The 71,388-nt window shown below is 42.3% G+C and overlaps 1 protein-coding gene across 3 annotated transcripts; it reads right to left on the reverse strand.

The window, feature by feature from the left end:
- Positions 1-7,293: 7,293 nt before the first annotated feature.
- Positions 7,294-42,093, reverse strand: ATP6V1H (ATPase H+ transporting V1 subunit H). 3 transcript variants are annotated; one of them, XM_035125427.3, is made up of 14 exons: positions 41,984-42,093; positions 33,967-34,090; positions 31,293-31,395; positions 29,904-29,993; positions 26,766-26,879; positions 25,279-25,383; positions 24,308-24,349; positions 19,159-19,256; positions 17,284-17,476; positions 16,600-16,778; positions 15,545-15,670; positions 13,885-13,986; positions 12,533-12,646; positions 7,294-7,673 (listed from the first exon to the last, which is right to left on the reverse strand). In XM_035125427.3, exons 2-14 carry the CDS (start codon positions 34,068-34,070, stop codon positions 7,613-7,615), a joined length of 1,431 nt encoding a protein of 476 aa, XP_034981318.2. In that variant the 5' UTR covers positions 34,071-34,090; positions 41,984-42,093; the 3' UTR covers positions 7,294-7,612. The 3 variants fall into 3 exon arrangements, with proteins under 3 accessions (XP_034981318.2, XP_034981319.2, XP_088531617.1); XM_035125428.3 differs by having other exon boundaries at positions 41,949-42,093; XM_088675491.1 differs by having other exon boundaries at positions 41,927-42,093.
- Between the last annotated feature and the right edge of the window lie 29,295 nt (positions 42,094-71,388).

The following is a 71,388-nucleotide window of genomic DNA, read 5'->3' on the forward strand; positions in this document are numbered from 1 at the left end:
CCTTCCAGGGAGCACTCAGGGCTGATTTCCTTAAGAATGGATAGGTTTGATCTTCTTGCAGTCCATGGGACTCTCAAGAGTCTCCTCCAGCACCATAATTCAAAAGCATCAATTCTTCGGCGATCAGCCTTCTTTATGGTCCAACTCTCACTTCCATACATCACAACTGGGAAAACCATTGCTTTAACTATACGGACCTTTGTCGGCAAGGTGATGTCTCTGCTTTTTAAGATGCTGTCTAGGTTTGTCATTGCTTTTCTCCCAAGAAGCAGGCGTCTTTTAATTTCGTGACTGCTGTCACCATCTGCAGTGATCAAGGAGCCCAAGAAGGTAAAATCTCTCACTGCCTCCATTTCTTCCCCTTCTATTTGCCAGGAGGTGATGGGACCAGTGGCCATGATCTTGGTTTTTTTGATGTTGAGCTTCAGACCATATTTTGCGCTCTCCTCTTTCACCCTCATTAAAAGGTTCTTTAATTCCTCCTCGCTTTCTGCCATCAAGGTTGTGTCATCTGCATATCTGAGGTTGTTGATATTTCTTCCAGCAATCTTAATTCCGGCTTGGGATTCATCTAGTCCAGCCTTTCGCATGATGAATTCTGCATATAAGTTAAATAAGCAGGGAGACAATATACAACCTTGTCGTACTCCTTTCCCAATTTTGAACCACTCAGTTGTTCCATATCCAGTTCTAACTGTAGCTTCTTGTCCCACATAGAGATTTCTCAGGAGACAGATGAGGTGATCAGGCACTCCCATTTCTTTAAGAACTTGCCATAGTTTGCTGTGGTCGACACAGTCAAAGGCTTTTGCATAGTCAATGAAGCAGAAGTAGATGTTTTTCTGGAACTCTCTAGCTTTCTCCATAATCCAGCGCATGTTTGCTATTTGGTCTCTGGTTCCTCTGCCCTTTCGAAATCCAGCTTGCACTTCTGGGAGTTCTCGGTCCACATACTGCCTAAGCCTGCCTTGTAGAATTTTAAGCATAACCTTGCTAGCGTGTGAAATGAGCGCAATTGTGCGGTAGTTGCAGCATTCTTTGGCACTGCCCTTCTTTGGAATTGGGATGTAGACTGATCTTCTCCAATCCTCTGGCCATTGCTGAGTTTTCCAAACTTGCTGGCATATTGGGTGTAGCACCTTAACAGCATCATCTTTTAAAATTTTAAACAGTTCAGCTGGAATATCATCACTTCCACTGGCCTTGTTATTAGCAATGCTTTCTAAGGCCCATTTGACTTCACTCTCCAAGATGTCTGGCTCAAGGTCAGCAACCACACTACCTGAGGTATACGAGACCTCCATATCTTTCTGGTATAATTCCTCTGTGTATTCTTGCCACCTCTTCTTGATGTCTTCTGCTTCTGTTAGGTCCTTACCACTTTTGTCCTTGATTATGGTAATCTTTGTACGAAATGTTCCTTTCATATCTCCAATTTTCTTGAACAGATCTCTGGTTTTCCCCATTCTATTGTTTTCCTCTATTTCTTTGCATTGCTCATTTAAGAAGACCCTCTTGTCTCTCCTTGCTGTTTTTTGGAAATCTGCATTCAGTTTCCTGTATCTTTCCCTATCTCCCTTGCATTTTGCTTGCCTCCTCTCCTCCGCTATTTGTAAGGCCTCGTTGGACAGCCATTTTGCTTTCTTGCATTTCCTTTTCCTTGGGATGGTTTTCATTGCTGCCTCCTGTATAATGTTACGAGCCTCCATCCATAGTTCTTCAGGCACTCTGTCCACCAAATCTAAATCCTTAAACCTGTTCCTCACTTCCACTGTGTATTCATAAGGGATTTGATTCAGATTGTATCTTACTGGCCCAGTGGTTTTTCCTACTTTCTTCAGTTTAAGCTGGAATTTTGCTATAAGAAGCTGATGATCTGAGTTACAGTCAGCTCCAGGTCTTGTTTTTGCTGACTGTATAGAGCTTCTCCATCTTTGGCTGCAGAGAATATAATCAATCTGATTTCGATGCTGTCCATTTGGTGATATCCATGTGTAGAGTCGTCTCTTGTGTTGTTGGAATAGAGTGTTTGTGATGACCAGCTTGTTCTCTTGACAGAACTCTATTAGCCTTTGCCCTGCTTCATTTTGAACTCCAAGGCCAAACTTGCCAGTTGTTCCTTTTATCTCTTGATTCCCTACTTTAGCATTCCAGTCCCCTGTAATGAGAAGAACATCCTTCTTTGGTGTCATTTCTAGAAGGTGTTGTAGGTCTTCATAGAATTGGTCAATTTCACTTTCTTCAGCACCGGTAGTTGGTGCATAAACTTGGATCACTGTGATGTTAAAAGGTCTGCCTTGGATTCGTATCGAGATCATTCTGTCATTTTTGAGATTGCATCCCATTACAGCTTTTGCCACTCTTTTGTTGACTATGAGGGCCACTCCATTTCTGCTACAGGATTCTTGCCCACAGTAGTAGATATGATAGTCATCCGAACTGAATTCGCCCATTCCCTTCCATTTTAGTTCACTGATGCCCAGGATGTCGATATTTATTCTTGTCATCTCATTTTTGACCACATCCAGCTTACCTCTACTCATGGTTCTTACATTCCAGGTTCCTATGCAATATTTTTCTTTACAGCATCGGACTTTCCTTTCGCTTCCAGGCATATCCGCAACTGAGCGTCCTTTCGGCTTTGGCCCAGCCGCTTCATCAGCTCTGAATCTACTTGTACTTGTCCTCCGCTCTTCCTCAGTAGAATGTTGGACGCCTTCCGACCTGAGGGGCTCATCTTCCAGCGTCATAACTTTTATATGCCTGTTGTCTTTGTCCATGGAGTTTTCTTGGCAGGGATACTGGAGTGGCTTGCCAGTTCCTTCTCCAGGTGGATCACGTTTAGTCAAAACTCTCCACTATGACCTGTCCATCTTGGGTGGCCCTGCATGGCATAGCTCATAGCTTCTCTGAGTTATTCAAGCCCCTTCGCCACGACAAGGCATTGATCCATGAAGGGGATATATGGTCAGTTTACATTTATATATATTTGCATTTATACTCTGTCGGGGTATATATATATATATATATATATATATATACCCCGACAGAGTATAAATGCAAATATATATAAATGTAAACTGACCATGTTTGCGTGTCTCCACTTTTCACTGAAACTGCTTGACCAATTGCATTGAAATTTTGACACATCACATGCGAATATGCGAAGGATTTCATAGTTTCCTTAGACAGATGTCACAGCTGAGGCAGGTAAAAGCCAATTTTAAGGAACTCAACACTGCGCCATCTACTGGCCAATGACTATAATACATGACTCAGACAGCTCCTTTTCCAAGGGTGGGGGCGAAGGTATGGAGGTACAGAGGGGAGGGGCCAACATTCCCTGGGGACAACAGAGGGAGGGGTATCCTACCATCCTCCACTGGGGTACAGGGGCCCTGACTGGGCCACAGCAATGTGTGGCTGGGTCCCACTAGTACATAAATAAATGTACTGATATATAAGCTCAGCTCATGGCTATTGTGTCTGCTTAAAAATAGAAGGGGCCATTTGCTTGCAACTAACTAATCTTTCCCCAAAGGAAACCACGTAGATCCTTTAATACATATTTCTTTGGCCTGGTTTACAAGAATTGGCTGGTTACACTGATAGAGAAATGGACTAGTTTTCCACACAGGCAGGGAGGTGTCATGGGAGAGCATTTACCAGGAAAAACATACAAAAGGAATATGAACTTAACATATGTAATCTCAACATCCTCCGAGTTACAGCAATGCAGTAGAGTGAACTACAGAGTATTTAATTGCTTCAGTAATATGTCCGTAACTATGACTGTATCACCATACAAACTCAATTGTCTCAAACAAACATTTTGAGCTACATGCAAGCATTTAATATATAACTCCATAGCTATATTCAGAAGAGGTACAATATGAGAGTCGTGCCACAAGTATACCACTAGGCAAAATACAATATATAGTAGACCTTCGGTGATTTTCTAACCAACTTCTAGGATGGATTACAAAGAATTATAGAAGTATTTTAAGTACCCCAAGGCTATTGGGAAATGAAAAGATGAAGGGCCTTTGAAAAGGGGGTTGAAATTCATTTTAAATAGTGAAAGTTCTGCCACCCTTGTGGCTACTCTGGTCGCTTATTTATAACTGCCAAGTTGAACAAGTGCAATACATCTGCTTGACATGGCAACCCCAGAAGCTCTTTACAGCAGCATAAAATTCCTAGGCTGTGCACCAGCCACTGCAATACCAGTATCTATCCAAAAGTAAAGTCTCAAAGTTCTAGGTCTTCTTTCATTTCTTCTGCTGTGTAACCTGATTTTCAAGATCTATTTAGTAGTAGTATTTATCTCATTTATGAATCATTTGCCATGAGGCATCTCAAAGTGATTTACAATATATTAGAAAATGTAGAAAATACATAAAAGGTTAACACAATTGCACATGGAAGAAATTTAAAAACAATAACAGCACATGCATAAAATCAATTCAAATACACTACTGATGCCAACTGGAATAAACGTATACTGCTTCAAACTTCTCATGCACACTAACTTAAGTAAAGGTAAAGGTACCCGACAGTTAAGTCCAGTCACAAACAACTCTGGGGTTGCGGCGCTCATTTCGCTTTACAGGCCAAGGCAGCCGGCGTTTGTCTGCTTCCGCAGAGTTTTTCCAGGTCATGTGACCAGCATGACTAAGCCGCTTCTGGAGAAGCCAGAGCAACCCACGGAAACACCATTAACCTTCCTGCCAGAGCGGTACCTATTTATCTATTTGCACTGTGTCCTTTCGAACTGGTAGGTTGGCAGGAGCTGGGACCGAACAATGGGAGCTCACTCCGACGCGGGGCCTCAAATCGCCAACCTTCTGATCGGCAAGTCCAAGCAGTGCAGTGGTTTAAACCACAGCACCACCCGTGTCTCGTATATTCAAATATAGTTAGGTATATTTAAATCTTAATACGTGTACTTAATCTTAATAAATTGTACTTAATACAAAGCACAATGATTAATATCCCCTAACACCAGCCAGCTACAAACTCCAAAATAAATTATAAAGGTCTGTATCAATTCATTAATTCACTAAACAACCAACAAGCTATACAATTAGATAGCAATTTATTGATTGTTCACTTGTCAGTTTGACTTCAGCTATGTCTTTGCAGGGGTGCTCTCTTGCACAATGGGTAGCTCAGATCTGGTGTGTGTGTGTGTGTGGTTGGTGCAAGTGCCCACTTTGCTTTCCTGATCCCAAAACAATGTCTACTGCCTACACCAGTGTTCCTTTATTCCAAAGTGGGTGATCCTTGATAGGATGGTATCTGCATGGTGTGTGCATGTTCTCTCCCCTCTGTTACTACATATCCACTCTCAGTTACCAGGTTTTTTCCTCATGCACACAGATATTTGTTTAGCAATTTGCACACTTTTCACATATCCATATATCCCCAGGAAGTATACAAGAGCAACTGTTATGAACATATTTCACATAATGCAAAATGAGGCATTAATTTGGGAGGGGGCGAGAGATACACGAAAAATAAATTTATAGTACGCCAATTTTTGTGAAGATGGCAATTCTTGGATCTAATAATATTATTATTATTTCACAATTCTAAATATATTATACCACCCAGTGTTACCAGTTCAGCTAGTTACGTGCACCCGTACACTCATTCAGATGAGCTCTTAATACTTGCATTCACTAAAATGCTGATTTTGGGAAATACTGTAGAAATTGGAGTTCTTGGTGAAATCCAGAAATAAACAGTAAATTGCAAGAACTCCGGCCAGGAGGAAGATGAATTTCAAAAGACTCTTGCTTTGATTTGGGGGAAAAGTTGCACTGACCTATATTGGCATGCTTGATCCAGAGAGCCAGCAATGACCACACCATTCTTGCAATTATAGCAATTTATTTATAACTCAATAAAGATACTATGTCAATATACAGTGATATAGAGGCAATGACAATGGCTTTGTGACTTGGAATGCCACTATAGAAACACAGAAGAGAAAATTCATTACACAGGCTATTTCAGCCATGAATTGCCATACACTTAGTTACCATTACAGTGATAGAGGGAGGAGACCAGAGGTGGAAAGTCACCTAATGCAGAACTACGAGGCAATGTCTTAAACACCCAGTTTTGCTATGGGAAAAATGAAAGAATCCATTAAGTGGGTAATGTTAACATGCAAAATAGAGGCTTCCCCATCTCACTGGAGTCAAAGAAACACAGAAATTGCAGAAAAGTAAGGAAAGTGAGATGCAATAGCTGCATGTCCTCGTGAGGACGGCGAGTGGCATTGCTGAGACCCAAAGCTCTGAATTTCTGACAAGCACAAATACATGATCATAGCTGGGATTACATGCTTTGGCAAAGGAGGAGTAATTCATTAAAACAATCCTTATGTCTACCAGAAAGGTGATATTAAGTGGGGTGGGCTGATAGTTCAACCTCATTGTAAATCCCTTTCCACAACCATCTATTTCCAGCCCTGAAACAAATAACAAGCAGAGGCAAGGGAACCCAAGGAGGGAAGGGGCAAGGAAAGAATCTAGATAAACCTTAAGCAGACGGAATAAAGAAGTCATCTCCCATGGTCTATCACAGGAGTACAGCATCTGAAAAGAAGTGGTGTGGGGGCATTCCAAAAAGGAGAATGAATGGAAGATGTACCATGGATCCAGTGATAGGGAAAACTTAAAAGGCCTCTCCCTGAATTCGATTCCCCTCCCCCAAAGGCTTGGACCTGAGAGTCCAAGGTAGAAGAGAGATTCCAGGGACATCCTAGGTCAAGTTAATGGTCATACCACATGAGAAAGTGCTCAGTTTATTGTTATCTTTAGCATGATGCTCTTTGCCTTCATTGAAACTAGGTAAGTTTCAATGCAATGAAAATTTCAATGCAATGAAAATTTCAATGCAATGAAAATGCAACAGGATAATGCAAGATATGCTTATCAGGTGGAAGCTACTGACTCACAAAATGAGACGAATGACCAAATTAAGGGTGTTTGTTGCACTTGAATTCTGGAGTTAATTGGGTGGCTGCAGTGTGCCTACAGCTCTCGAGTGCTGGTTCACATTGGTGGCCACGACAATGTTTTCATTGCTCAGAATATGTACGTACAGAGTTCCAGCTGAACTGAGCTTCTTGGTAACACCAGTGGGCATGAAGAATTGGTCTTTTACTGTTTTCATGTGTAGCTTTAACAATCATTCTGTCAACTAAATTAATTGAAATGTTGCTTTCTGAACAATACTATTCACAGCCAAGTGAAGAACAGGCAACACAGAGACAATTCATGATATGGAATGATTATTCTTTAATGCTTTTTTCTCTTTTTTTCTTACTTGGAGACAATAAATACATAAAATAAAGGCAACATATATCAGCTATATTTCTTGTATATTTTTTGCAATATTGAAGGGCTTCAGCTAGCAAACTGCCAGAAACTGTTTACTAGATTACTTTTTACCGCTGGCAACAATACTGGAAGAATAACAAGGAAGAAATCTACACAATAGCAGGGTAGGCAGTGAAGAAACTGCAATCACATCATTTTCTTACTCGCACTTCAAGATAGCAATTGTTACTCCAGTTATTTCCCGCCAAGGGACAGACTCAGGTTCGTGCTGTGGCAGTTGGAGGCTGCTCTGACTGTAGCTGTTTTCCAAGATACTCCCTGAAAGAAAACAAGGGGTAGGCGAGACATTTTTAAATGATGAATACTTAATGAGAGTTTTCTGAAGGAAGGAAGTTGCGGTTACTGTTTTCAAAAGGCAATGCCCAAGAAGTAGGCAATTTCTTGCCCCAACTAGCCCACAGCAGTTCCACTGAGATGCCAGTTTTGCTAAATGCCTCAGGTCGGAATTTTACATTAAAAAACAACAAATATATACTCAAATTTCTTAACATTAGCCACACTAGTTTATACCAGCAATGTGTTCCATTGTGATAGTTTCAGATTTTACTGCTTATGTTAAATCTCAGAACATGTGCAACCATTTCCCAGAATTAGAAAAACAGGGACACACTTAGGCTGGAGAATTCAGGCATACTGTACAACTTCTTCTAGCAAAATGGCCTGCCACAAACTGCCGAGATGGTACTGTTCTGCTTGTGCTGCTCATGTAATCTGCCTACTCAGAGCTAGCTTTTTATTTGTGCTTTTTATTCCAGCTGCCACCTTTCAAAAGATCTTGAAACACACCGTTCTGCTGCTCATCACTTAGTAGCTTTCCTTCCATCCAGTTTATGTAAAAGCATGGGAACACCAGAAGATGCCTTCTACAGAGTTAAAACCTTTGCATACAATCCTGAGCTAGATGGACTGGGAACATCTCTCCAGGTTATCAAAAAGTCCCAGTCCTTCCTGGATATGCCAGTGATTGAACCTAGGACCTTCTGCATGCTAAGCAGATGCTGTTCTACTGAGATACAGCCCAGTGACCTTGGGAGAATGAAATATGCACAATGAAATTTCAGTTGCTCACATCTCTCTGTACCAAGATTCTTCTACAACTAATTTTATACTCAAGTTTTCGGTTTTTGAAAGCATTATCGGTACACATTTTCCCAGTCCAATCAAGAGAGGGGCAAAACTTTCAAAGGTATAAGTGGGGGAGAAAGTTAGGAATGTCCAATTGATTTAAAGTGTAAAAACACATTCTGAACACTCGCCTCCATTTATATCAGCATACAACAAAATTTGGCTAGTGTTGGACTTTGGCTCAATCATGTCTAGGTTTTTATTTGTAAAGTGCTGTTAAGGTGCTCACTTATACTGCAATGCTAGATTAAAGATGTCTTCTAAATTCTAATTTAAATTTGACTTGATGCTTTATTTGCTTCAGTAATCCAATATGAATCTACATGAATCAAGACACATTTACCAAGCTGAACAGAAAACAAATTTGTGCATTTTTACACATAGCAACATAATTTTAAGAAGCTGAAATAAATTGAGACTGACTGAACCTTAATTAAACTTTGCTTGAGACATAGTCTAAAGTACCATTTCCTTCAATATAGAAATTGGAAAATAAATTACTGTCATTGGCAAACAAATGCTGTTTCAGTTCCCCTGTATGAAATTCTGGGATATTGAGATTGAAAAACAAACATTAATTAAAGAAGAAGTGTAGAGCAGTATCCCAAAATGAAACCCCAGAAACAGGGAAGTACAAGATGTCTTTTTTCAGCAGGGGAAATACGGGGATGTATTGAGAAACTCACAGGGGAAGATACAGAATATTAATTTCAAACATAAAAATATTTTATGTAGCTTCACATGGCCGCAAAGCTAATTATGACCCACATAGCAGACATTCACATGCTTGTTAATTTAGAAACAGCTTCATCATCAATGTCATATTGCTTCAGAATCCTATTTAAAATCAATAGTACCTAAATTACTTGACTTTTCAAAACCAGTGAAATATATAGTCAATTGTGCATTTTATCGGTTTAGTTATTAAGAGTATCACAGATCAATTACATAACTGTATCAGGTTTGGATGTATTTGCTGTACTTTCCTCACTCTCCGAGGGTTATGTTTTTTAATAGAATCACCAATTGCTACAAAAGTACATTATTAACAGTGCAGACCTACACATGTCTACTCAGACGTAAATCCTGTTGAACCTCATAGGGCCTTAAAAGGTAAGTAGAGTGTAGAATTGAAACCTAAGTGAAACACAGCTTGATGATCCAGCTGACCACAACCAAACAGATGCAACTCTTGGTGGGATATATATTGGCCAAGAGCTAATCACAAAGTTCACCTCATTTTATGTTCCAATTTTCCATGATAGAATGGATTGAATTACGTAGCCATCTCCCACGTGGATGAGAGATTCGAGACAAAAAACACGACACAGTCATAGGCCTTCTTAGTAACAATCCACAAAGTTATATTTCCAAACAGTGGGTATTTTCAGTTTAAAAACTGGAGTGGGTGGAAAGGAATATGAGGCTACAAGAGAAACAACTATTATGGGAGAAATGTTGGGTGCTGAAGTTTAGTGGGGGGGTGGGACTATTACCTGGAAGGGAAAGATCCAAGGCCACAGACAGTGATTCTTTCTATATTGAGCCTTGTTCTTTGCCTGTGGTCTAAAAAGTCCATCCTCATAATGGGACTGGGCCATAAGTTGTACCATAGTACGAATGTGGGGGTGCTGATCAATGAATTTTGTTTTTACGTGATGCTAAGGATAAAAACCAGTCTGCACCCATATCATCTCAATCGACTCAGTGTAATGGTTAAGAGGGTGTGAGCTCTGCTCTTTGTCATTACAGTGGTACCTCCAGTTGTGGACAGGATCCATTCCGGAGGTCCGGTCGGATCCTGAGGTTTCCACAACCTGAGGACTGCTTCTGCGTATGTACGTGCGTCGAAACCCGGTAAAATACTTCCGGGTTTGCCACGTGCATCCCAAAGTTTACGTAACCAGAGGGTTACATCAGGTGTCCCCAAACTAAGGCCCGGGGGCTGGATGCAGCTCAATCGCCTTCTAAATCCGGCCCGCAGACGGTCTGGGAATCAGCATGTTTTTACATGAGTAGAATGTGTCCTTTTATTTAAAATGCATCTCTGGGTTATTTGTGGGGCATAGGAATTTGTTCATATTTTTTTCCAAAATATAGTCCGCCCCGTCCGCCCCCAAGATCTGAGGGACAGTGGACCGGCCCCCTGCTGAAAAGGTTTGCTGGTCCCTGGGTTACATAAACGGAGGTACAACTGTATTCCTTGCACTTTCAATTGCACAGAAAGAGTACAGAGGTAAAAGCCTTGCAGGCCTTCTGAAACGTCATGACAGGTAATGGGAACTGAGGAAAAGGAGGGATGCAACACTACAAAGTTAGTTACAGGTAGGTAGCCGTGTTGGTCTGATTTCAGAAACAGATTGGAAAGAGAAGTTGCTGAATTGCAACTCATTACTAAGCTTAAAACCATGGAGAGACCTGGTCTGAATAAGGACACTGGATTCTTATCTCATTATACATGATAAAGCTTTCTTTAGCACCTCACCCCTTGCTTTTTCCTGCAAGACCAATAGCAGACGTTAACAGTCGCCAACAGGTTTACCACTCCTATCAGCCAATCACCCATTCCCACCACCCTTCTGAGTAATACCCCTCCCCACCCTCTGACTATACATAGGGTCTAGTGACTTCTGTTTCAGCGTATCTGAAGGAGTGTGCATGCACACGAAAGCTCATACCTATGACAAACTTAGTTGGTCTCTAAGGTGCTACTGGAAGGATTTTTTAAATTTTGTTTTGACTACAAAGTTAGATTTACCATGCTTAACTTCTCTTCTGTATGTTTCTAGAGTATACACAGGACAGAGGTAGTTGATTATAGTGGTTAGGTAACAGGAGTAGTGGATTACACATCTTGAAGAACGACATTAGGAAATTTCTTTATTCCATTCCCAAGGAATAGGATGATGGTAATTGCCTGTAATGATCCGATACATACTAGGCAGGCAGGCAGTCTGCCTTTTCTCTAGTATATAAATTTTACAAAGTATAATGGGGTAGCACATGGAGGGGGTGTGCTACTGATGTGTCTGTATTACTTGCAATAAGTTTCAACTAAGTTGCTACAGCTGAAAAAGTTTTCCCAAAAACCCATTAAGAAACAAGGCTAAATAATCTGTTTCCTAATGCCCTGCATATGTGCACAAAAGTTTATAAAACTATCCTAAGAAATAAATTGTTTCGTTTGACAACACGTACAACTCTCTGCCTTTTGATATCCGGCAGGCTATACTCTCTTCGGCAGCTGCTTAAAACATTTTTGCTCAGGTAACCCTATCCAGACATTTAGAAGGTACATGTAGTTTATCTCTTTTTAGCTACTGTTCATTTCAATCACCTTCAAACGCTTACCGATACCTGTATCTAACAATTTTTTATCAATATATTTCATGTTTTATAAACCATTAAAAAGTTTTATTTATTTTTTTAACAAGCAAGTTGTACATACATTTTGTTAAACAAAATAAATCAGTTCAGAAACCTTTTAACAACTTTGTAACAAAAATCTATTTCTTTCAGTTCAGCTGTTAGAAAAATACAAATGCATCTTGCATTTCTGTTCACCAAAGATCTGCTAGACATATAAATGGATCCTGCTGCAAGAAATTCTAACAAAAATAAAGGCTGGGGGGAAAAACAGGCATTCTAAATGTCAGGAAACAAAAAGGAATCATATATTCTGTTTTACACTGTCTACTTCAATTTTCATTACATAACAAAATGGGGGGGGGGCTAATAGTGGAAAAAGACAGCAGAAGAGTCGCTAAATTTAACTTAACAATGACACTACTGCCAGTAGCTGAGTTAATTCTAAAATTGTTATCATTTCAGTGGGAGAGGGTACCAAAGTTTTATTGTAACCCCCAAGAGGGATGTCATTCATTTTGGTTTCACACATTCCCAAAAAGAACTCCTGCCCTGAGATCTTATGATGAAGATCTAATAAATAAAATAAAATAAAAACCCCAAAGTGAAAGGGAGTTGTCACATACCAGTTGTGGACCATCACCTTCTGCACAGCAAGCAAGGCATTATAGCGAACGTGTTGGTCTTCATGGTGCATGTGGTTCATTACAAGCTGTTTTCCACCAAGTTGCTCAATCACACTAAAAAAAGAGAAGAGAGCATGGGTAAAACAGAGGTAGTGGTCAGGTGTGGGTGTTGTGTGTTTTCAGGTTTCCTTCCGCTTCTGATTGCTAGTGGCCGCCAACCTCACACCATTTTAAGTTACTTTACAGTACCAACACCACAAATTTCCAGCGGACCCATGTGCAAGGTGGGGGAGGTTAGGATCCTGCCTGCCTGTCAGTAAAGATTCCCCACCGCTGTCTACTACTTCAACTGAATTCCCCTCAACTAGCTTCAATATGCTGTTTTAAAACTTCCTATTTGACAGCTTAATAAGGCCCATGGATTAGTTTGGAAAAACAAAACATCGAGTCAGCTGTAAATAAAATTTGCTCCCCCAAGTTCTATGGTTTAACTACAAAAGGTAACAGGGTCACTTATATCTCAAAATAAATAATTCCAGCCCAACGCAGGGCCTTTATGTTAACCCGATTGAACATTTTCCCCTCAGCTTTTGTCAAGGGCAGTTATTTAAACATCCCCAAAAATGATAAACATTGCAATGTTGTTTGAATGTGCAGACACTGTAGAACATATCCTTTTCTACTGTCCATTGCACAACCAGCTAAGCAAACGCTTGTTATTCCCTTTTTTGGGAAATCTAACATCATGACACAACGAAAATATCAGATTCTATCTGTCTGACATTAACCTGGAAGTAACTGCAAAGGTGGCTGAGTTTTTAGCAATAGTATTCCTTAGAGTGGTGAATGGCCCTATTTAGCGGGAAGAAATCCCAATGAAAATCCTTGTCATCATATATTTTACATGGCTGTTTATTTGTATATTTTAAAATTTTATATCTGGATGTTTTATGATGGCCTATACTTGTAATGCCTAATAAAGGTTTGGTGAAGTAAGATTAGTTTGGAAAGCAAATATGGGTGCTTCTTCAGCACAAGCATCTCAGTCCATTTTAGCTCAACTCATTTGCATGCCACTTTTCCATTGTGAACTATGATCAAAGTGGCTCATATCAAGAAGTTTACAAGAGATCATTCACTAAAAATCACAATACTTAATAAAATTCAAATAGTCATATAAAAATGTTACTAAAAGCATCTCACATGCATAAATTTAAAATCAAATTAAACCATCCACTGATACTTTATAGTAAGGTCTAACAAAAGGTTACACTAACTGTTCCTTGTGTCATAAGCAATGGCTCTTGCATTAACTCAGGTGCTAAGCAAAGAGAAGAAAAAGCCTTCCACACCGTTTTCCTCGAGGATAGTGTCGGACATATTCTCCCACATCATGAGCAGCTACAGCCAAGACCTGAGGATCATCTGATACCTCCAGAAGCTTTGTCAAGATTCTACAATAGGATTGCAAATATACAAGATCCTTATTCACTAAGGAGTGTACAAAATATAGCATACAAAAATTAATAAAACTCAACAAACCCCTGCCATGTTACTTCAGTACTGCACAACTTTTCTAGATTCACACAGTAGCACAGAAATATTTTGAGAGATATTTCAAAATCACACTCAGGGTGGACCTAGGACTCTACTATACAGCTGTAAATAAAATGTTCTGAATGTGTTGTTAAGTGCAATATACAATTGTGACACTAGATGGTGACTGTGAGCTATAGCAAATTCAATGCATTTTTCAAAACGATTTTTTTTAAAAGCATTTCCACAATGTTTTAAACATGTGTGTAGATTCCACCCCAGTGAAATCAATGGACTTGGTCACGACTAACTTAACATCACTGATTTCAGTCAGTCGGTTCCAAGTATGCCTTAGTTGAATGCTATCCCAAATCATCTAGATAATGCCCAACACATTTTTAGCAAATGTGTTCAGCTGTAAATTCTTAATACATTCTCTGGTAAATTCTAATCTTATTAGTCTGCCATGCAAAAATTCAAATAAGCCTTTGTGGGGAGAGGGAACTGTACTCATTTCACAGATAACTTTTCAGGAATTGTACACTGAACGATAAACTAAAGAACCAGTAATATACTTAATTACGTTCGCTCAACTTTCAATGAAGACAAAACCAGTGTTGCTGCTAATTACCACTTTGCTTCATGCTCAGCTAAGCCCTTTGATCTGCAAGGCATATCTACATACAGCTGAAGCATCCAAGCCAAGACATCACAGCACAGACACTTGACTGATTATCTCATTTGGAATGAATAATGCATATTCCTGAACAGGCAAGTATGACACTACAATGAACAGATATTTATGCTACATTCAGATGTTACAGCAATGATAAGGTTACCAATAGGGGGAAAACTTTGGGGGGGGGGGGACATCAGAGCACAGCCATTAGTCACAAACCCAATCTTTAATAGTTTCCAGCAATCTCAAGGACGTGTCTAAATATATCGAAACCATACATTTGCTGTTCTAGAATCAAGCCACATTTAATTTAAGAAGCAAGTCAATGCTCTTACAAATTGACCTGTGCTCCAAAAAGAAAACAGATTGTTTCATAGATTGTATCCTATGAAATTGTGTCATTAGCACAAGGACATCCACCTGTGCAACAGGACTTCCTTTCCTTCTTCTCTCCACAAAAAGAAATCTGCTCCAGAGGGCTGGCAGAACACCCAGAACAGATTTGGGGGGGGGGGGGGGCTGCAGGAAGAAGCAGTGAAAATCCTGTTGTGCAGGCATAAGTCCTTGCAGTAATGGGAGCTGGATACAGCCCTCTGAGCTAAGGCTCCTAACTTAGTTTCCATACCATGCAAAGCAGCACAGTTTTTCTCTCTCTCACTGTGCTCACTTGAGACATTTTCTAAGAGGGGAACCATTTATTGAAAATGGTATTATAGTCCCTCTACCTAAATGAAACTTTGGTTACTCTGATCAACACAACAATTCAATTGAAGCAGGGATATATCAGAAGAACTTACTTCAACAGTTCATAATTCTTTTCATTTAATCTTACAGCATTCTCTCGCCAAAATTTCTCAGATTTGTGAACAGGGCTCCACTCTAGTCTCCCTGACTTGAGCTCAGAACTATATTCATCAAACGAGCTGCAAAATAAACCGAACATAAGAGAATGAGGAATGAAGTGCAGGTTACAAATAGAAGCATATTTTCATTGGGATGAATGTGGCCTATTTACCATGAACTTTTTATTTGGCCAGATTGAAGCTAAAGGAGTCAATTTTTCCAGATTTTTCTCTGTTGCTGATAGTTTTGCATTACAAAGATAGGATTGTAGCCTAGAACATTCAGATCCAATTTGGAGTTTGCTTCCAGGAAGTTGCCATAATGGGAAAAACATTCCTTACTCCAATTAACATGTGCTTCTCTCCCAGGCCATACAACCAGCTTTGGAAAATGGCAATCTAGCCGTTACTATGTATGTGCATGGTCATTTTCTAATAACCTAGGACAACAGTTTGGTGCTTAGCCAAATTTAAAACCACAAAGCCATATTCTTTTATTTTTGAAGGCACAGCAATTCTGATTTCCAATAATTATTATTATTATTATTAATTACATGCCGTGTCTGTTGATTTTTTAAAAAACACAACTCCTTCAGCACTTAAAGCATTCTGTTTTGGTACTTTATTTTGATATTATATAAGATGATGAGGCACTCCCAAATGAGGTGTAAAATGAAGCCTACTTATGGTAATAACAAATGTAATTACTATTTTGTAGTTTTACGGTTACTTGAATCTGATACCATCCCAAGGTACAAATCATGCGAAGTTGGGTTGTTTGGGTTTTTTGTTTTGTTTTGTTTTTTTAAAAGCCTGCTTGGTCTTACAGTTATTTCTTTCATACGGTCTTTAGAATCTACAGAATTGCTGAAAACAATCACTAGACAAGCTATCATTCCAATAACTAGGCCTCCATTTGATCTTGACAGGTGCTTCGGTGAGGAGCCTATACCCCAAGGAGGCCCCTCCTTGTATCAATTTGAACATTAGACACCGAAGACAAAATTTACCTGAGGTCCTGCACACTCTCCCCAAGTTTGTCCAACAGAAACTTTATATCCTCACTTATGTCCTCATCGTCGTATTTCTGTTGTTCCAAGTTCTCCAGCTGCTTCAGAACTTTGCACTGAATCATGGCAAGAGCATACTCCTGGCGAGTTTCTCTTTCAACAGACTTTTCTAGAAGATTCTGGAGAGAAAAACAAAACCAAACGGTGTCAGACCCTGAATTAAAAAGGTATTGATAGCCATGAATTAAAAAGGTATTGATAGTATTCTCTGTGTATTGGCGCTCCCTCTATATTTTAACTGACCCTACTGTCATTTCCTGCCACATCCTGCTAGCATTCTTTACAGTTCTGTATCAAGAAGACGGCATAGCATACTGAGGAGTGTTCAGACATCATCCTAGTTTCATGTGGGTGGACCACGGAGTGTAAATTTTTACCTTTGCACAATAGCTGGTTTCTGTATACACACCTCTTATATCTAGGAAAGCAGAAGGCATTCTCGGTCTTCAAGAACACACTTTTGTTGGGCAAAAACAGTCAAGGAGAGTGTGAGGCAGTGCCAGTGGAAAATGTGGCCTGAGGAAAGTCCAGAGAGCCACAGAGGCCCAGAAGGCTGCATTTGGCCCCCAGACCTAAAGCCCCCCCACCCTACAAAAGAATTTGTAGTCTATATACTTCACTCACCCGAAATGCTGCAAGAATGATCCGTGTGACTTTCTCTTTTACAGATTCCTGAAGGATGTCAGACAGGACTGGGACAATATTATAACGCCGCAAATATTCACACATTTGAGGACTGAATGCCAGCAGCCAGATAGAGAAAATCATCTGATACTGAAGCTGGAAACCGCATTTGTTGCTCAATACTCCCATAATACTAGAGAGCAGGGGGAAAGCATAGGAAACATACCATTAGGTAGCTGCTCACTATCCTATAATTCAGAATGTAAAATCTTCACTTCCAGACACATTGAGTTTGTAAAAGAAAAGCCTTTCACAAATATAGGTAAAGGTAAAGGGACCCCTGACCTTTAGGTCCAGTCGTGACCGACTCTGGGGTTGCGCGCTCATCTCGCATTATTGGCCGAGGGAGCCGGCTTATAGCTTCCAGGTCATGTGGCCATCATGACAAAGCCGCTTCTGGCAAACCAGAGCAGCACATGGAAACGCCATTTACCTTCCCGCTGTAGCGGTTCCTATTTATCTACTTGCATTTTTGGCGTGCTTTCGAACTGCTAGGTTGGCAGGAGCTGGGACCAAGCAACGGGAGCTCACCCCGTCACAGGGATTCGAACCGCCGACCTTCTGATCAGCAAGCCCTAGGCTCAGTGGTTTAACCACAGCGCCACCTGGGTCCCACAATATACTTCCATACAAATTAGAGAGACACTAAACAAATTAGCAAACACTAAACAGCCAAACAATAGAATGCAATTTAGTCTGCCAGGGGTAGGGTAGAGTAGAGGAGGGAGCAAGGGAGCAAAGCTCAGTTACTTTATTCACAGCAGAGGTGAAATCATCTGCTGGAACAACAGGGTATCTGATGGACCCTCCTTGCTCCAGCAAATGAATAAGGCAATACTGAAACTGCAGGGTTTCGCTGTTGTTGTTGTTTTGTGACAAATCAGAATACAGAGGAAGTCTCGAAATGAGAGAAATAATCAAGTAGAGGCTGGTATTGCCTTCCTTTTCTTTGATGAAGTTCCAACTTCACACTAGGAGTTCAAATGGTAACACTTCTTTGCAAGATAGTTTGCATTTCTAAGTGAAAGCTAAAGGTTACATTTTAACTGGCTTAAGATCTTTTCTTAAAGCTGAATGTGTTTGAAATCTGAACCTATATACACTGATGTATATAATGGTGCTTGCTACCGTGAAACATTGAAATTACAGTATAGTCATGCTAGCCCTACTAAAAATACAAATTATGCTGCCAGCATTTTTGAACTTTCCTTTGGGCCTGTATATGGGCTGCCGTGATAACACTTCAAAATTTACCACTGCATCACTGAGCATAGTTAACAGAATTTTTGGAACAGGGTTTGCTAACATTTCACCCTCCATATGGCCATCATCCCAAACCCCTAGCCATACTGGCTGAGGAAGTATGAGAGCCACAGATTTTCCTGGTCTCTCAGAACAGAACCAGTCTTTCTATTGCATGACTGCTAAGTTTACTCAGTAGCTATGGTTACGGACTGTGTCAAAGGCTTTTCATTCGACTTCCAAAACATTTGGAAACCAAAGCACAGCTTCCGATTGGCTGCAGGATGGTCCTGCAGCCAATCATAAACTGTGGAAGCCATGCCAGATGTTCAGCTTCCGAAAATCATTCGCAAACCGGAACACTCACTTCCGGGTTTCGATTGTTTGGGAGCTGATTTGTTCGGGAGCCAAGGCGTTTGGGATTCAAGGTACAACTGTACAACACTGTTTTAGATTTGCAAACTTATCCTACGGACTCTCTTAACAGCTCAACAGAATACATAAGTCAGTAGGAAAACACTTTCATCATGGATATACTAGAAGCTCATCTTTTTCTGTACAACAAATACTCACCAGCTAACTCCATCTGATTCGACCCATGCAAAACGGTATTCATTGACCCTGAGCATCAACTGCAAGCACCCAGCGACACACTGGACATATTGTGAACTCTACATGAAAGAAGAATACAGCATTACAAAAAATACATATATCCTGTTGTTGCACTGAAAACAGGTACTGGTAAGTGTGAGAACTGAGAAGTCTCCAGTTATCACTGTCTCTTTTACTGTAACAAAAGCCAGCCCATTGCCATCAGTGCCTGTTGTTATTCCAAAGTTGTGTTTATTCATGCCACAGTGCTACTTAAGTATCCTTAGGCAGAATCAAATTCAAATTATCAATAATCAGTTTATTTACCAGGCCTCTCACTTAGGTAGGCTGTGAGATCCCACACTTCAGCAGCAAAAACCTAGCCGACACTGAACAAGAGTTACAACAACCTAGCCAACACTGAACAAGCGTTAACATATTCTGCCTGATTTCCACATATTTTCCCCTCTGCTCCCAAGAAAGTCTTTTATTAGATGCTTAATGAAAAATATTTCAATTCCTTCAGAGTTCTTCAATTCCTTCAGAGTTCCTTCCTTCCTTTTAAGATTCCCTCATTTTCCCTAGCTTTTAGAAAAGTTCCCCACTTCTTCCTACATGGTTTCAGAACAACTATAAGTGGCAATAATTTTCTTGGATAATTATTTGTTTTATATATATGATTGTGTGGCTTTTCCCCACCCAGCTGTTTGAGAACAATTTGGTAGGCTTCTGTTGTGTATGCGTGTACTGTGATACCTTGGTTCTCAAACGCCTTGGTACTCAAACAACTTGGAACTCAAACACTGCAAACCCGGAAGTAACTGTCCGGTTTGAGAACTTTTTTGGGAAGCTGAACATGCTCCGTTTTGAGTGCCACACTTCCGTTTTGAGTGTTATGCTGAGGTCTGTCTGTTTTTGCTATTTATTTTGTTTTTGCAGCTCTTTTGTTTTTGTGACTGTGTGGAACTCAGTTCAGCTATTGATTGATTGTGTGACTGCAGTACATTGATTATTGCTTTCATTTTATGGATCAACGGTCTCGTTAGATAGTAAAATTCATGTTAAACTGCTGTTTTAGGGGTTGTTTTTAAAAGTCTGGAACGGATTAATCCACTTTGCATTACTTTCTATGGAAAAGCGTGCCTTGGTTTTGGAACGCTTTGGTTTTGGAATGGACTTCCACAACCTGGTGTCCTACAGATGTTGATGGACTACAGCTCCTATCACCCCTGACCATTGGCCACAGTGGCTGTGGCTGAAGGGAGTTGTAGGCCAGCAGCATCTAGAGAGCACCACAGTGGCTATCCCTCCCCCAATTCCAAAGGAAAGTACCTTCACTTGCTTTCTAGAAACATAGCTCTATCAGTCTGTTGTGCTAACGAAATCCCTTCTATATACTTAATTGAGAATAAATGCACCAACCCCAGTGGGGCTTACTGCTGAGTTTGCCTTCTTAGGATTGAGAATTCTAATCAGAGGCAGCCACAGGGGAAACTGAAGCAGATTCATTCCAGATGAATTAAATCCATCACTTCACCCAACATCAGCTTTGGCTTCACCCCAACTGGCCTGGGATCCCCGACAGATTATCCACAGGGCAATGCAGCCCATGATAGAAAAAAGAGGTTGCCCATCTCTGACACAGAGCAAAGTCAGGCTTTTAAGAACAATTACCAAGCAACAACATTTCAAAGCATATAAATGAAATGGAACAGAAACAAATAAGCGTTAGCCCAAGCTACTACTGAATGCAGATCACTGTCAACAGGAATCCAAGGACCTGTAATTCAATAGATTAATTGTTCATTTGAAAGCATTGTCTCTATTCCAAAGTTGTATCCAAACAACTATGGAACCCGGGGCATATTTGTAAGGCTTCAACTGCATTGTCAAACTGCCTCAAAGCAGTTACTGAACTGCATTGTTTTACAGCACAACTCACAAACTCCTACTCTCTTTTCAAAGTCGTCCCTGAACTTGCAACAAGCAGCCATGACATTTTCAGAGAAAAAGAATACACGCAATATACAGTAATCAATGTTTATTTTGCTATGAATACAGTAGCTGGGAAGCTGAAGAGCTGCTTCCTAACCCATGTACACACAACAGAAGATATATTATCTCCAATAATCTTATTGCATTGTGAAAAACTTTAATAAAAAACTTATTAAAAAGAAGAAGATACATTATCTCAATGTAAAGGATATGTGCTTTTCTCTACACTTAGATTCAAAGTTTGAAAATGTGCCTGAATAAGACCAACAGGGTTCAATTTTCTTTACACCTCAAAAAATGCTCCTATTTAAAGCAAAGTCATAAATAACCCCAATTCACCGAAACCACCATCCTTCCTTGTATTGCATCAGCAAACAGCAGAGAACCAAAATCACTGGTAGTATTCTCACCATTCTTTAATATCCATACAAAACACATGTGAAAATAGGATCAAAAGTTCCAACCAGATATAGCCCCCTTACTTTTCCTCATAACTAGTAGACTGTCAGCATTAAAAACTTCCTGATACAGGGCTGCCTTCAGGTAACACTTAAAACTCTTTGGTGGCACATCAGACTAGCATGAGGAGTCCAACCTTCCATGCTTTTCCATTCATGATTCCCAAACACACAAATCCTAAGAGACCTGGACCACTATGGAAGTAGTGAGAACTTCAAAGCATTCCCTTTGTCTTGCTCAACTGTTCTGGATAGAACTGTCTCAGGAACATGCCTTGGTTTGTCAGCAAGCCTTGCAAATTAAGTGCAGAAGAAATTGTGTTTTTAATACATTTCCAGAGCTGCCCATTTATCTCAGGTTAGTCTCCATAAACTGCTTCTATGAAATAAAACCTCAAGCTAAACTGAAGGAATGCAAAGAGTTCCTTATTTATTGCATTTATATCCCAGCTTTTTCTCCAAGGAGCTCAAAGTGGCATACATGGTTCTCCCTCTCCTCATTTAATCCCCACAACAACCTTATGAAGTAGGCCAGGCAGTCAGTAGCCCAAGGTCACCCTGTGAGTTTCGTAGAGTTGCCTGGTCATTTGATGTGCACATCAACTCCAAAGCTCCTCAGATTCTCAACTGTCAAAGAAATACTTAAGTTGGCTCAGTATTCATTTAAATAAGTTGAACAGGAAATTGAGTTAAAAATCAGCTTCCTTTTACCCATTTTAGAAGCAGAGTACTGTACTGTTGTTTTAAACATTCAGTTATTCCCTCCCTTCAACCCTGTGCCCCAGCATAACTGCACAGCTATTGCATGAGCTATTGCATGATAATAAATATTACACCTGATTACATTTCTGATTCCAAGAACATTTGGTATAGCCTGAATTGCTGGAAATGTTTTTTTATTTCTTAGAGACATCAAGTGGCAATACTGAGCAGTACAGCTTTTGAGATAAATGACAGTTTACAATCGCTTTCTGAAGCATCTGCAGCTTAATGGACTGCTAATCCATGAGCATTAATCAGCCCTGAGTGCTCCCTGGAAGGACAGATCGTGAAGCTGAGGCTCCAATACTTTGGCCACCTCATGAGAAGAGAAGAATCCTTGGAAAAGACCCTGATGTTGGGAAAGATTGAGGGCACTAGGAGAAGGGGACGACAGAGGACAAGATGGTTGGACAGTGTTCTCGAAGCTACGAACATGAGTTTGACCAAACTGCGGGAGGCAGTGCAAGACAGGAGTGCCTGGCGTGCTATGGTCCATGGGGTCACGAAGAGTCGGACACGACTAAACGACTAAACAACCTAACAAGTATTCACAGAAGGAAATGGAGAGAGTGATTTTTAGCACAACAATGTTCTCTGCAGAGCTCCATTTCCCCTCCAAATTTACTGTGCCAATGAATAAGAAACACTTGTTTTATTTTTATTTGTTAACTACAGAACTGTCTTCTCCAGATCAAACCTCACAAAAACTTCCTGCAATATCATCAACAACAGAATAGTAACCTGCGAAGGCTAAACAGGTGGGGCGGGGCTAGGGATCACAGGTTGCAGTTTTACAGCACAGGTGCCCAGAGAGTGAGCCAAACCTATGCCTGGTTTCATTACTTTAAAAACAACCACTCCACAACTGTGGGACTGCTCGCTTATCAAAATATAAGCTAAACAAATAAGATCTTCATAAAGGATAAAATATTATTGCGCGTATAGTTTCACCCATTTCAATGCCATCATATCGTAGTAATTGTCCAAATTGCAAAGATGGATAATATTCCTGTGGGATCCGACAGTGCCACATGCTTAGGATCACCCTGAAAACAATCATGCCATAAATCCAGATGTTGCTAGATTATAAATCACATCTGACTGGGGTTGATGGAGTTGGAATCCAGCAACATCTGGGAGGACCACAAGCTCCTCATCCCAGCCATAAATGATCGAGGAGCTGGCTGCAGAGATTTACAAGACAGAGAGATCCTGGGAAGAAACCTCAAACTCAGAAACTAGTTGGATCTGATCTGTTATTCAAAGTCTCCATTGATTTATTGGCCAGAGAGTCAAAGGACCTTGGGAAGCTGAACCCCATTGCCCAGCCTCCCAGGAAGAACATCACGGCATGGGGAAGACCCATCTATTGGTCAGAGATGGAACAGCTGCATGGATCTTTACATATATTCTGCTCCAAGTGCCAGTTGCCTTAGGACTGTAGAACCAAAGAGAAGCATGCTCTGGCCCCACCCATCAGCCAGAAAACTAAGGGCTGTTGAATTGTGAGTTGGTGTGCACGTCCCAGTGAACTCTGAGTTTATGGGTATCACCCATTATTTGTAAACTGCCTTGAGAGTACAAATCTTCTACATTAATATATTTGGAAAATACATTTCAATCCCGGTTACTGCACGAGCCTTCCTAGCATCAGTGTCCCACAAGAAAGAATACTCTGGGCTGGAGCCAGACAAACAGTGCGATCCTAACGATGTCTATGCAGAAGTAAGTCCTATGCAGTCCACGGGGCACACTCCAAGATATATGGAGTTAGGACTGCAGTTTAAGTTAGTCATGCTTTAGTTCCTTTGAAATCAACGGGGCACGGTAGTCGGGGCCAACATCTCCCACTGATTTGAGTGTAACTAGCCCACTGCATCAAGAGAAAGGTTAACAAATTATGCAGAGATACTTACATCTGTTCCAGGATCATTAGCACTACCACTGCTGCGTAGTTTCTAGCATGGAAAGGAGAAAGTTACATTTTGAAGATTCGCAACAAGACAGACCTTATGTACAAATATACACATATAGCCTAATGAGAGAGATACTGTATATGCATATATTTATTTTCCTACGCCTGACTGATTTGGAAATAAATTTTTGCGACCATCCCCTAAATATTGCTCACAAGTGTGGCAGTTAGTCATACATCTGGGGTGACTACTATTCTGCTTCCAAATGGTTGGCCATGGCACATTTGCTCCCACTATCCAAAAGGGGAAATACTTTATTCTCTTTCACCACTTCCCACATTTGACTCAGAGCATAGCCACAAAGTACCAACATTTCAAGCCAAGTAATTAGCATTTTCTGTACATTGCTACGCTTCAGTACATTTAGATATTCTGCACATTTGAAGTATTTAATCCTCTTACATTAATGAACTTGAAAAATGCTTAATTGGCCGAGTGTTTCAATAAAATATGTGTATTTTAAGTAATAGGGAATTTAGCTCCACCAATATATATCTGGTACCACACAAAGCAGCCAAAATATATCCTGCCCCAAGAGCCTGGCCAATGTAATACACAATGTAGGGAAAAGTTCCAATAACTTAGTGTGTACCATACAATTCCCCACTGCAGCTGCACACACTACTACTCACAAAAATCAGGTAAGGACATTATTCAGATTTAAATACATTTACTGATTTGAATTTAAGAGCTCATTGGGGCTTGCACAGGAGAAGTTTGTCGTGGAGCATGAGCTTAAATCATGCTTAAATACAAGTAGTTGAATTTGTAGATCTGCCAAATATACCTGTTTATAAACACTGCAATTTCACCAGATCCTAACCTGGTGCTCTCCAGGTGTTTTGCCGTACAACTATCATCATCCCCAGCTGTTGGCCAAGGGGAGCTGCACTAGATTATAATATAATTACCTGTGAACTAAGCTGGGTCTTAATCCAATTGAAATAATAATTTAAATCGCTGCCTTCCATCAGTTCTCTTCCCCAAGCTGCTAGCTTGGCAATAATTCTGGCTGCCTGAAAGAAAGTGCAGAAAACATAAAGTCAGACACAAATTATCATAGATTTTACAATAACATCATGAACGGGTACAGCAGAGGAGTCCTTGTTCATTGGTAGCACATACACCTTGCATGTAGAACATCCTGCGTTCAACTTCCTGCATCTCAAAGCAGAGATGGGAAAGACTCTTCTGAAACACTAGAGAACCGCTGGCAATTGTCAAGACAGTACTAAGCTAGGGATGCGGATGGTGCCGTGGTCTAAACCACTGAGCCTCTTGGGCTTGCTGATCAGAAGGTTGGAGGTTCAAATCCTCATGACGGGGTGAGCTCCCATTGCTCCTGACAACCTAGAAGTTTGAAAGCACGCCAGTACAAGTAGATCAATAGGTACTGCTGCGGTGGGAAGGTAAACAGCGTTTCCATGTGCTCTGGTTTCTGCCATGGTGTTCTATTGTGCCGGAAGCAGTTTAGTCATGCTGGCCACATGACCCAGAAAGCTGTCTGTGGACAAACACTGGCTCCCTTGGCCTGAAAGTGAGATGAGCACCGCCTTTGCCTGGACTTAACCATCCAGGGGTCCTTTACCTTTTACCTTTTTACTAAGCTGGATGGACCAGCTGTCTGACTCTGTATAAGGCAGTTTTCTATGTTCCTAAATATTAATTCCTTTTAAACAGGAGCATTACAATCTAAGAACCTTAGTTGCATCCAAGGAAGAGGGCTGCAGTTCACAAACACTTATGCCATAGTAAATTTGTTAAGAGCCACAAGACTCCTGTGAGAAGACAATCAAATAGCATAACCCCTCTACCACATCATCTCTCTTACTAATCCGGCAGGTTCAAGATCTTTATTGATAATAATATATGGCTACCTTGAAATGTATTTTATTGCTGGCTTTTGATTAGCTAAACATTTGGAGCTTCTTCCCAACCCGAGGAGCAACAGCATGAAAGAGAGGGGCGAAAAGGGGCATTAGAAGAAAAGGCTAGCAGTTTTAAAAGAAAGAAAACCTAGTCATTAGTTTATATTTACGAACTGTCCCATTCTAAATGTTTGGGGAAAGAGAGAGGCTGAGCATTACAGCTAAATCTAATAATGTTCATGTAAAACTAAGTTCTTTACCCTGGTCCTGTTTAAATGGCTTGGTCTCTGAAAAAAATTTTAGTCAGATAATGCAGGAATACAGCTAAGAATGCCTAAGTTCCTTCCATGGAAAACTTAAATACCATACTTTAAATAAAGCTGTTGTGCTGTTAATGGACAATTTATATAACCCTTAATTATAAAGTGCTGACAGGACATTGATATTGAAGGTCTAATAAATCTGTCCTAAGTTTTGCAACCAAAGGCTCCCTCTCAAAGCCAGGCTATTGGACTGATCTGAAAGCTTACCATGTGCACAGTGAAAAGATCTTGACGATTCAACATAGGAAGGAAATAGGACCATGCAGTGTTCTTGCCTCGTTTTGCATAGTCAAAGAAAATACTAACACGTTGGTGATTTTCCTGCAAGCAGCATAAATGGAAAGGAAACACAGTTAGAAAACAGATGGAACAGACCCTTGGGGCACTTGGAGGTCAGCTGAGATACTTGATGCTTTATTTTATAAACATAGTTGAAATGATCTTCTATTCTGTATGGATTGTTTTCATTTGCATATGTACATTGTAAGGGACATGGGTGGCGCTGTGCGTTAAACCACAGAGCCTAGGGCTTGCCGATCAGAAGGTCGGCGGTTCAAATCCCCATGATGGAGTGAGCTCCCAGTGCTCGGTCCCAGCTCCTGCCAACCTAGCAGTTTGAAAGCACATCAAAGTGCAAGTAGATAAATAGGTACCACTCTGGCAGGAAGGTAAACGGCGTTTCCGTGTGCTGCTCTGGTTCGCCAGAAGCGGCTTTGTCATGCTGGCCACATGACCTGGAAGCTGTACGCCAGCTCCCTCGGCCAATAGAGCGAGATGAGCGCCGCAACCCCAGAGTCATCCACGACTGGACCTAATGGTCAGGGGTCCCTTTATGTACATTGTATTTTTTAAATAATAATTTTTATTATGTTTTCAATTTTACATTTCAAAATAAGCATTTCACAAACTTTAAAATATTCATTGACTTCCCTTCTTCTCCTTCCATGGTTCATTTTACATATTATACATTTCTGCATATTTTACTATAACTATTTGAATCAGTTTTCCAATTGTAGATTCATCAAAAATTATTTACTCTGTTGAATTTATCTTAGTGCTGCCAGCCTTCTCAGCTGTATATAGTTATTTTCCATATATTCAATAAATGTTTTCCACTCTTTTTTTAATGTGTTCTTCTTACTGTCTTATTCTATGTGTTAAATCTGCAGGTTCTGCATATTCTGTCAACTTAAGTTGCCAATGCTCTTTGGTTGGGACCTTGCTAACGTTCCATTTTGGGGCTAACAAAACACAGGCCACAGTTGTTGCATACATAAATAACCTTTTCTGACACCTAGCAATTTATGTCTGGGTTATTCCCAACAAACAGGACTAGGGGTGGGGGTTTTTTGGAGCGGGGGGGGGGTGGAGTAGTTTTAAACATTTTTTTTTCAATTCATTATAAATCATTTCCCAATATACTTTTACCTTTTTACATGTCTACCACATGTGGAAAAAAGGTTCCCTCCACTTCTTTACACTTCCAACACGTATCTGATTCTATTTTATAAATCTTAGCCAACCTACTCAGAGTTAAATGCCATCTATGAAACATTTTCAAATACTTCTCTTTCAGTGAATAACATGCAGTAAATTTCAGGTTGCTTTCCCAAAGTTTCTTCCAGAGATTAAGATCTATATTGTGTCCTATATCTATTGCGCAGTGTGCCACTGAAGCTTTAACAAGCTCATCTTTTGTTTCCCATTCCAATTAAAAAAAACCTATACATTTTAGACAGAACTCTTATTTTGTAAGAGTTCTTTTTCAAATTGTGACCTTTGGTCCAGAAATCCATTCTTTCTATCTATTTTAAACATGTTGTATATCTGGTGATATTGCAACCAATCCATAAGTTGGCTCCTTAAGTTTTCCATTGATTTCATTTTGGGGTTCCCCCCTGTAAAATCCAGCAGTTCCCTGTTAATCACCCATTGTTTGCCCATGCATATGTACATTGTTGTGAAGCTGCTTCACAAACAGACTTCTGTTGAAAAGTGGTCTTTAGAAGCAAACAAAACTAGCTGCTGGAATAGATGGATTGCTGTTTGATTTTGCAAGCCAGTTCTCTCTCCCCTCCCCACTTGCTTTGGAGAGGATTCATGCTTCTGGCAGGAGATTTGAGGCCCCTACCTGTTCTGACTCATTATGATTCTTTCACTCTCCGCTTAAACTTTTCAGCTGGTATGCTTGCCCAGAATATCAGCACAATGTGTTAATTTAAAAGTAATTTGGAACAGCAGCCCAAGATCTGCCCGTAAGTGCACTTAAGAGATGCTGCCTGAGCTTGTATAATCACCATGATTCGTGCTAAGCATGTCTTATTTTAAGAATGTAATTGCTACAAATCTAAAATATTAGAACACATTAAGGTAATTTTGCACTATTCAGAACAAAATGTATTGTTAAATATATATATATATATATCAAGGAGGTCATCCCGCCGATAAAAGATTTGTTGCCATGCAGACAGAACTGGCTTGCACATGGAAATGGAAATCAAAGAAGTTTAGCATATGTCCAGTGAAAAATGCTTTGCGTATTTCATGCAAAATGTATTTTTCCCACTTCCTTTGTGTGTCACCACCAACCACAGCTTCCCTGAGCACATGTACCACAATGTTTTATTTTTATTTGTATTTACATAATTATCCTGCTACTCTCCTCCTTATAGAGGTAAAAGCAACTAACAGAATTCAAGAAGTAGACAGAATTAAAATATTAATCCACATCATGAATATCATAAACAAATAACTATGAACAGCCTAAGAAAAGGCATAAGAGTGTCAACAGACAAACTTTAAACAGCAATAAAATGAAAAGTTACTCCCCTAATATTTGACTGTTCAAGATAAAATGAATAAGTGGGCCCATTATTTATATTTGATTAACAATGATCTTAAACAATTTACGCTATATGCAATGGATAAAGTACTGTTCTGTAGAATGTAGTCGGGAATGTTAATAAAAATAAATGCATATCTCTGTGGGGGTTTTCTATTTCTGAAAAAGATTAACTGATTCATCTGTTAATGGTTTCGGTCACACTTGTTCCAAGCTGTAAATGCAATCTTACTATCTGTATCAAAGGTACTTTCTACAAAGTACGGAGTGTAAGTAGAACCTAGCAGATGTTGATCACAGAAAGCTTATTCCACAAGGCATTGCTGCTCGGCCACCGCTGATCATTTCAGCAGATAAAGCACACAAGCTCCACTAAACTCACTAAAGGCCACTTGGTGCATAGTCTCTAGCCTTGCAAACCAATTTAAAGTAGGCAGCAAGCAGAAATAAGATACCCACATACCAACAAGCACTGGAAATGGGGGAGAAACCAATTAACTTACCTGCAGCATATCATCCACCATTGTTAAGATGTACTGAACTGTTTGTTCCTTGGAGATGTGAGTCATGAGGTTTATGAACGTTTTAGCGCACTAGGGAGGAAAGAAGTAATCCAAAGAAAGTTAGAAGTATTCACAAGTGTTTTCATTCTCATTTTCATTTGGCAAGCACAGCCTGTGTGAAGAACACTGAAACAATCCAAAGTTGTTTCATTGGAATAAACCCAAGTATTGGGAAACTCCTCCACAGCCTACAACTATTGCACCGGCTGCATTCATTTAATCAGCAGTCCAAGCAGAATTTGGCAATGGTTTCTTGACTGTTTTCTCTAGAATATAAAGGTAAAGATAAAGGGACCCCTGACCATTAGGTCCAGTCGTGACCGACTCTGGGGTTGCGGCGCTCATCTCATGTTATTGGCCGAGGGAGCCAGCGTAAAGCTTCCAGGTCATGTGGCCAGCATGACAAAGCCGCTTCTGGCGAACCAGAGCAGCACACGGAAACACCGTTTACCTTCCCGCCGGAGCGGTCCCTATTTATCTACTTGCACTTTGATGTGCTTTCGAACTGCTAGGTGGGCAGGAGCTGGGACCAAGCAACGGGAGCTCACCCCGTTGCAGGGATTCGAACCACCACTGCATTAAACCACTGTGTTTAATGTATTCTATTCGGGATAACAGCGGGAAACGGATTAAAATCCGGGGGTTTCCCACGAAAAACGGGAGACTTGGCAGCTATGCAACCAAGATGATCAAGGGTCTGGAAACCAAGGTTTAAGTGGAACAGTTGAGGGAGTTGGGTATGTTTAGCCTGGAAAAGAGGAGACTGAGAGGAGATATGATAGCCATCTTCATATATCTCAAGGGCTTTCACATGGCAGAGAGAATAAGCTTGATTTCTTCTGCTCTGGAGGTATGACTTGAACCAATGCCTTCAAGTTAAAAGACAGGAGATTCCAACTAAACATCAGGAAAACTTTCCAACAGTATGAGCTAATTGACCATGGAACAGTCTCCCTCAGGAAGTTGTGGACTTTCCTTCCTTGGAGGTTTTTCAGCAGAGGTTGGATGGCCATCTGCCATGGATGCTTTAGTTGAGATTCCTGCATTGTGGGGGGTTGGACTAGATGATCCTTGGTATCCCTTTCAACTCTACAATTCCAGGATTCTGGCTTGCATTATTTATGCTTCTTGTCATCATACTCAATGATAGATAGTGCGGAAGGCATGCGGTTAATTCACCAGGACACTTTCACAAACAATCTATGAGAAAAGCTGGCACAGAAGCAGAAATATAAATGCCAACCTTTTAAAACCAGAATGCCAAAGACAAAATAACCCCACAGATTGGCTGTTCCTATAACAGGAGATTGCCAAGAGATGCTGGATTACCTGGTTGCCTTCATTTTTAATCAATTCTTGTTTCTCTTCTGGGCTCCTTTTCTGCTCCAATCTTTGAATAAATTCACAGTCTTCTGCTGAAATCATCTGCCCTCTAGCAAGGAAAACAAAGATTTAAGGACTTCATGTGCTATCATTGTTTTACTGCTTGTAGATTTAACAGAATATATCCTGCTGTTCAAAAAATAATAATTCCCCAAGGTGCTAATGTAATAATTTCCTACAGTGACTGTTTAGTGAGCACACTTCCCTTTCCAAACATGTTAAATAAATTTGGAGCATATACTGTGTTTAGCCCAAGAGCATGGTTGCTGTCCAAAGACATTATCTTGAGCCAAGGCTAATGGAATTTTCGACTTTTTCCCCTGGAAGCAGTAAACCCCAACTCCATGCCTAATCATAAACTGTTTTTGAAAGGTCTACAGTGGTACCTCTGGTTACAAACTTAATTCGTTCCGGAGATCCATTCTTAAGCCGAAACCGTTCTTATCCCGAGGAGTGCTTTTGCTAATGTGGCCTCTGGCGCGTGATTTCCGTTCGCATCCTGGGGCAAAGCTCACAACCAGGAGCAGCTACTTCCGGGTTAGCAGAGCTCATAACCTGAAGCATTCGTAACCAGAGGTACCACTGTACTTAGTTTCATAAGAACTTAAGAACAGGCCTGTTGGATCAGGCCAAATACTCTTGTACAGTCTACAAGAACAGCATAAAGTTGACCATGTTCTGAGTAAACTGTTTTCAAGTCTTTATACCGTTGGGTCTGATTCGGAAGCTCCAGCTACTGTAGACTGCAGCAGCCAGATTGCTTTTTACCTTTTCTGGTTAAGAATACTTGACACCATTGTTAAAACAGCTGCAATGGTTGCCCATCTGCTACTAAGCCTGGTTCTAGGTTCATGTATTGATTTACAACTTGGATCCAGGATACCTCAGGGATCTCCTGAAACCTTATATCCCAGCTCGATCACCAAGATCATTTACAGGAGCATCTTTGGTCATTCCCTGAGTTCAGGAGGCTCATCTGACAACAATGTTTGGATGCAGGCAGCTAGGAGTACATCGTCCACAATGGCCGATTGATGTGTGTTTTTAATTTCTCTTTTGCTCTTAACTTGTTCTTAAATGTTATTGTTTCATTTTATGTTTATACATTGTTGTGAACCACTGTGACATATTTTTATGACACAGTGGTATATAAACATTTTTATAAATAAATAAATGATTCCATGTATTTCTATGTAACATTAACACGTATTGGGTAAACCACAGGAAATCATCTATTGACTGTAAAATTCAATATACTGTACTATTTTAAAGGTAAAGGTAAAGGGGGCCCTGACCATCAGGTCCAGTCGTGTCCGACTCTGGGGTTGCTGCGCTCATCTCGCTCTATAGGCCGAGGAAGCCGGCGTTTGTCCGCAGACAGCTTCCGGGTCATATGGCCAGCATGACAAAGCTGCTTCTGGCAAACCAGAGTAGCGCACGGAAACGCCGTTTACCTTCCCGCCGGAGCGGACCCTATTTATCTACTTGCACTTTGATGTGCTTTCGAACTGCTAGGTGGGCTGGAGCTGGGACCGAGCAACGGGAGCTCACCCCGTTGCAGGGATTCGAACTGCCGACCTTCTGATCAGCAAGCCCCAGACTCTGTGGTTTAACCCACAGTGCCACCTGTACTATTTTTCCTTCCCTTAAATTTAGAGTTAATTAGTGCACTGCTTAAGCAAGATCATCAAGCCCAAAGAAGAACCTTATTAAAAAATATATTTTTGAATTCCAAGATAATATTCATTCCTACTATTTCAGAATAGTAACTAATCCTGGGCACTGGTGCCAACAAATAAATAAAGATTCTTAAACAGCAGTGCTACATCTTTCGGTTCCCCAACACCCTGACAACTTTCCAATGACAGACCGACATAATTCCAAGGCCATGAGGAACAGCTTCTGCTGATTAGGGATAAAGAACAGGTCCTAAGTGATGTTATGCATTAAAAAAAAGAAAAAGCCCTCTTGCAGTCAGTCAGTGACACAGTAGCTTATGATTAAGTTTTCCTTTTAATTATAGATTTTCCCTGGCAAATATTAGGTGTTTGCTTTCCTGTGGATTTCACTGGTATTGCTTGTGAATTAATGAATCAAAGTGGGGGGGGGGGTTGTAAGTGAATGTGGCCATAACTATTTAGACATTCCAGCCCACCCTTTAACCTGGCATTGTTCTTTTGAGAAGGTTAAATTCTTCTTTGTGAACTCTATTTATCTCTTCTAGAAACCAACATGCACTTATGATCAATGGAGCTCTGGGAGGCTTTATTGTGTGTAGTTAATTATGTAGTTAAATAGCAGAAAGCAATCTTAAGAATAGTGGAATTCCTCAACAAATTGGCATTTTAAAACCTGGATTTTGCCAGACTTCTGAAAAGGTTTACAAAAATTGTTACAGTAGGAAAAAAATGTTTCTTTCAATCATATCCATCCATGGAACCCTACCCTTATTTGTTTTAACGAAATATCATTTCTGATAATAACAGTTAATTTTCACCAACACCTTATTTTTCCAGTTCTCCTAACAGCATGCAAGACCTTCCATGAGCATAAAAACTGTAACTCGTTTAGAAGCCTAGAGATATATGCTCCTTCTGAGAACCTAAGAATATTAACTTACTGGAGATATGACTGCCAATTCACTTTGTTGGCCCGAACCTCGGCAGCTTTGGCAGCAATGATATTGGTGGGAACAGCAGCATCTACAGCACCCCGGATATCCATTTTTATCTCAATGTCAAAACCTGTTAAGAAAGTAAAGACTGCTATCAGTTTTCATTGAACAATGTGATTTCAAGAGTTAGAAATTGTATTTATAAAGCTGCTAAACCTACGAGAAGTGACTATAGTTCATCCAAAAGTTTAAACCCCACTGACTTCAAAAAAGAATTAAGCATGTACTTAACTTTTTAACACTGAAATTAATGAGGCCTACAAGTCTGTACATTCCACAGGACTGTTCCAGGTGCAGGGATTTGCATACCTTATTATTTGCTTATTTTCTACAGTCACTCACTGAAGCCTATTCTGCATACACCTCAATTTTCCAAAAATTATGTATTATGCTATCCTGACTGTGCACTGATTTGGAATCAAGCATCCTCTAACAATTTTTTTTAAAAAGTCTAAGCCCCACATAGTTGCAGAAGTATTACAGTAATATATACAACATGGTAAGCTCTGAAAAGAGTTCCATGCAATACATAAAGCAGTTTTGAATAAAACGGAACTATAGCCCAAACCTAATAATAATAATAATAATTTAATACTTATACCCCGCCCATCTGGCTGGGTTTCCCCAGCCACTCTGGGCAGCTTCCAACAGAAACATTAAAATACACTAATTTCTTAAACATTAAAAGCCTCCCTAAACAGGGCTGCCTTCAGATGTCTTCTAAAAATCTGGTAGCTGTTTTCCTTTTTGACATCTGATGGGTGGGCGTTCCACAGGGCAGGCGCCACCACTGAGAAGGCCCTCTGCCTGGTTCCCTGCACCTTGGCTTCTCGCAATGAGGGAACCGCCAGAAGGCCCTCGGAGCTGGTTCTCAGTGTCCAGACAGAACGATGGGGGTGGAGATGCTCATTTAGGTATACTGGACCGAGGCCGTTTAGGGCTTTAAAGGTCAGCACCAACACTTTGAACTGTGCTCGGAAATGTACTGGGAGCCAATGTAGATCTTTCAAGATCGGGTGTTATGTGGTCTCGGCGGCTGCTCCCAGTCACCACTCTAGCTGCCGCATTCTGGATTAGTTGTAGTTTCCGGGTCACCTTAAAAGGTAGCCCCACGTAGAGCGCATTGCAGTAGTCCAAGCGGGAGATAACCAGAGCATGCACCACACTGGCAAGACAATGTGCAGGCAGGTAGGGTCTCAGCCTGCATACCAGGTGGAGCTGATAGACAGCTGCCCTGGACACAGAATTGACCTGCGCCTCCATGGACAGCTGTGAGTCCAGAATGACTCCCAGGCTGCGCACCTGGTCCTACAGGGGCACAGTTACCCCATTCAGGACCAGGGAGTCCTCCACACCTGCCCGCCTCCTGTCCCCCAAAAACAGTACTTCTGTCTTGTCAGGATTCAACCTCAATCTGTTAGCCGCCATCCATCCTCCAACCGCCTCCAAGCACTCACATAGGACCTTCACCGCCTTCACTGGTTCTAATTTGAAAGAGAGGTAGAGCTGGGTATCATCCGCATACTGATGAACACCCAGCCCAAACCCCCTGATGATCTCTCCCAGCGGCTGCATGTAGATGTTAAAAAGCATGGGGGAGAGGACAGAACCCTGAGGCACCCCACAAGTGAGAGCCCAGGGGTCCGAACACTCATCCCCCACCACCACTTTCTGAACACGGCCCAGGAGGAAGGAGCAGAACCACTGTATGACAGTGCCCCCAGCTCCCAACCCCTCTAGACGGTCCAGAAGGATGTTATGGTCGATGGTGAGAGATCCAGCAGAACTAGGAAACAGCTCTCACCTTTGTCCCTAGCCCGCTGGAGATCATCAACCAGTACGACCAAGGCAGTTTCAGTCCCATGATGAGGCCTGAATCCTGACTGGAAGGGATCCAAATGGTCCGCTTCTTCCAGGCGTGCCTGGAGTTGTTCAGCAACCACCCGCTCAATCACCTTGCCCAAGAATGGAAGATTTGAGACTGGGTGATAGTTGGCCATATCGGCCGCATCTAAAGATGGTTTTTTAAGAAGCGGTTTAATAACCGCCTCTTTCAGCAGGTCTGGAAAGGCTACCTCACAGAGAGAAGCATTCACCAACCCGCAAAGCCCATCGCCCAGCCCTTCCCGGCTAGCTTTTATTAGCCAGGATGGGCAAGGGTCAAGGAGACAGGTGGTTGGTTTCACTCGTCCAAGCAGCCTGTCCACATCCTCGGAGGTAACAGATTGAAATTGATCCCACACAACTGGACTAGACAGGGCTCCAGCACTCTCCCACCCCAGCCCTGCTCCCACGGTGGAGTCTACCTCTTCCCAAAGCTGAGCGACTTTATCTGCAAAAAACTTTGCAAAATTGTTGCAGGAGATCATGCAGCCCGTACTGGGCCCCGATGGAGCAGGTGGTTCCACTAAACTGCGAACCACCTGAAAAAGTCTCCTGCTGCTGTTTTCTGCAGATGCAACAGAGGCGGTGAAGAAAGGCACTTCTTTAGTTTCACTTTTACTTAGTGTCAGATCACCAACATCCACAGAGGTAAACACCAGGTCCAAGGCATGTCCGCGGCTATGAGTTGGGCCAGACTTATTCAGGGACAGCCCCATGGAGGCCATGCTTTCCACGAAGTCCCGAGCAGCCCCTTGTAAGGTCGTGTCGGCATGGATATTAAAATCCCCTAGGACAACCAAACTAGGTGTCTCCAGGAGAACGTCCGCCACGACCTGAAGCAGCTCGGGCAGGGAATCCTTGGTGCAGTGAGGAGGTCGGTACACCAGAAGGAATCCTGTACTGCCCCTATTGCCCAACTTCCAGAACATGCACTCAGAGAACTGGGTCTTCCCAATAGGACGCCTGGTGCAAACGAATGACTTCCTAAAAATCACTGCAACCCCACCTCCCCGCCCACAAGGCCTGGGTTGCTGTGCGTAAGAGAAACCTGGTGGACAAGCAGCAGCTAAAACAGGCCCATCTGCTTCATCCAACCAAGTCTCTGTCACACATGCCAGGTCAAGTCCTCCATCCACGATCAAGTCATGGATGGCAGTGGTCTTATGAATCATTGACCTGGCATTGCACAGCAGTACCTTCAGGTTGTGTGGGTATCCCTTGCTGATTCCAGTATCCATCCGGTGAAGACCAGACCCGGAGGCAGGAATAGTCCTCAAACAAGACTAAGCCTGCCTCCTCGGTAATGACATGGTCTGGTCTTAGCGTAACTCCTCCTCCTACCCGTGATCACTGAGATCGGTTGTCCCAGTGCCACCACCCCTGTGGAACCTGCCCCAGCCATTTTATTGGCTGGGACCCACTCCCAGGCAGCCCTGACCCCTCCCCCAAAGAACAAATTAAAACCTCTATAAAACACACAAAAAACACAATAAAACAATACTAACCAAGAAACAAAAATTACAGAAGTAACAAAATTAAACAACTTAGGCTGTTTTTGGGCAATCCACATAACTTCCCTTACCTGTATGATATAGGAGGCGGCAGGCAGGGTCCACCCCTTCCCACAACAAGGCATTAATCCCCTCCCTGGCCCAGCCAGCTGTCCCCTCTCTGCTAGTTTTTTTATCAGCCGGGATGGGGGGGCAGGGGTCCAGAGTACAAGCAGGCGTTCTGACCAATCCAAGCACCTTGTCAATGCCCTCAAGCCTTACCAACTGAAAGTCATCCAAAACAATAGCACTAGACAGTGTTCTGGACACCCCTTGAGGGTTATCTGCTGTAATAGTGGAGTCAAGATCCCAGTGGATGCAAGCGATGTTTTGCAAATAAGTCATAGCAAGCTACCATCAGTTCTATCACCTCCTTTGGGCCAGACTGTAAAAGGCCCTGCACAACCAGAAAAAGCTCTGATGGACAGCACAATGAGGATGCAATGGAAAGCCTAAATCTCAACAGGAAGTGATCTGACCTGACAAGGAAGTGGTGTCAATATCACTCACTTTCAGATCACCTTCTTCCTGCTCAGCCAAGAAAACAGGGATCAGAGTGTGACCTGCCACAAGTGTTGGGACAGCCCCATGGTTGTCATGGCAGCCATGAAGTCCTGATCCACCCCAGAGCTGACAGCTTCAACATGGATGTTCAAGCCCCCCAACAGCAGCAATCTGGGTGTCTTCAGCACCACCTCCAAGATCAGTTCTATCAGTTCAGACAGGGAGATGGGCAGCGAGACAGACAGTAAACCAGCAGAATCCCTAATCTCAATGTCAGGATTCTCTCTCTCTCTCTCTCTCTCTCTCACACACACACACACACACACACACACACACAAACACAACTCGACAGAGAGCCTGGAGAGAAAGAGTGTTCTCGCTTCTCACATTCTATCAGCTCTGGCTCAGGGCAATTCCCCACCCACAAGAGGTAGCAGCTACTTTGTGGTTCTTAGAAAAGTTTGTTCACCTCCCTATCTCTTGAACTATTTTTCCAACCAAGCTAAAACAATTAATTCAAAAAATCCTTCCCAGTGGGTTATAGCTCCTCTGGTGCTGACTATTTTTTATTATTGTATTAGGATGGGGTGGGGCTTATCACACTTTTATATTTACTATGATAGTTGGACCCAAGTGCTAATTCATTTTAGAAAAGTTGTTGTTGTTGTTTAGTCGTTTAGTCGTGTCCGACTCTTCGTGACCCCATGGACCATAGCACGCCAGGCACTCCTGTCTTGCACTGCCTCCCGCAGTTTGGTCAAACTCATGTTCGTAGCTTCGAGAACACTGTCCAACCATCTTGTCCTCTGACGTCCCCTTCTCCTAGTGCCCTCCATCTTTCCCAACATCAGGGTCTTTTCCAAGGATTCTTCTCTTCTCATGAGGTGGCCAAAGTATTGGAGCCTCAGCTTCACGATCTGTCCTTCCAGGGAGCACTCAGGGCTGATTTCCTTAAGAATGGATAGGTTTGATCTTCTTGCAGTCCATGGGACTCTCAAGAGTCTCCTCCAGCACCATAATTCAAAAGCATCAATTCTTCGGCGATCAGCCTTCTTTATGGTCCAGCTCTCACTTCCATACATCACTACTGGGAAAACCATAGCTTTAACTATACGGACCTTTGTCGGCAAGGTGATGTCTCTGCTTTTTAAGATGCTGTCTAGGTTTGTCATTGCTTTTCTCCCAAGAAGCAGGCGTCTTTTAATTTCGTGACTGCTGTCACCATCTGCAGTAATCAAGGAGCCCAAGAAAGTAAAATCTCTCACTGCCTCCATTTCTTCCCCTTCTATTTGCCAGGAGGTGATGGGACCAGTGGCCATGATCTTGGTTTTTTTGATGTTGAGCTTCAGACCATATTTTGCGCTCTCCTCTTTCACCCTCATTAAAAGGTTCTTTAATTCCTCCTCGCTTTCTGCCATCAAGGTTGTGTCATCTGCATATCTGAGGTTGTTGATATTTCTTCCGGCAATCTTAATTCCGGCTTGGGATTCATCTAGTCCAGCCTTTCGCATGATGAATTCTGCATATAAGTTAAATAAGCAGGGAGACAATATACAACCTTGTCGTACTCCTTTCCCAATTTTGAACCAATCAGTTGTTCCATATCCAGTTCTAACTGTAGCTTCTTGTCCCACATAGAGATTTCTCAGGAGACAGATGAGGTGATCAGGCACTCCCATTTCTTTAAGAACTTGCCATAGTTTGCTGTGGTCGACACAGTCAAAGGCTTTTGCATAGTCAATGAAGCAGAAGTAGATGTTTTTCTGGAACTCTCTAGCTTTCTCCATAATCCAGCGCATGTTTGCTATTTGGTCTCTGGTTCCTCTGCCCTTTCGAAATCCAGCTTGCACTTCTGGGAGTTCTCGGTCCACATACTGCCTAAGCCTGCCTTGTAGAATTTTAAGCATAACCTTGCTAGCGTGTGAAATGAGCGCAATAGTGCGGTAGTTGGAGCATTCTTTGGCACTGCCCTTCTTTGGAATTGGGATGTAGACTGATCTTCTCCAATCCTCTGGCCATTGCTGAGTTTTCCAAACTTGCTGGCATATTGGGTGTAGCACCTTAACAGCATCATCTTTTAAAATTTTAAATAGTTCAGCTGGAATATCATCACTTCCACTGGCCTTGTTATTAGCAGTGCTTTCTAAGGCCCATTTGACTTCACTCTCCAAGATGTCTGGCTCAAGGTCAGCAACCACACTACCTGGGGTGTACGAAACCTCCATGTCTTTCTGGTATAATTCCTCTGTGTATTCTTGCCACCTCTTCTTGATGTCTTCTGCTTCTGTTAGGTCCTTACCAGTTTTGTCCTTGTCCTTGTTTAGAAAAGTACTTTAGAAAAGTAGTAAGTAAATAAATCAACAACAACACAAGAAAAAATGTGCAGAATGCCCTTTCATTTATCATAAACTATTCAGTGTTATGTAACATGGCCATTGTTCCAAAAAGGATCTGCACATTTGAGATTGTAGATTTGCTGCCAAATAAGGTTCAGGCATAGCTCTCAAGTTTTCCATTTTCTCGCGAGGAAGCCTATTCAGCATAAGGAAATTTCCCTTTAAAAAAGGGAGAACTTGACAGCTATGGGTTCAGGCTGCTAACAAAACTCAGTTTAATTTCTGAGACAAACAGTTTCTGGTTCAAGCAGCAAGTAATTTTGCCCAGCAGCTAAGGATTAACTTGAATTCTACTTCCTGTGACCTATAACCAATATCACTTCCCCTTTCAAGCTAAGGGGTAACTTTTCAATTTTTTCAACCCTATACATACTTTCTAGTTGTAAGCACATGTTCAATGATGAACAAGATTGCACTGCACAAACAAGATTGCACTGCACATCATCCTAAAGTGATACTTTTTTCTTTTTTTAAAGAATGGAAGTACTGTATACTGTAGTTTGAATACCAGAATGAATGACCTTCACCACTTCTGCTTTCTACTTTCTTAGGGGGTGTCTGGCCTAGTCTAACTCTGATGCCAAAACAAGCTGCCTGGGTTTTTAATGCATTAAATCATTGTTAGGACAGAACTCTCCATAAACACCAGATAAGTCAGCCTGACTGAACCTGTTCAAACTTCACCAGGACCATTTGCCTACACACAAAAACCATATAAACTGTTCCTCCCTTCCACTGGAAACATGCAATGACTGTTATTGAATGAAACATCTCCTTCTGCCCTCTGTGTTAGTGTCAACAAGATCAAGTCTTACCTCGGATGAAGGCAGTTGAACAACCATTTTTCATTCTAGCATACAACCCAAGTTCACCTATATGTACTCCAAAAGTCATTAGCAGTACCAAGATAGTGGTTTGATTACAAGGAGCACAAACATTTAACAAAGTGGTGAGAGAAAACCTACTGGTTCAGTAAGCTCAAGGACAGCAAGATTCAGAAAAACAAAGCTCTTATAGAAAGACTGAAATAACCAGACAATTCCCATCCCAAGATAAGAGTGGCCCTTTGCTGTTTTTCTTTTTTTTTAATATGCACAGCCATATCTCCACCTTGCCACTTATTTTAGCCAGCTAGGCCTATCTGCACCACTTATAGAACATCTAGCCCAATAGCTGAGAATGCAGCAGGGCAATCAAATTCATGGATGCCAAGACTAGCAACGGCTGGGATTGGCCACAACAGCAAAGGGGTTAAAAAGCCAGAACCTCAGTAATGCCTCCCAAGTACCAGAGCCTGGAGATAATAGAGAAAAACCCTGCTCTGCTTGTGACCTTCCCTGCGGCATCGAGATAATCACTCGCCGCTTAAACAGATGCTGGACTACGTAGGAATTCGCAAGACCTTTCCTAGCTGAGAGCATTTTGCGGGCAGCGGGTACGTGGGTAGCCCGGGAGGAGAGAACGGGGTTCCAGCTGAGTCTCCGGGGCAGCGCGCAGCCTCCTTGCCAGCGATGCTCGCCAGAAGGCAAGCGGGCGCACCGCCTGTCCCTTCCCGGTGCCCACCAGCCCCACCCCAATGTTTTCCGCTCCAGACCTTGTCCCGTTCCCAGGGCTGCAGGCCTCAGTTACCTCCTTCGCTTCGTAGGCCGGCAATGAAGTCCCCGGAATCCGCAGCGGCAACGAGTGATCCGGACTCAGCAGCTAAGCAGAAGAGGAACAGCCGAGCCTCACGGTCATGTGACCGCGTTCAGCTGACAACAACAGCGGCCGAGATAGGACGACGCTACGGGTCCCCCGAAGGCTCCGTTCGCGAAGCGGGAAATGTTAGCCAAAAAAAAGGAGGCGGGGGACGCAGGGAGGGCGAGCGTGATGAGCCGGAACGTTAGAACGCTGTGTAGACGCAACTTTTATTTTCAGCGTCACAGAACGCTTTTCTTTTTATTTTCTATCGTTATTGGAGGGTTAATGGGAGAGTTTTAAGAGAGCATTTGCAGGCAGCTGTGATAAAACAATCATATAGCCTGGTGGTCCGTGGCAAGTTTAATAACACAATGACCCCAATGCACTTGCTCTCCCCGCAGCGCGCGCACGTACACATAGAACTTTGATCATCTGCACAAGTTCCAGCTTGTCCATATCCTTCTTAAATTGTGGTGCCCAGAACTGGATACAGCATTGCAGTGTGGGCTAACCAAGGCAGAAGAGTGGTACTGTTACTTCCCTTGATCTGGACACTATACTTCTGTTGATGCAGCCTAGAAGAACATTCATTCATGAGAAGAGAAGACTCCCTGGAAAAGACCCTGATGTTGGGAAAGATTGAGAGCACAAGGAGAAGGGGACGACAGAGGACAAAATGGTTGGACAGTGTTCTCGAAGCTACGAACATGAGTCTGACCAAACAGCGGGAGGCAGTGGAAGGCAGGAGTGCCTGGCGTGCTCTGGTCCATGGGGTCACGAAGAGTCGGACACGACTAAACAAGTAAACAACAGAAGAACATTAGCTTATTTTGCTGTTGCTGCATCACTGTTGACTCATGTTCATCTTGTGGTCTATTAAGACCCCTAGATCCTGTTCATGTGTACCACTGACAAGCCAGGGGTCCCCCATCTTATATTTGTGCAGCTGCTTAAAACCTGACATTTTTCCCTAGTGAAATTCATTTTGTTTGTTTGGGTCCAGTTCTCCAATATGTTAAGGTCATCTTGAATCCCAATTCTGTCTTCTGCGGCATTAGCTACTCCCATTTTGCAAATTTGATGGGCACCCTCTAAATTCCTTCTTCTAAGTCATTTATAAAGATGTTGAACAATAGCAGGTATCTCACTTGTCACTTTTTTTCCAGGATGACAAGAAACCCTCAGTGAGTGGGTTTTGGTCAGTCAACCAGCTAAAAATCCACCTAACAGTTACATTGTTCAGACCACATTTTACCCTTCTCTGCAAGAAGATCACGGGGGACTTTGTCAAAAAGCCTTACTGAAATCAAGATACACTACATCCCCAGCATTCCCCTGATTCACCAAGATTGTAATTTTATCAAAAAAGAAATGAGATTTGTCTGGCATGACTTGTTTTTGAGAAACCCATGCTGGGTTGTAGTAATCACAGCATCCTTTTCTGAGTGCTCATATACAGATCTGTTCTAGGACCTTTCCTGGTATTGACATCAAGCTAACTGGTTGGTAGTTACTTGGATCTTCTTTTTTCCCCTTTTTGAAGATGGGGACAACATTTACCTGCCTCCAAACTGCTGGGACCTCACCTGTTCTCAAAGAATTCTCAAAGGTTATAGACCAGGGGTCAGCAACCTTTTTCATCCGTGGGCCAGCCCACCGTCCCTCAGACCATGTGGTGGGCCTGAACAACGAATTCCTATGCCCCACAAATAACCCAGAGATGCATTTTAAATAAAAGCACACATTCTACTCATGCGTACCCTTGTGTTCCCCCAGAAAAAAGCACTGACTAAAGGAGTTTGCAGCATGGGCGTAGGCAGGGGGGCAGGAGGGGGCAGCTGCCCCCCCCTAGAAGCAAAAAAATTAATGTATTTTACAGACCATAACCAGCACTTTTCCCCTCCAAAAACTGAAGTGGAAAGGGCTTTGCTTTAGCAAGAGCAGCTAAGTCTCCGCTTGCTGGGGGGGGGGACGACACAGCAGTAACAAAAACACATCAAATAAATAAAGCAAAGTGGCTACCAGTAGTTAAGCAGTTAAGACAATGGAGCATATATCCCCAGGCAAGATTCGATAGCTGACCATTTCACCCTATTGTTCTTAAATGGGAGTTGTTAATGAGCATTCAGGAGCATTAAGAGTTCTATTGGCGATTTAATGAGGGTGCAGACTCAGAGGATTCAATTTGACTAAGGTGGCTCTGCAAGGCTAAAAAGAAGTGAATAAGAAAGGGGGGAGGCTGTAGCTTTGACAGACACAGTGATGTTTATAAAAAGCATTGGTGTTCCAGTCTGCCCCTCCTCCTGCATCTGTATACTGTAAATCAGGGGTGGCCACCTCCCAAGAGACTCTGATCTACTCAGAGGTTAAAACTGGGGGTGATCTACCCCCTTTTGGGGGGTTCAGGTCAAAGCTGCTGAGTTTTTTTTAAAGGAAGGGAAGCCCTGTTTTTTGGGGTTTAGGTCAAACTTGTTGAGCTTCTTTTAGGAGGGAGGGAGGCCCATTTTTGTTTAGGGCTTCAGGTCATAGTTCAACTTTTTTGAGGGAGGAGGAAAATTTTGGGTGAGCTTTTTTTAGGGGTGCCAGTGACCTACCAGTGATCTACCACAGACATCCAGTGATCTACTGGTAGATCACAATCTACCTGTTGGACGTGCCTGCTGTAAATCAAGCAGAGAGAAAGCTGCTTACAAGGCTCCTGTACATGCAGAGTTCCAGCATCACAGCGTCACCCAGAGGCACCCACAAATATGAGTTATCCCTCTCTCTATTTCTTCCTTCCTTCCCTCCCTCTTCCATCCTTAATAAAATACGGGGGGGGCAGATAAGCCCCACATAGAAAGCCCATCAACATGGGGGGATGACTCTTTCAAATACGGTATTTACCAGTAATTGGGGGGGGGGGAGAGAGGCACCTAGGCCTCTAGGAGTTGGCTGCTATGCCTAGGAGTACGACAATTCAAGAAAGCAGAACGATGCATATGGTATGGTAATATATCAATAGAATCGTAGAATTGTAGTCGGAAGGGACCACAAGAGTCATCTAGTCCAACCCCCTGCAATGCAGGAATTTTTTCCTAAGCTGGGGCTTGAACCATGGTTGAAATATGCTGATATGCAGCAACGCCTCGGAGCCGTTGTGGCTGCGGCCATGCCTTGCCTCGCCCTCGCCCGCCCTGCCACCCCCTCTCGCCTGCCCGACCCTCCCGTCCTCTTGCTGCAGAGTTCCAGCATCACAGCGTCATCCAGAGATACCCACAAATATGAGTTATCTCTCTCTCTATTTCTTCCTTCCTTCCCTCCCTCTTCCATCCTTAATAAAATACGGGGGGAGGCAGATAAGCCCCAAATAGAAAGCCCATCAACATGGGGGGATGACTCTTTCAAATACGGTATTTACCAGTAATTGGGGGGGGGGAGAGGCACCTAGGCCTCTAGGAGTTGGCTGCTATGCCTAGGAGTAGGACAATTCAAGAAAGCAGAACGATGCATATGGTATGGTAATATATCAATAGAATCGTAGAATTGTAGTCGGAAGGGACCACAAGGGTCATCTAGTCCAACCTGCTGCAATGCAGGATTTTTTTCCTAAGGTGGGGCTTGAACCATGGTTGAAATATTATGCTGATATGCAGCAACACCTCGGAGCCGTCGTGGCTGCGGCCATGCCTTGCCCCTGTTGGGATCCACAGAATGCTGTGTGAAATAGTAAGTCTGCAGGCCTGAGTGTACTAGTAAAGTGAAACTGGCTGATGCAATACTTTCTGTAGAAGTGCTGGGTCAGAATGACTCAGCAGTAATGTGCTGTCAGTTGATTGGTTGTCAGTGGTTTAAAAGGGAAACCTATCCAGCAATGTTGGTGGTGGTGTTGTAGAAGGGTGTGGTCAGTGAGAGGTTTAGAGAGTGTATGAACTGCTTGTGTATCAACTGCCTGTAGATATTTGTATATAGCTCACAATAAATATACTGCACTAAAGAAACTGGAACTCTTAACATCTCTGCTAAAGCGCCGTGAAGAAATTCGCGACAGGGTTATGGGCCCAGCACGCTTCCGCTGCGCAAGAGTCCAGGTAGCAGTTGTCTAGCCGTGAGGAGCTGGAGGTGAGCTGCAGGTATGGAGCAGTCCAGAGCTGGCGTGTTGCTAGAGAAGCTGACGGCCACAAACTACAGCGTCTGGTCGGTCCGCATGCAACACTTCCTCAAGCGTGAGGGTTTGTGGAAGGTGGTGGAAACTACGCCACAGGCCCCTGAGGAGGATTGGGACGATGATGAGAAGCTGGCACAAGCGGTGGCCGAGCTAGAAAAGGATGAGAGAGCACTGTCTACTATTGTTCTTGGAGTGGACGATAGCCAGCTTGTCTACGTAACAGATAAGGTGACGGCGAAGGAGGCGTGGGATGCACTCAGGGCTGTCCATGTGCGTGAGATAGCTGGTTCACTGATAACGCTGACCAGGAGAATGTACCGGTGTCGGAAGAAACCGGGCGACTCTCTGGTAAACCACCTAAAGTTCCTAACAGGCTGTTTCCAGGAGCTAGCCTTAAGAGGGAAGCCAGTGGGGGAAGAGGACAAAGTTTTCATAGTCCTGAGTTCCCTTGATGACAGCTATGATATGCTGGTCACTTCTCTCGAGTCGGTGGAGGCTGATAAGCTGACCCTGGAATACATCACCGGGCGGTTGTATGCAGAGGAGGACAGGCGTGCCGAGCGAAAGATGACCTCAGCCCAGCTGTTGGAGCATCCCAGAGGGAACAACAGCCGGGAGGAGCAGAGGTGCCAGCAGCCAGAGAATGAGCCAGGAGGAGCTGCTGCAGCCCAGCCGGTAGTCAACAAAGTAAAAAGGTGTTTTTGCTGCAAGTCCAGTGGACATCTGCTTCGGGACTGCCCGAAAAAACACCAAAAACAGCAGAAGCACTGGAGGCAGCAGAGAGAGTCTACCGCCTGGGTGTCTGCAGATGGTCAAGAAAATGAAGAGCTGTGGGTTCTGGACAGTGGAGCTTCTCAAACTTTTTGTAAAAGAAAAGCATTGCTGACTGATGCTAGGGCTTCAAACAAAAAACATGTAAGTCTTGCTACAGGCCAGAAAGCTAATGTGGTTTGTGAGGGGGAAGGTTGTGTTCCCACAACTGGGACACACATTCAGGAATGTGTTGTGTGTGCCTAGTTTGCAAAACAATCTCCTAAGCATTCCTGACTTGGCAAAAGCAGGCTTTGAAGTAAACTTTGTGGGAGACCAGTGCCAGATAAAGAAAAATGGGGCAGTGTTGGCAAATGCTGACCTTAGAACTAATATGTATGTATTACGGAGTGAGTCTAAGGTTGCAAATGTGCAAAATGTCCCAACCCACAATATGTGTATTCATCTCCTGCATAGACGCATGGCTCATGCTAGCTTTAAGGTGCTGAACAAAACGTTGGAGTTGTGTGGGGGGATGAAAAACATTAAGAGTTGTAGTAAGTACTTGGACTGCAATATTTGCAAGGAGGTTAAGAGTAGGGCTTGCCCAGTAGCAAGAGCAAGCCAGAGAGAAACTAAAAGACCACTGGAGTTGATTCATGCCGATGTAACAGGTCCTTTTCCACCAAGTGTCTCCCGTAATAAGTATTGTTTAATTCTGGTGGATGACTACTCTAGGTTTGGCTGGGCCTACCCATTAAAGCAAAAGTCTGAAGTGCCCCAAACTTTGAAGTTCTGGGTAAGAAGGGTAGAAAGGCAACTTGGCCAAAAGGTGTTTTCTATTCAGACAGACAGGGGAGGTGAATTTATGGCAAACTCTCTAAGAGACTGGTTGCGAACCCAAGGGATTAAACATAGGCTTGCCAATGTGGCAACTCCTCAAGAGAATGGTGTAGCAGAGCGTAGGGGAGGAGTTTTGCAGACACAAATGAAAGCATTGTTAGCAGATGCAGATCTTCCAATTAAATATTGGGCTGAGAGTATTAAAACAGCTAATTATATTGGGAATCGCCTATGGTCAAGTGTATTAGATGATATACCCTACAAGGTTCTCTATAACAAAAGTCCCAGTTTGCAACATTTGAGAATCTTTGGAACAAAGGCATGGGTGGATATACCTGTGAAAAATCGAAGAAAAGGTGGGAAAAGAGCACAGCAGTTGTTATTTCTTGGGTATGAAAGTGGAACAAAAGCTTACCGGTTTGAAAACGATAAAAACCTTTTGAGTTTTAGTCGGTCAGCCAGTTTTAATGAGCAAAGAAATTGGCCCAAGATACATGCAAACCAATTGCCAGAAAGTGTTTTACTGCCGAGTGTATCTGATAAGGCAGTTGAAACAAAGCTAAGAATTGGCAGCTCTCCCAGAAAAATTGAAAGGGAGGAGGTAAAGACTGAGAAACTTTCTCCAACTACTCGAGTGGAGCAAGGGGAAAAAGAAAGTGTAACCAGGACAGGAGGAGGTAAATCTCCAGTGTCAATCCACCTCAAAAGCAGTCCTGAAGGTAGCCCAGGGAGTGAGATTAATCAACCTAGGAGGTCTGAGAGAAGTAATAAAGGTCAACCTCCAGCCCGTTATGGGTTCACAGACAGCATAAATCAGGTGTGTGTAATTGAGCCAGAAAACTTTGAAGAACTGCAAGAGTTACCTACTCTAGAGAAAGAGGCGTGGTTAAAGGCAATGCAGGCAGAGTATGACTCTTTGCTAAACAACAGTGTGTTTGTACCTGCTGAATTGCCTAAAGGTAAAAAGCCCATAAGCTGTAGATGGGTTTTTAAAGTGAAAACGCTGGCTGATGGTGGTTGCCAAAGGAAAGCCAGGCTAGTTGCCAGAGGCTTTACGCAAAAGAAACTGATTCACTATGATGAAGTCTTTGCCCCAACAACAAAATCTGAAACAGTAAAATCAGTTTTAGCAATGGCAAGCCTGAGGGGGTTAAAAGTTAATCATTTTGATGTTGCCTCAGCATATTTAAATGCTCCCATTGATGCAGAGGTGTATTTGCAGCAAATACCAGGTTATGAGCTGGAAAGAGACAGCGTGGTCTTAAAGCTGCAGAGGGCACTATATGGTTTACACCAAAGTGCACGTCTATGGCATGAATGCATAGACACAACTTTGAAAAAGATAGGATTCAAACAAAGCCTGGCTGATTCCTGTTTATATTCAGCAACAGTACAAGGAAGCGTTTGTTATTTACTTTTGTATGTTGATGATATTTGTCTAATAACAACTGCACAAAAGCAAGTGTCTTGGTTCATGAACAACCTAGGTAACAAGTACAAACTGAAGCATTTGGGAGAAATCCAAAATTACTTAGGAGTAGAGGTTCAGAGGAATGAAGAGGGTGTCTACTCCCTAAGTCAGAAGGAAAAGATTGGAAAATTACTGAAGACATATGGAATGGAAAGGGCAAATGAGGCTGACACTCCCATAACTACACAGTATAAAAATGAACCAGAGGGGCAGAAATGTGAGAATGCAACAGCATTTCATTCTTTGTTGGGTTCTCTGTTATATTTAAGTTGCTGGACGAGACCTGACATAACATTGGCAGTGCACATGTTAAGCCAAAGAAGTGCAGACCCAGCTCAGAGAGATTGGGTAGCACTTAAAAGAATCCTGAGGTATCTGAAAGGCACAAAAGATTACAAACTGGTGCTAGATACAGGGTGTGATCAACAAGTATATGCATATGCTGATGCCAGCTGGGGAGACAGAGAAAATGGAAAATCTACCACTGGCTATGCCATATATATTGGAAATGCCCTGGTTCAATGGAAAAGCCTCAAGCAAACGTTTGTTGCCACAAGTACTTGTGAAGCAGAGTACTCAGCCATAAGCGAATGTGTGTCACAAATAGAGTGGTTTGCTTGCCTAACAAAAGAACTAGGAATACCTTCAGAAATGCCAATCACTGTGCTCAGTGATAACATGGCAGCACAGCAGCTTGCCAACCAACAGAACTTTAAGAGCAAAAGTAAACATATTGCAATAAGATATGGCAATGTTAAAAATGCTTTGGAAAGAAATGTGTTAAAAGTACAACATTGTAACACAAAATGTAATGTGGCAGACTTATATACAAAATGTTTGGATGCTTCTAAATTTCAAGACTTAAGAGAATTGTTAGGTCTCAAGCCTTTGACTTAAGGAGGAGTGTTGGGATCCACAGAATGCTGTGTGAAATAGTAAGTCTGCAGGCCTGAGTGTACTAGTAAAGTGAAACTGGCTGATGCAATACTTTCTGTAGAAGTGCTGGGTCAGAATGACTCAGCAGTAATGTGCTGTCAGTTGATTGGTTGTCAGTGGTTTAAAAGGGAAACCTATCCAGCAATGTTGGTGGTGGTGTTGTAGAAGGGTGTGGTCAGTGAGAGGTTTAGAGAGTGTATGAACTGCTTGTGTATCAACTGCCTGTAGATATTTGTATATAGCTCACAATAAATATACTGCACTAAAGAAACTGGAACTCTTAACATCTCTGCTAAAGCGCCGTGAAGAAATTCGCGACAGCCCCGCCCTCGCCCGCCCTTCCACCCCCTCTCGCCTGCCCGACCCTCCTGTCCTCTTGCTGCAGAGTTATCCCTCTCTCTATTTCTTCCTTCCTTCCCTCCCTCTTCCATCCTTAATAAAATACGGGGGGGCAGATAAGCCCCACATAGAAAGCCCATCAACATGGGGGGATGACTCTTTCAAATATGGTATTTACCAGTAATTGGGGGGGGGCACCTAGGCCTCTAGGAGCTGGATGCTATGCCTAGGAGTAGGACAATTCAAGAAAGCAGAATGATGCATATGCTATGGTAATATATCAATAGAATCATAGAATAGTCGGAAGGGACCACAAGGGTCATCTAGTCCAACCCCCTGCAATGCAGGATTTTTTTCCTAAGGTGGGGCTTGAACCATGGTTGAAATATTATGCTGATATGCAGCAACACCTCGGAGCCGTCGTGGCTGCGGCCGTGTCTTGCCTCGCCCTCGCCCGCCCTGCCACCCTCTCTCGCCTGCTCGACCCTCCTGTCCTCTCCAGCCAAGCAGGGTAGCCGCCAACGCTACCAGCCCCAGAAGCACAAGGTGGCCGCTGCTGCCGCTGCCACAATGTCATCAGGCCCGCTGGCCCTTTAGCCCCGCCCACTTCATGGCCCCTCCCCTTCCGTGCCTTGGCCCCGCCCCTGAACGACCATGGCTTGCCCCCCCCTAGTTTTGATCCTGGCTACGCCCCTGGTTTGCAGGTGTAATCACAGAGCCACTGTCTATATAGAAGGTTAATGTGGGGGGATGGTAAGGCTGCAGAACAGAAGAGAGAATTGGCATCAGAAATGGGGTTGGAAAGGTGAAAAGTGAGTGTAGCAGTTGCATAGAGTAGGAAGGAGAAGTTCTAGAGGGTTAATGTGGAGGGATGGTAAAGGTGGTGGTGAGATCACAACCCAGCCACATGGGTGGGGAATCTAGATACTGTGTATATATATAAATGTAAAAATCATGAAAATCCAGGTTCCACTTTTCTCCGTAACCGCTTGACCGATAGTCCTGAAATTATGACACAACGATCCAGGCCACTCCCCACGCGTTGTTGGGGGCAAAAATCCCTCAAATCGCACACCTGCGCAGGTACAGACCTGGTTTTCCACCAAGTCAAACAGCGCCCTCAAGTGGAATTCCTCCCACAGTACACCCCTCCCTTCCTGTGAAATCTAAGCCACACCCACAAACCAAATAACATCATCATCAACCAAGCAACTGAAACCAGCAAGGCGGCCATTATCACACCCCTAGGCTCCTGTCAGGCTGCCAGGCCTCCACTAGGCCCGGGGAGGGGGATAACCCACAGCAGCGCACTTGGGGGCACAGCAAGGGGGTTTTACTTTACAATTTAGCACCACTACCCCCCAATCCCCCACCAAATAACCACAAGACAAAAATAAATACCATCCTTCAAAACGTCATGAGATACGCCGGTCACGGAGGGGGAGGGACAAACAGAATAGATCATGGATCGGGACACGTGGGGGCAGTCACAGGGATTAGCCACAACGTCTGACGTAGTCAAAACAAAATTAAAAAATTCCTTCCAGCAGCACCTTAAAGACCAAATAAGGTGCTGCTGGAAGGAATATTTTTATTTTGTTTCAACTGAAAACAGGCCTTTTACAGCAACAAGGTCCAATGAATGGAAGGCAGGGATACGTCATGGGTCAGAACAGGGTGGGGGGGGGAGACACAGGGATCAAACCTGCCCTCTCCACAGTATCTCGCCTCGACTCAGGCGGACTCTGAGGCTCAGGGGGATCTGAAGGGGGGCTATTACCCTCCATTTCACATATACTATGACTGAATGCAACGCTCTGCGTCTTTTTTAAAAAAAAAAAAACCAACCATGCACTTTCTCTCCCCAGTTTAAGTCCTCAGATATTTGCAGTGCCCAATTCCAACCCCCTCGATTTACAATCCCCTACCTTCCCCTTGCCACTTCCTGGGTTTTTTATGGAACTGAACAACTCGGTTGCTTCAGAACGCACCTTCTATTGCCAAGCCCTTGCAGGGCCAGACAGAGACCGGGGCCAGGTAGATAATGTGACCCTGTTTTTAACCCTTTTGTTACTTTTTTTCATTTTACTGATTGTGAATATGCTGACCGAGGCCCCCTTTGGATTCGGAGGCCCGCGCCAAGTGGCCCATATGATTCCCCCTCCTTCTGTCTGGGCCTGTCTGTTGCTACAGGGCTGTGGGGCTTCGCTATTTGACACCCCCCGGTCAGGATTTTAAAAGTAGTTCTCTGGGTCCCAGGGCGCATCATCACCCCTGATCCTTAATCTAAATATAAAGAAATGTTCACGATGCGTGCACAGGGGTCAATGTATGAAGATACAGGGGGGAGGGGACAACAGAGGGCTCACACAAAAGTAATTACTGAGAATTGGAACCCAGAAACTGACAGTTCTTTCTCCAAACATAGCTGCCAAGTTCGGGCCTGAGAAATAAGGGACTGGACCGGAAGTAGCAGACTGGAAGTAGCGCTGCCGCCATTTTGGAACTGGGCGGAGCATGCTCAGAAGCTACTTTTGATGCTGCTCTGCCCTGTTCCAAAATGGCCACCGCACCAGAAGTCGCGCTGCAGCCCTTTTGGAACTGGCCAAAGCAGCATCAAAAGTTGCTTCTGAGCATGCTCCGCCCAGTTCCAAAATGGCCACCGCGCCACAATAAACCGGGAAAAAACAAAAAAATTCCGGTTTTTTTTGCTGGGAACAGCTGGAAAAACGGGGGTTTCCCGGGGAATACGGGAGACTTGGCAGCTATGGGTGGGGGCCAATGTAGGAAGATACCGGGGGTAGGGGCCAACACTCCCCAGGGACAACAGAGGGCTCAGACAAAAGTGCATGCTGGGAATAGAACCCAGAACCTAACAGTTCCTTCTCCAAGGGTGGGGGCCAAGGTATGGAGATACATGGGGGAGGGGCCAACACTCCCCAGGGACAACAGAGGGAAGGGTATCCTACTGAAACACAGGGATGAGCCGGGGTGCAGGGAGGAGGGGCAGGATACGTCATGGACCGGGAGAGGAGGGGGGATCACTTGAAGGGGGGATCACAGCAACGCGTGGCCGGGTCAGCTAGTAAATAATAAAATTGTTATTACAGAGGAACCTTGGTTCTCGAACGGCTTAGTTGACGAACACTGAACGCTGAAAACCTGGAAGTGTTCCAGTTTTCAAACGTTTTTCAGAAGCCATACATCTGATGCGGTTGTCAGCTATTGTTTCCGGGGCACCGGCACCAATCAGAAGCCGTGTGTTGATTTTCGAATGTTTTGAAAGTCAAACAGACTTCTGGAATGGATTAAGTTATAGAAACAAGGCATCACTGCATTATTATTATTATTATTATTATTATTATTATTATTATTATTGCTGTGCATCCCATTATTTCAAGTACTAATAATAATCCCTCTTGTGCATTTTGGAAAGCAAATGTTCAGAAATGGAAATAAAAGGCCCACAATACACAAAGAGCTCCCTCTCTGTTTCTCTGGATTGCACCTAATTCAGTGAGACTAATTGCCAGGTACAGGGTTGCGATCAGACAGAGTATGAGTCTTCGAATGAAATATTTCAGTTATATTCAATGTAAACCAATGACGCACCTTCTGGTGGGAACTGTTAACATATAGAACAAAACTCAATAATATGATATTTTATTATTATTATTACAGCGAAAGCAAAAATTCAATTACTTTCACCAAACACAAATTGTAATTTGAGATGAAACAATATTCCCTATTTCCTGATGTATGCCTTCATATGTTTTCATTTGATTACAGTATATGACAAAACTTCAACACTCTCAAGCTTTGTTTTGCTACTGTAGCTGCAGGTGCTTTACTTCCTGGAAAGACAATTACTTGGGTTGTCTGGCTTGCCAAACCTACTGCCACGAAATTCCAATTGCACACATGGCTCTTTCCTGCGTGCACATGTTCTTCCACATCACTTCTTTCCGTGTGTGTTATTGAGGGATAGACAGGGCCTTGAGGGTAATCCCCACTTGTGCAACTGATCTGCTTGTGCAAAGAAGACTTCTCCTTCATCTCCACTCTTGCAACCTCCGAATCTGCTCCAGGGAGTTGGCGGCCCTCTAGAGCAGGCATCCCCAAACTGTGGCCCTCCAGATGTTTTGGCCTACAACTCCCATGATCCCTAGCTAACAGGACCAGTGGTCAGGGAAGATGGGAATTGTAGTCCAAAACATCTGGAGGGCCGAAGTTTGGGGATGCCTGCTCTAGAGCAAAGTATGGGGAGAAGGCTGAAAAGGAGAGGAAGGGCAAGACTGGTCACTTGGATCTCACCCAGAATGTATAAAATAACCTGGGGTCGGCCCTTCTAACTGTTTGTCCCCACCCTTCATGGTGTTAAGGGTGCCAACAGACTTGACTTATGCAAGGATGTGGACTTGCGGCTCTCCAGGAGTCACTAGATTACAGCTCCCACCATCCTGGACCCAATGGCATGCTGGCTTGGAGCCCAACAATATTTGGTAGGCTACAGGGTAGCCTGCCTGTCTCTCTTTGGTCTAAGTCCAACACAACCCACACACTATCATGCAGCCTCCTATACAACATAATACATAAAAACGCACCAAATATATAAATCACTCTCAAAAGCTGAGCTAACGGGTTTTTTGTTCTGCAAAACATAATGTCTGCGAAAGACTGTGCTGCTGTAATTAGATTATAGCAAGCACAGAACAGAGCGAAACCAAAGGGCACCAGTTTGTCACAAAGATAATTATGAAAGTATTGCTGACAGACTAAAGTGGCCATATCATTAACGGGATCTAATGAATGAATCCGTTATGACAATTTAACCTGGTTTTAATTCTGTAGTCTTCTGCTCCCACCTTTAGGCAGAATGGATGATGGATACATATAATTTAAATGGTGTGGTTTAATGCAACCGGTTAATCAGGTCTTATTTGTAGAGGCAGAGAAAGAGAAATGATTTCTGTGCTATTTAAGCTAGGATCAAAGACCTATTAATAAGCTTACCTGAAGTTTCTCAGTGTTCACTTATATCGCTAAAGTCACATTTTCATTTAGACTGGAAGGATTAGTTAAATCAGTTGGCTGCTCTGTGATTGACAAATACCACTGATCTAAGTTGGACCCAGCAGTTCAGTGTCACGTTCCAATCCCTGTGGAACTGTGTCATCTTTATGCCTAATCTTTTCTGTACAGGACTACACGTAAAAACCAATTCACTGAACAATGCTGCTTTGCTCTCAGTGTTAATTGTCATGGCTACAATGAGTTTAGATGCTTCATCAGAGATTCTGTATCCGGATTCATTTTTCTTCTTTTTGTTTTAGAATCTTTATCAACTTGCAATCACCAAGCTAAAGCAATCCGCTAATACTTAGACTTCGTGGATGGCAAAGGAGCTGCACAGACAACAGATAATCCTGTTTGCCCTCCCAGCTGTAAGCAGTGCAGGAAAGGTCTAATAAACTTCAGGAGGACCAGATACTTGTCCCATTTATGCAAGGAGAAGTTAATCTTACACTGCTTTGATTTGCTTCAGTGTCTGGATTTGAAGTATATTTTCTATTTTAAAAACCGACATTTTCCAAAGAAAACGGAGTGTGGAATTGGATTTAGAAATATGCCCTTTTATGACCTATCAGTGTGGCGGCAATATCTATTTTCCTTCAGGACACAGAGCACAAATACAGAAGATGAAAATGAAGACACCACAGCTCAGCTGTTTTTCAAGGTAAGAAAAAGTTTGGGATAATGAAAAGAGAGGGACAATTAATTAAATTAATGCTGTTGCATCACTAATTATTGGTTCAGAGAGAGGTGGCAATGTCTACAGTGCAATTTCTCCTATATGTGATAACTACAATAAAAAAGATTGCTGCAAAATCATAATGTATAGTTAGGGCCCTGTTTAGGTCTTTCTCCAGCATGGAAAATGAGTCCAATAGTGCCTTTTAAAACTTGATCTTCTTGCTTCTCAGTTGTCTCATTTTAGCTCCATGTCAGTCCTTACAGAAGTACTGAGTTTATAGTTAAATACGTGTGCTCTCAATTGATTCCTAAGTCAAACACAAGAATTTTATTTTGCCACAAGTACAAAGGTTAGGAAGGTGCTGCTGTGTTAGTTTCTCCACCTATGAAGTCATGAAGTCAAAAACAATTTAAAAGCTGCAGTGCTTAAGAAGTAGTGCTGTAAATTTCAAACACTGTAGCATTCTTCACCACTTTCCTGTTTCTATATTTAACTCCTCCTTTCCCCCATCCAGTTATCTGCTAAGCATCTCTCTGAGTCCTGCCCTATAGGTGAATTGCTCATTCAGGAGATCATCCACAACCATTCAAGGAACAGTCTTTTGTAAAATCTCAGCATCCATCCGGAAACGTGTTTTTCGTTGTTGGGTTTTTTTTTTGCAAAAACACACAGTGCCAGACCTGTTCACAAAAATCAGACAGCAAGCCCCCCCCAAAAAAACACAGCCTTTGTGTAACAACAGGCATGCATTGAATCACTGACTCTCCCTTCCAATCAAGAGCCCTTATATGTCACCAATTCCTAAGGACTTCACCTTTCGTTTTTAAAGTGCACATTTCTAGTCCTCATTGTTACAGAAAGGAATTTAATAAATTTAAGAAGTGGTACTGCTGGGAGTGCAGAGTCATTTTGATGGAGTCATTTTGACGCGGTTTTCCAGTGGCCAACTTCTCTACTCTACCCTGCCTCTAGAAAGCAACCCCACTCCTCTCTATAAAACTGCCCTAAAACTCCAACCCTTTCCTCTGACATTCTTTATTTTATAAAGAAGAGAACTATATTCAAAGAAGCTAATTTGCCACATTTAAATCAATCAATCCAGTTGAATTATTTTGTTTTATGTGTGCAGAAGGGGTGGGGCAAGAAAGTACGGTAGTAGAGAATGTCTGGGCTGTAGTGATGTTCCTGCAGTAATTCTCTGTCCATGTAAACATTCACTGCCCTTGCTTCACCTTATAACCTACTTACATGCTTCCGCTGTAGGACACTCTAAGCTGTATAAGATCCTGAAGCCTCTTCCTGTTGCTTTCTAATATTTCCACAGGACATTAACTGCCTATTGTCTTCTTGACAGTCTCAAATCCTACCAAGACTCCTGGACTTGGATTCTAGCAGCCTGAAATTGTTTTTGATTCTAGTTTATTTTACTTAATCCTGACCTCATACTTTGCTATCTGACACTGACTTTACTTTATTAGTTTCTAGGTTAATCCTCTCTGGTACTGACCCCTTGGCCAGGTTCCTATTGGAATTATTCTCCCTCCCCCAGTCTCCATTTCCCTTTTTCTTCTCCATCTTAGTATCTTACCCATAGAGAGAGAGTAGCTGGATCAATAGCTTTAAATCCCTACGTAAACAGAATGAATTTTTATCCTTTCATTAGGTAAATTTACATATACTGTATGCTTATTCACATTTCCACAAATTGCTAAAGAAATATTTTAAGCCATACTAGGTGACATTTAAAGACCTTTTAAAATATTCATCATGAGACTCAGTTTAGCTCTTTGAGTCGGTTACATCTAGCTTTTATTTGCAAATGCTGGTGAGGTTAAAATAGGTCAGTTAAAATAGCTTTGTTGCTTTGTTTGGCCTAATTCATCCTAAGCAGAGTTTATTATCACAGTCTATGAAAGAACAATCCAGTATTCTTTTGGCATTTCTGTTTTGCATTTATTATATGCCAGGATATAGTTTTGGGAATAAATACTACACACTTCCATTTTTTCTGTTTATAATTTTACTTCTTGTAGCATTTTCATTTTCTCTTCTGTGTTTATTTTAAGAGCAGATTGAAAGCAGAATTTGATCATTTTCTGTATAGATAATTGATGAATGCCTTGAGTGTGAACCATTACATATTGTGCAGGTGTTTTGCTGCTACATTATTATTTACTAGTATCATGAAGCCCGTTAAATTAACGGGTGCTAAAACATATGTGGTGAAACATTTGTAATAACAGCTCCTTTAAATTTGGAAAGTATGGCACGCGATTCCCCGCTCCCATTCCCGCTCTCTCTCGCTCTCTCTCGCCCCCTCCCTTTTTTTCTCCACCCACACGCCTCCCTGCCTCCCTTTATGGCTGCTCTGCACGTGCGCATTGCTGCGACACTCTTCCAGTCTTTCCCTGCACCGTGGGAGGTAAGTGCTGGCTCCTGACGTGGGTGCGTGCGGCGCCCCCTTCCCCTCCCCCGCTTAGTCCCTCTGCTCGGCCACTTCAACACTTCCGCCCGGCCGTCACCAAAGCAAGAGGGAAACCGAAGCCTACTGAAACCCTCTTTTTAATTTTATTTTTTGGGGTGCTATTCGATTGCTAAGCCCTGCTGCTCCCTCGATATATATACAGTATATATTTTTAAGCACCCATAGAGTCACAAAAGGGACCCTCCCTGTGGCAACATAAAGACACACACACACACACATAACTCACTGTTATGTGGGCCTGGACCAGGGCCTGGACTGCTATGGTCAAGCTATCCCAGCCCAGGAATGTCTGCGGCCAAAGCTGATGGAATCTCTTCCTGCATACCCTCATTGAAATAAATAGAAATTGCGCAAGTGTTCAGCTGTGGGTTGTACCTATTACTGAGATCTCTCCTCCCACACTGACTGAGGTTCTGTGTTTCCTGGCAAGGAGATGCACTGAAGACTGTTCTTACTGAATGGCTAGTGGTCATGCGTCTGTTAAAGGCAGAGGGAAGTGGTAGCTTAATAGTTTCCATTTGCCCTAAATGGAACATGGCTTCTAAATATGGTAAATGAAACAGCCAAATCTTCCCACTCCTGTTGACAAGGGGAAATTAGAAGCCAGCAGTTAAGTGTTGGGGGAAAGGCAGCAAGTGGCAATAAGAGGATCCCCACTGGATCAGACCAACAAGCTGTCTAGCCCAGCATCCTGTTGTCCACAGTGACCAACCAGATGTCTATGGGAACTGGCTTCTCCTTTTCTTATTCCCCACCAACTGGCATTCAGAATGCTGCCTCTGATTCTGGAGCTTTTGATGCATTCATTTATTAGTTAAATGATTTACAAGCAGGTCTCTCTATCCCAATGCTTGTTATATGAAATTTCGCTCATTCAAACGAGAGGAATTAGTACCCAATTCAGATATCCAAACAGCCAAACCTGTGTAAACAAACCAGCAGCCTTAAACAAACCTTCCTTTTTGTGTTTTGCTGGTCAACAGCAGCTGTTTTGCCAGAAACCATGGTGGGAGAGGGGGAGAGATCAGACAAATAAGAGAGCATTTTTCCTTTCTTTGTTTGCCTTTTGCAAGGTTTCAGAGGGTTTTCCTATTTTCCCCCATCATTTTCAGGTCAAAATTCCACGGTCGGAAACAGATTAGACATTTCCCCATAGGAATCAAGGGGAATTGTCAACTCATTATGCAAATACTAACCTAACAAACAATTTCCTTAGAATGTCTTGTGTTTGGATAGTGGGACCTGCATGTAGAGGGAGGTCTTCAGGGCCTGCTTAAAGACTACCATAGACAGGGCCTGTGTAACCTTCAAAAGGATTGAATTCCATAATTGTGGTCTCAGCTCGAATCTCTTTCACTGGAGTTCAGATAGTATGTGTTTGTCTCACAATCATTGCTAGCATCATTTTAAAGATATCAGGGCTGGTCATATGTCGCCATATTCTGCATCCACAGCAATGCAGTTTTGTTTGGCTCAGCATTGTTCCTTGGTATCACAGCTAATATTTTCTACTGACGGTTTCCTTTTGGGACTTTCCAGGAGTTGAGGGGAGGCAGGAGAACATAATGTTCCCCTTTACTTTTAGGGAGCAAATACAAGTATGTGGACTCCAATATAAATGAAATTGCCTCTCTCCATTATGCGTATGACAGTATGGCCAAATATATATCTCTGCACAGAATTTAATTTCCAGTGCTATAGTCGGTCTATATATCAGACTGCTGACAATCCCAGCACCTTCAAGAGGGGGGGGGGACCAGGGCACTTCCAGATTGTCACTATTTGGGGGTGGAATTCAGTCACATCCCAACAAATTTAGGTTGTACAGTGAAAGTTGATTTGGAGCTCTTGCACAACAAACTCACTTCCCCAAAAGATCAGACCTTTTTGAGATAAAGAAAGTGACAAGAAAATGCACTGGCAAGTGTGGGCTAATGCTTGCTTTGAAGCAATGTCAGCTACCCTCCACAAAAACACATCAAATAATAATAATAAATAAATAAATAAATAAATAAATAAATAATACTTTTATTATTTATACCCCGCCCACCTGGCTGGATTTCCCCAGCCACTCTGGGCACCTTACAGCATATAAAAAATGTAAAAACATCAGAAATTAAAAATTTCCTGATACAGGGCTACCTTCAGATGTCTTCTAAAAGTCAGATAGTTGTTTATTTCCTTGACATCTGATAGGAGGGCGTTCCACAGGGTGGGCACCCCTACCGAGAAGGCCCTCTGTCTGGTTCCCTTTAACCTTACTGTCGGGATACCGTCCAAACCGGAGGGTGGGCGTCCAGCCAAATGCCATTACACATGCCTGCCTGGTTCTCCCTCCTGCATGCCGTCCAGAGAAATAATCTGTCTCCTTTCCTACTGGATTCCGTGACCCATGTCTTCCGACCGTAGGGCACACATTAGCAGAATAAACAAAACATCAGTAGAAGCCAGGCCTGAGGTGGGAGCACTAAAGCTACTTTATTATTTACAGTTCAGAACAAAAGGGAACATGTCTCCTCTCCTTCTTGCTCTCAGAGAGAAGGGAACAACAGCAATACGAAAATGGAACAGTGAAAGGCAAAACATCCGTTCTGGTGCTCCAACAGCTAGTGCTGGAATGTACACAAACATGTGGTGATTAAGAGTCCCACACATCTGAGGCGCAATGGGGGAATAGAAACCTAGCACTTACTTCTTGCAGTGAGGGAACCACCAGAAGGCCCTCGGAGCTGGACCTCAGTGTGCAGGCTGAACGATGGGCGAGGAAACGCTCCTTCAGGTATACTGGGCCGAGGCCATGTAGGGCTTTAAAAGTCAGCACCAGTGCTTTGAATTGTGCTCGGAAACGTCCTGGGAGCCAATGTAGGTCTTTCACACATCAGAGTGAATACTCACCAAGTAGTCAACATCTAATCTCCCTACAAACCTCTCAAGATCAAAGCTCAATAAATAACTGTCTATAAACCCTCCTGGCTGCGAAATGCAATTGAAAAACAGAAGATTCTGTCTACTACTTACCACCTGGGGCAGTGAGATGGGATCACATAGCCAGTGAACTACCAGGCCCAGGTCAAGGTATTAAGATTTTGCATGAATCAATACTATCTCTGTGAATACTGAATGGGAATAGGCTGGATACAGAGGACACAGTAGCAACTTAATATCGTAGTGTGTGGTAACTACACCTGTGGAATAGTGCCTTCTGACTGTAGCCTCCAACACCTGAGGTTATTCCTGCATTGCATTATTCCACCTCTACAGTGCTATGATTCTATGACCAGCCTCATGTAATTGCTAAGTATTCAGGAAAGCTTGGTAAAGCTCGGAGTATAGCCTAGGGCAGAGGCTATGGTATCTACACCCACCATAAGAAAGGCTTAAAGTAGCTACTATATAGCGGGTGGGCAAATGTTTCCACATTAATGCCCAAATCAGGGTCCAACAAATCAAGCTGAGGTTGACTGCTAATTTTTATGTGTTTACCCTACTCTTCAGCCTATGAAAAAGCTCCTAGAATGCTTTAGAACAGGCACCCCCAAACTGCGGCCCTCCAGATGTTTTGGCCTACAACTCCCATGATCCCTAGCTAACAGGACCAGTGGTCAAGGATGATGGGAATTGTAGTCCAAAACATCTGGAGGGCCGAAGTTTGGGGATGCCTGCTTTAGAATGATCAGTAATAACACTTTCCCTACCTTCATGCTTATAATCTAAAAGAAATGATGCAAAAGGAAAAGGGATTCTGATCTGAGGTTCCCTGGCTGATGGCAGAGGCCAGAGTATGTTGTGTTCTGTGAGAGAAACCTAACTTAATCCTATCATGACCTTCCCCCATTGTTTAACATAATTATCTGTGTTCTGAGGAACTTCAGACTAACCTTCAGTTTTGCACAGAGGTTAGTGACCCCAGAGGGAGGGCTTCATGTTTATTAAGCACTAGTGTCATTCAGCCCGTTTAATAAACGGTGCTAGAACATTCGGCCTGTTTCGGCTCCTCATTTAACCGGCAGCGGTGCCCCTGTCACCATAGCGACCTGTCCCTAGCCGAGTCGGGCCCGGCCTGGGAGGGAGCCCCAGCGGCTGAGGCCATGGAGGAACCGGGAGCGATTCGAGGGGAGGGCGGCGAAGGAGAGAGCCCCCTCTTCTTCCCCTCACTTCACAAAGGCTTCCCCCTGTGCCGGCCAAGCCCTCCTGCCGCTGTTCCCTCACACACACACACACACACACACACACACACACACACACACACATACACACACGGTCTCACCTAACCCTGCCTTTGGGGGCGCCTGGCAGCCCGCCCTTCGCCCTCCGCGAGAAGCGGGCACCCAGGAGAAGGCTGCGATTCACCCTCTTTCTGCGGTGGCGCGTGGGGGCGGCGGCTGGATTTATAAGTAAATCCGACACTGCTCGGGATCCTGCGCAGCAAGCAGTGACGGCAGGGCCAGGCCCTCTCTACTGGAAGGTTGGCCCTTAAGGGGATCCCCAGATCCCTCGCAGCGCAACCATTTTGCCGGTCGAGCTGCGACTCCCCGGCTCTGCCTCCTGCCTCCTCAGTGCATACATAGCAGGCGCCGGGCTCCGCCCTGCTCGCTGCCCGGAAACTATGCGACGGCAGATGCATCCTTGAAAGAAGAAGCAGCCTCTGTCCGATTCCCTTCCCCGAGTCTGAGCGTCATTCCTTCACGGCGCCCGCGAGGAAAAGTTGTGGCATGATAATGGGGTCACTATGAAAACGCTGGCCAAATCTCTCCCCGCGCCGACGGGGGCGCGACTGCCTCTGCGTCCAATCCCTTTGTCCGTGGGGCACATGTGCAGTAGCGCAGACACAGGGACACAGGGACTGGACGCAGAGACACTTGCACATTATTATATAGGATGAAGACTATAGAGCAAGTTCCTACCTAAAGGAAGCAATTGATGAGGCTTCACAGAGCCATCCACTTTCCTTTCTGCAGCCTTTCCTTCCTGGCAGCTCATGGCCTTAAACAGCAACACTAATGATTACAATGGTCCAATTAGCAAGCTGTTCTTTCCTAGCATATCACTTTGAGCTTGACCCTAAGCAAGAAGCAAATAACATCTGTCTTGGTTGAGATCAAGCTCCTTGAGGGATTTCGTATGGATTAGCTTGGCTGCCTCCCCAGCACAAAGATCAATATGTGAGTCAGCCATGTGCCTGAATACCAGCAGTGTTTTTTGAGACTCAACTTTTAATCTGCTTGCCGGGTTATTAGAATCCATATAGGAGGCAGCTGTAACAGACTCTCCTACAGCCATTCCACCCAGAGACCTCAGCTGAATAAAGGCAGAGTGCCCAAATGTCCTGCTTTACAGAGACAGTGCTCTATCTGACTGTCAGAGAACAATCTTCTATGTGAAGAGTAGCACAGTTTAAGAAAAAAATGCCCATAAGCAGGGAGAGCAGAATCTTTAAAGTTGCCTTTCAATAGTTAGCACCTGGACAAGCAGACGGAGCAGGCACACAGGTTACCCAGGGCTTAGCCACACTTCCAGTCATCCCTGCTGCTTTCCTTTGGAGAAAACTTCTCTTTAGCGCTCAATTGGAACAAACGGCAATTCAAACTTTCTCCAGATTGACATTTGCTCTGATTTAGCACTGAAGAGCGAGTTTTCCCCAGGAAAGGACCAGGGCAACAGGAAAACTACTTGGACCCATATTTTCTATGCATCAGTTAAGCAGAAGTGTGGAGGAGCCCTCCAAGTCTTCTCCCCAATGATGAGATGGATTGTTAAATTTTAGCAATCTGCAGCTATGCATGTCAGTTAGCACCTGCAAATTTCATGCAAATATGTAGCCTCATCTTTTTTGTGATGTGCAAGTGGCTGCCCTAAATAAAACCCATATAATCTTGTGATTAATTTTAAGCAGTACTATTTTTTTTCTAGAAAAATACATGCCAGAACTCACCATGAACACCTCCCTCATTCTCTTAGAAGAGCAATGGCACCCACCTGAGGAGTGCTGGAACTGAGTTCCAGCTGTAAAAAAAAAAAAAGGCCCCGATTTTAGGTGACCAGCAGTTAGGGTTTAGCCATATCATCAAGTTTCCTTCATGCTTCTCTTATAGGGATTCATTTTTGCCCTATAAGAATGCACATTATAGCCAATCACCAGAGCTTCCCCTTTCATTACAACAACACACTGCAGAAATACATCCCATCAAGGACTGCCCACTAGTTTGGACAGGTCAGGAAACATCAAGATAGATATTGGGGAAATACTTCTTTGTTTCTACCTTTTATGTCTTATTTCTTTCTCTTTTCTTATTCTTCTCTCCCTGCCATAATTTCACTTGAGCGTTTAACAATTCTGTACTAGGTTTGGTTTTTCCGCCTGACACCCAATATAGTCTATAAATAATTTCCAATTTTTCGCACTATCTTCTTCCTTTATTCCCTTTACTTCCTCATATCTTTTGGCCAAATTACAATAATTCATTACTTTGATTTGCCAATCTTCCTTAGTTGGAGCCTTTTGAGATTTCCATTCCTTTGCTATTAGTAATCTTGCTGCCGCTGTGGCGTAACTTATCAAACATCTGTCCTGTGGCTTGATATCTTCCCCTAGCATGCCTAGTAGAAAAATTTCCGTTTTTTTCTTAAATGAATATTTCACTATTTTTTTTAATTCCCTATAGATTTCGTCCCAAAACACCCTGATATGTTTGCATCCCCACCACATATGAATGTAGGAGCCTATCTCATTTAGGCATCTCCAGCATTGATTACTGGCACCCGGGTACATCTTTGCCAATTTCTCCGGTGTTAAATGCCACCTATTCTGCATTTTTAGCAAATTTTCTTTTATATCGTAATTGGGTGTAAATTTTGAATCCCTATCCCATAAGCTTTCCCATGTATCCATTGTAATTGTCTTTCCCAAATCTTGACCCCATCTAATCATTGAATTTTTTGTTAGTTCTTCTTCTGTCTCCCATGTCAATAAGGTTTGATATAAATTTTTTATATGATTTTCCGTAGATCCCAATAATATTTCCTCTAATTTTGATTTTTCTTTCTCGAATCCGATCTTTTTATCTTGTTGGAACCTTTGGTTTACCTGGAAGTACTGCAACCAACTGCTGAAATGATTTTTAACTTCTGCGTAATCTTTTAATCTTAGTGATCCTTCTTTTTCTTCTAAGAGAGTTCTATAAGTTGGCCACCTGCCTTCCATATTACGTCTTTTAACAGCTACAATTTCTAATGGGGATACCCACCAGGGGGTTTTGGGTTCGAAATATCTTCTATATTTCTGCCACACTTTATATATAGATTTTCTTATAATATTATACATAAAAACGTTTTTTTTACTTATTTTATCTCTCAAAAGGTACCAATGCCATCCGGCCCCTATTCCCTCCCCTTCCAAGTCCAACAAATCATTATTTTCCAAGTCCATCCAGTCTTTAAGCCATGTCAATGCTGCTGCATCGTGATATAATTCTATATCTGGCAATCCGGCCCCCCCTCTCTTTCTGTGGTCTATCATAATTTTGTACTTTATTCTTGGTTTTCTCCCATTCCAAATGAAGTTCGATATATCTTTTTTCCAGTCTTTGAAGTGCTTTTCCTTACCTAAAATTGGCAGATTCTGGAATAGATAATTCATTTTTGATATGACGCACATTTTAATTAAAGATATCCTGCCCATAAAGGATATCTTTAATTTTTTCCAGGTTTCCATCTTTTTTCTTATCTCTTTCCATGCGGCTATATAATTCTCTTGTATTAAATCGATATTTTTATTTGTCATCCTTATTCCTAAGTATTTCATTCTTTTATTAATTTTTAAACCAGTTATTTCTTCTAATTTACATTTTTCTTCTTTTTCCATGTTTCTTGTTAGCATATTCGTTTTTTCATAATTTAATTTTAGTCCTGCCAATTTCCCGTATTCTGTAATTTTGGATAAAGCTTGAGGGACACTAATTAAGGGGTCTTCCGTCGTTATCACTAAATCATCGGCAAAGGCCTTGATCTTATATTTTCTGTTACCAATTATTATACCTTTTATTCTCTCATCTTCCCTTATTGTCTTCAATAGAGGTTCCAGCGTGATTATAAAGAGCAATGGCGAAAGGGGGCATCCCTGCCTAGTGCCTCTTGTGATGTTTATGTTGTCTGTAAGTTTCCCATTTATTAACAAATTAGCTTTCTGACTTCCATATATCGCGCCAATTGCCTTCTCCATCTTGTCTCCTAATTTTATTTCTTGTACTGCTCCGAGCATAAACTTCCAAGATACTCTATCGAATGCTTTTTCTGCATCGATGGCTAGTACTGCCGCTTTTTTATCCCTCCTATTTTCTAAGCATTCAAATATATTAACAATGGTTCTTATATTGTCCTTTGCTTTCCTACCTTTAACGAAGCCCGCTTGGTCTCTGTGAATTAAATCTGCTATAACTTTATTTATTCTGTTTGCTAGGATTTTTGCGAAAATTTTATAATCTGTATTTAATAATGAAATTGGCCTATAATTTTGTATTTTTTCTGGATCTGCATCTGTTTTGGGGAGGAGTATAATTTGAGCTTCACTCCAAGATTTAGGTGTGTATCCTTTCATGAGGGCCATATTCATTAAGTCCTTCAGGTAGGTCAATGTATCATCCTGGAGATTTTTATAATATTCAATTGGTAAGCCATCTGGGCCGGGGGCTTTCCCTTTTTTCATACCTTTTATTGCCTCTTTTAATTCTAACATTGTAATTTCTTTATTTATTAATTCGGTTTTTTCTGGTGTCAATTTAGGTAGATCAATTTTTTTTAGAAAACTCCTTATTTCTTCATCGTTTACCTCCTCTCCTTGGTATAATGCTTTATAATAATTTTGGAAGGCTTTCATAATTTCCTTAGGTTTATCTATGAATTTTCCCTCTAAATTGATTCTACTTATAATTTTCTCTTTATTTTTCTTTTTAATTTGCCATGATAATAATTTGCTTGGTTTATTCGCCCATTCAAAATTTTTATATTTCCAGAATTGGATTTGTTGTTCTATTTCATTTTCGACCAAATTTTCATATTCACTCCTCAAAATTTTTATTTCCTGCATAATCTCTTTCTTTTTTGTTTTGCACCAGACTTTTTCCTTCCTCTTTATTTCTTCTTTTAAATCTTCCATCTTTTTATTTTTTAGTTTTCTTATACTCGAATTTGCTTGTATGAAATAACCCCTCACTACTGCCTTGCCGGCGTCCCACACCACTTGAGGATCAACGTCTCCATTGCTATTATCTGCAAAATATTCTTTCATCACCCTGTTAACCTCTTGGATTCTTTTTTCATTGTTTAGGAGGAATACATTTAGCCTCCATCTTCTATCTTTAGATTCATCTTTTAGTATCATTTCTACTGGGCTGTGATCAGAAATTGTTTGTGCTTTAATCTCTACTTTTTGAACTTTTAATAGGGTCTCCTTGGGGACCCATATTGAATCAATCCTACTCGCCGTCTGGTGGCGTGCCGAGAAAAAGGTGAATTCCTTCTGTATTGGGTTTTTATGTCTCCATACATCAACCAATTCTAGGTTTCCCATCATTTCTAGAAAGTTTTTTGGCAATCTATTCACTTTTTTATTATGTTTGTCTGTTGATTTATCTAATTCCGGGCTAATTACGCCATTTAGGTCTCCCATTATTATATATTTCCCTCCTATATGGTTCATTAATTGTTCCTCTACTTTTTTGAAGAAATTCACCTTTCCCCCATTAGGCGCATATAGTCCCACCAGAAGCCATTGGTCCCCCTCTATTAATGCCTTTACTATTATTATTCTTCCTTCTTTGTCTCTCCAAATCAATTCTGGATTCCATTTATTCTTTGCATACATCACCACTCCCCCCTTTTTTTTTTCACCTGCTGTGATGAATTCCAATCCTAATTTTTCGTTTTTTAATACCCTTTCATGTCTAATGTTTACATGAGTCTCTTGGAGGCATATTATGTCCCAATTTTGTTTCTTTAAGATATGGGCTACTTTGTTTCTTTTTTTTGTTATTCAAACCATTTACATTCCATGAGGTAACTCTGAGATTCATATTGTTATTTCTTTCCTAAATATAACTTTTTTGTTTGTTTTTTGTTTTTTGTTTTTCTTTCTTTCTTTCTTTATTTCGTTTTATTGTGTTTATTAATATACTATAATTGACGGTAATACTATTTGTTTATTTTTTTAAAAAAAAAAGAATTTTTATTGAGTTCAAAAAATCAAATGAAGTAATATCTCTTGATGTGCTATTAGATTTAGTCAGAGACTGGAAAAAAAGCGTAATTGAGAGAGGTAGCGGAAAAAAACGTAGTTGAGAGGTAGATCGGGGACTAGAGAGAAAGATAGAGAGAATACAGCAGCAACTAGATAGTTTTCAATTCAACTCAAAACCTCCCCATCTTCCTTTTCCTCCCCTCCCTCACCCCCCTCCTCTCCGGCTGCATCATCGTCTGTGTCGTCTATGTCGTCATTGTCCGATTGGTCATTCTTTGGCCTAAGTTTGTCCCCCCCAAGTTCTTGGGCGTAAGTCCTATAGAATCTATCTGCGGAGTCGACTGAGTCGAACTTCCTCCATCTCCCCTTGAATGGAAAAGCCAGGCCCTCTGGATATTCCCATCGAAAAAAAATCTTTTTGGCTATTAGGGGCTTTGTTATAAAGTTATATTTCTTCCTCTTCTGTATCAGCCTTGGGGGTATTTCCTTCAGGACGATTATTTCAGCTCCATCCATGATTAGTTTCTTTTTTCCCTTTGTCTGCATAATTTTGTTTCTTAGCCACATGGTCGTAAAAGTGACCAGACAGTCACCCGGCCAGTTATTCTCTTTAGCTTTTTTGGAGTTAACTCTGAAGGCACTTTCAATGCGTGTTTCAATCTCCAACTCTTCCAATTGCAGCCAATTTGCTAGGGCTGACACTATTCTCTTTTCAACATCCTCATTCGGCGTTTCCGGAATGTTCCTGAACCTCAAGATTTTTTCTCTCATCTTCATTTGTATCATCGCCAAGGCATCTTGAGTTGCCTCCAAGGTCATTTGCTGTTTATCCATATCCTTCTTCATTTTTTCCTTTTCTTTTTTTTCATCTTTTTTGTCCTTGGCTAGATTTTTTAGCATCTTTTCCATAGCCTGATTTGTGTTGTTTATCTGTTGGATCATTTCTGTGGTTCCATTGATTTTTTCCTCTGCTGTATCTAGTCGTTCCTTGATTTCCTGTTTATCCTTTTCATTTGTATCGTGCTTTCCCTCCATTTTCTCCACCTTTTCTTCTAAGCTCTTCAATCTATCGTTCATTTCTTTTTTAATTTCTGTTATATCTTGTTTTATTTCTCCAATGTCACTTTTCAGGCTAAGGATCAGGTCTTTGAGGTCCATTTCATGCTCCGCCATCGATTTTCTTCTCTGATCTGCAGTCCCTGTGTTGTGTTTCCTTTGTGATCCCATTTCTGAGAAGATATTCTAATAATTTCAGGGCTGTGTAATTTCTTCTTTTGGCCACACGATGTCGTCCACGAGCTAGAACTTGCCTCGGTTATTTTGTTGCAGCTGTAGAAAAGTTTGTTGCCACTGGATGTCACTGTTACCAGTTAGAGTCGCTTTGCAGCCTTTACCTCCTCTTTATTCTCTCTCCTCACCCTCTCACTCTGTATCGTCACTTCTTCCTTCTTCCCCAGTCTCTATCTGCTTAGTCATTTCTTCATACCTTGTTCGCCATTTTGATTCTTATCTTTTTGTTTGTAAATATTTAATCTTTGTACGTTTCTCCTTCGTTTTCCCTTCTCGTGCCTGCGTTTTAGTATGTTTAAATTTCGCCGAAAGAAGGTAAAAAAATGGTAGAGGAGTAGTGAAATAAAGAATGTGTTGTAAGAATAGGAATCAAAAGGTGCAGATATAAACAAGAAGGAGAATTGAAAAGACAGTTTAGTGAAGGTTGAGAAGAAGGGAAAGGGGTGGGGGGAGGGGGTGTAACTAGCTGTTGTATTTCAGATGCTGATTAATTGAAGGGACACACATATACATCTCGTAGTTTTTATGTTTTTATTTGGTGCTGATTTTCTTTGATGGTTTTTCTTGTCTTCATTTTTTCTTTTGTAGGTATTTGTGTAATGACTTGTAATAATCAATAAAGCTTTTTTTTTTAAAAAAAAAAGATAGATATTGGGGAAATACAATTGAAAGTGCTCGTGCATTGACAAAAAGCGCACACATAAAAAACTTGCCGCCATACGCACTGATGCCCTTGTGTAGATACAGCATCTGTTGGACTTAGTTCATTAGTAAATGTATTTATGTTTGAAATACAGGTGCTCAAAAGCAATTCGTGTTTTCAGGCGTAAGGCTCAAAGCAGTTCTTGCTCTAGTCAGTTTGGAGTATAAACGTTCCATTAGCTGTAATGCTGATTTGCGTTACAAATTGCTCCCTTCTGATCCTCTTCCACTTATGAATATGATCAGGTGTTCACACAGATGACTTGAGAAGTCCCAAAGGCAATATAAACCTTGCATACGAAAATGCTCCAGGGCAGGAAACATTTCTGCTATAGTCTTTGCCATAATGATTCTGCTTACTTTGACTATGCCTACAGTGACACCTGCTGGAGGATTTTAATGCAA

The sequence above is a fragment of the Zootoca vivipara genome, chromosome 8 (genome assembly GCF_965207765.1).
Source record: "Zootoca vivipara chromosome 8, rZooViv2.hap1.1, whole genome shotgun sequence".
Lineage (NCBI taxonomy): Eukaryota > Metazoa > Chordata > Lepidosauria > Squamata > Lacertidae > Zootoca > Zootoca vivipara.

Coding starts and splice junctions, on each gene's coding strand:
- ATP6V1H (XM_035125427.3), bottom strand. CDS start 34,070: ATGGATATCCGGGGTGCTGTAGATGCTGCTGTTCCCACCAATATCATT. Junction 19,257..24,307: donor CTAATGATCCTGGAACAGAT/GTAAGTATCTCT, acceptor TCTTTCATGTAG/AGTTCACAATATGTCCAGTG. Junction 12,647..13,884: donor CACTATCCTCGAGGAAAACG/GTGTGGAAGGCT, acceptor CTCTTTTTTTAG/TGTGATTGAGCAACTTGGTG.